Below are 71,832 nucleotides of genomic sequence, written 5' to 3'. Positions count from 1 at the left end.
TTTTTTTTTTCCCTCTTCTCTGGACAGAGGAGAAATAATTTTCAGGAACTCAGTGCTCAGAAGGGAGACTGGGTTTGTTATGCAAGCAAAGCCTTCCACAACAGAGGCACGCGGAAAGGTTTCCTGGGTGTCCAGGAAAGAAAAGATCGTTGAGCATCTTTTTTGGCATTTTGGGCATCTGCTGGGCTCCCACAGTCTGCCTGAACATAGACACCGATTTTGCCCCCTGGGGCAAAGACCTCAGCATCCTGGCGTGAGAGCCCCACCGGGAGCTCAGGCGTGCCCTTGATGTTGCTGCATGAGGTGTCTGTGGTGGTAGGGGGAGTGGCCAGTGGCTCGGAGGGTCCTGGAAGAAAATCAGTGCAGATGAGGCCAGGGAGACAAGAGCCCTGGAAACCGCCTATGGTTGAACAGGGAAGGGGGAGTGTTTGGGGGTGTGCAGATTTCATCAGAAAGACACTGCCCAGCCCCGGGGTTTTCTAAGCTGAAGAGCAGTATCTCAGAATGGGCATTTAGAAAGGTCAGCTGGTGGTCAGCGTGGCAAAGGTTGAGTGAGAGGCTGGGTGCAGACGGAAGTCCAGTTTGGGGACGCTCTGCCAGGTCTGGGCGCAGGGGTCCCAGTCACTGGCGACTCATGGACGCTTCCAGGGACAAAGAAGGGGGTCCTCTCTTGGGCTGAAGACCACTGCTAGAGGGCAGCTGGCCTGCACGTGGAGGTGGGGGTCCCCACACAACAGGATGCCAGTTGGGCACAGCGTGAGGGCGTGAGATCCGCAGTCTGGAGGGCACATGTGCCAGCCTCTGTGACCAGTCCCCTGCCATCGGATCTGCCCTCCAGGGTCAGGATGGCTGAGTGCTCCCTGCCCTGTCCCTGTGTGACCTTGCCAGCTCTCTGCCCGTCCTCATCTCCGCCACTCTGTCAGAGGCAAGACCCACTCCCCTTACAGTCCACTGACTTCTTTACTCTCCTGGCCTCGGAGCCTACGTTAACATGGGCAGCAAACGAGGTGAAGTGGGCTGATTCATGTGCTCATGGTTAGTACTTCCTTCTCCCAATGACGCAGGATGTCTAGTGTTGGTGCTGGTGACCTTGACCCAGTACTCTAGCATGGTTGTTCCAAGACCAGGGCACTCAGCAGGACATCCAGTGGGCCATGGGGATGTGCAGGGGCCTCGGCGACACAGCCAGGCCAGCAGGACAGCGTGCTGTGGTTCTCACAGGTAAGCTCCCTTAGTCATGAAACAAGCAGCACTTTCCCAGATGGCACCAGGTGACCGTCCAGGCCCAGTCCCCTCTGGCTGTCTGCCTTGCTGACACAGGGGAGTGGTGAGGTTTGCAGAGTAGTGACTCACTCAGATACGACTTGATCTAAACCGGAAGTGTGTGATGTATTAACGTGCCACCAAGTCTTACTCCAGCCGGAACACGCTCCTGTGAGCCTGTCTTTGGGAGCCCCCTTGTCCCCTGTATCCTATGCTTTATGACCGTCTGCTCACTGGCCCCTGGGTTTTGGGATCGTTGTGGCAATGGGTCTGGAACAGAAGATTTTTCTGCCTGATGTCCCTGAACGATCTATCAGGGGCCACGGCGGTGCTGGCTCCTTCTGTGGGAAGTCGGGAGAAGGCTCAGTGTGGGGTGCGTGTCAATGGAGCTAAGGGCAAAGGGTGCAGTCCGCAGGAGCCAGTACGTCCATCCTCCCGGCACCGGGGAACTCTGAGCTCCTTCCACCAGCAGCACCGGGATTCAGCGGCAGGGAATGGGTCCTTCATTCATTTTTATAGAAAAAGCACAGCCTCAAGAGCTAGGACCCGGAGCAGCTGTCCCATCCATCATGCTGACCCTCAGGGGAAGCTGTGGGTCAAGGTGGCCGCTTCAGTTTTCCATTCTGCGGCTCCGTTTGGTTTGACAGCAGGCTTAAATGTCAGAACATAACAGGGGAGCGGGGGACTGAATCAGAATAGCTCATGGGGTGGGAGAAAGGTCATCACCTAAAAACAAAATAACTACAGACCTGAGCTGTCTCCTCCTACCCAGAGAGAGCAGGGCTGGCGTGTGGTCGTCAGGAAACTCTGAAAGCTGGGAGGCCTGAAGCCGGGGTCTGGGGTGGGGGGTGGTGAGAATCAGCACTTCGCAGATCCAGGGCCCACTGGGTCGGGGGCAAATGGACCAAATGGACAGCAAGCCAGCCCCGAGTGTCCCCAGCATTCTAGACTCTGTCTTCCCATGTTGCTCACCAGGCTGGGCACGATCCGCTTGTCCTGACTTGTCACAAAGATTTTTGGTGTTTTTCTTTCCAATGTGGGGCATATGTTCACATTTCACAGGACTCAAGAGTGACTCAGGGAAAAAGAGGCCATCCAGCCTGGGATGTTCCAAGCTGTCCATGAGGCTCCCTGCAGACAGGTGCGTGCAGAAGGCTGAAGGCCGACTGCATAGGAGCCTGGAGGAGCATCAGGGGAGTGAGAGGAATGCGATCTTGTCTACAGGGAGACAAGATCGCGAAGGAATATGGGAACTGATTTTTCTTTTGAGGAAGACTTTCTTACGTATCTTTAAACAAAAAGATTTTATTTATTTATTTGAGAGAGAGAGAGAGAGCACAACTAGGGGAGGGGCGGAGAGAGGCGGGGAAGCAGGCTCCCCACAAAGCAGGGATCCCGACTTGGGGCTCCATCCCAGGATCCTGAGATCATGACCTGAGCTGAAGGCAGGAGCTTAACCAACTGAGCCACCTAACGCTCTTGAAGTAAGAACCCTTGCACCATCTTGACTTCACCTTTCTGGTGCATAGGAAGCAAAGGAACAGTGCAGCTTGCTGGTTTATGAAGAAGCCTAATTTCCACTTGTCTTGGCTTCCCTACCTCCAGTGGAAACAGCAAGGATGATTCCTCTCCTTTCTGGTCTTCGCCGGCAGCCCCGGTCCACTCACTGAATGGTGGTCCCACTTGCCAGTTTCCAGACATGACTTTGCATCATAGCCAGGTCCCTGTAATGTCAGGAATTCTGGATGTGTTTGACTGGAGTCAGGAGATTGGGGCGGGGGGCGGGGGGCAGGTGGGGGGACACAGCTCCTACCAACTGCATCTCAATCCTTGAACACCCACCTGGGTCTCTACCAATCAGCCATCAAGAAACAGAACTTTCTTAGAGTAATTTGGACATTGTGGATACCTTTCTTACATCTGACTTATAAAACCAGCCAGCCTCAAGCTCACAGACCGCAAAGTTAGAGGAGGAGACTTCTTCTCTGACCCTTCTGCCCAGCAATGGATTTAAGGATAGAACTTTTTCAAATAGTACTTTTTTTTTTCCAAATGCCTTTCCCTATAGGAATTCTATTTGTTATATTATCCACTACACCAAAAGTCCTGCTACATTTTACATGGTGGAGAGTTTAAACCGCGATTGCTTGTGGTGGAGAGATGGGGGGAGGGCACTGGGGAAGGGGAGGGAGGTGCTCATCTCAGATACTGAGATAGTGGGGACAGGCCACATAGTGTCCTACAGAAGAGACACCCTTGCTTTTAGTTTCCTTCAAGAAGTACTCATGGATCACCCACTGGACCTGGGGAAGAAATGGAGAAGCCAAAGCCCTGCTTTCTGCAGCTTATGTGCCATAGGGAAGATGGAAAACAAACACGTAAACAACGATGCTTTTTTAAATTGCAAAAAAGCAATGAAAGGAAATGAACAGTATGATGAGGCGGGAGTGGGAGGAGACCTTCAGAGCATCTGCTCGAGCAGGAGGAGGTCAGCGGGCTGGAGCTGGGACAGGGAGGCCAGAGCCGAGCCAGCCACACCAAGATTTGGGGGGTGAAGAGGGCACTACTGGTTTTGGTTTTGTCTATTTTTTTTCCCCACTGGATTTAAGACACCACTAAGAAAGAAAAAAAACAATGTGATTATCATTGCAAATCACCATTGATTGCAAAACACATTTTGATTCCAGAGAGATTACAATGTGTTAAAATTTATGTTTTCTCATCAGTGTAATACACCAAAGCTAAAGCTTAGAAGTGAAGAAAGGCTTGGCTGGTTGGAGTGACTGAAAAAAAATCTGATAGGTTTGTAGCCAGTGAATTGAAGGAGAAAAAGGTATGAGGTTTCAGGAAGTAAAAGGACAAATCTTGGGTTTTTTTGCTTAAGCATCAGAGTATGATGCTGATGCCCCCCGCTGAGATAGGAGAGACTTTGAACTTGCCCAGATGTACATTTTAGACTGATCTTATATATTTTAAGTGGCAATTAAGACAAGGCAGGTTAGAAGGAGATTTAATACTCATTTAAACCTCAAGGCTTATAAAAAGGCTTTTGTACCATGTCTATCACGAAACCAGGGGTCCATGGAATTGTTAGCTGAAGAAATTGAATAAGATTAACGCTGCTTTTTTTAATACATATTTTTATATCATCTGCATACTGTGTCACCATAATCAGTAAACTGATAAAGGGCCAGAAAATGCTTCTACATTACTTTCCTTCTGATAGGAGGTAGATAGAATTGGCGTGTCATCCAGAAAGCCGAGTTCCTCCAAGATTTACAGTCCAGTTCCTCCAACAAACTATTTAAAGTGGTGAATTTTTCATGGAGGCCGTTGACCGGCACAATCATCGGTCTGTAGGGCTGTTGATAGCAAATGGCATAGCGTATCTTCTATCATCTCCATGCTATGACCTTCCCAAAAGGCACCTGGCAACGGGAACTGTTCTGTACAATTTTATAGATGAGAAAAACTGAAGTCTGGCTCCTGACGACATGCGCAGGTACTGGAAGGGCTGGCTGGAAAGTGAACCAGAGCTCTACAGTTGCAGCTATGGTCTTTGGCCCCAGATGCTGCAGTCCTTGGTTCTTGGTCACCTACTGGCATCATCCCGCATCCAGGCTCATTTTGTGTTTCCTACAGTGAAATCCAGGGTAAGTCCCTCCCCATGCTGTACTTTCTTAAATAGATTTTGCTACCGACATTTGCTTCCACCACCACAAAATGACAAAATGCAACCAGGCTTAAGGTTGCCAAAAGCCCATTTTAGGTGGGAATGAAGGTTGCCACCCTGTCTTAGAAATTGATCAGCCTCGCCCTTTGGACGTTGTTTGAACAGAGATTAACCGTCTTGCTCTCTGCTTCCAAGTACTCAGGCCAAGAATGTATTGTTTTCATCCCTAGGAAGTGTTACAGTGTTAATTTTCTGGGAAAGAGGAAGAGAAAGTGCTTTTTCATCAGTTAATGAATATTCAGCCAATAGTTTTGAAGCTTGGATAATTATCAGACTTCCTTGGAGGATTTTAAAATAATGCCTGCTACTGCCTTTTTATTATATTGAAATCTCCATATTTATTAAACTTGATCCTGCACGAGTGGAAAGAAAGGGAGACATTTGATTTTTCTAAGCTCCCTAGTAATTCTGATGATTATGCATTTGGGAAATGCAGCCTTGAGGATTCCTCCTAAAATGATTTCAGCTGTTCTCCGGATTAAGCCCCTTGACCCCCAGCCAGCTCTCCCCCCTTGGAGTCTTCTAGAGAACACACTATCCCATCCCTCTCATAAATTATACCCTCTTCCCCTCTTCTGGTTCCTTTGTAAGCATTCACCAGGTTCCAGTCTTCCATCTTTAAAAAGAACAACAAAAAAGTCTTTCGGCCCCATATTTCTCTCAAGCTAATCTCTTGTTTTAATCAGAAAAGGTTTGCTTTTCCACCCCATCTCCAGCCCTCTACCTCCTAGGTTCTGCTCACGGCCCCCTTTGAGCTCCACAAAGTCATAGTCACTACCTTTTGCTGGTAACTGGATGCACACTTTTCAGCTTGTATCTTCCCGGGCTTCTTGGCGTCCATGACCATCAGCCCCCCCTTCCATGCTAGAATACTACCTGCTTGGCTTTCACGAAGACACATACCTTGGTTTGGTTTTGTTTTTATAGTTGTTGTTTTGGACACCACTTCTCAGAGAATTGAACATTCCCCTTCCTATGGCCCTTAAAATTGTAAAAAAAAAGATTTCATTTATTTATTTTAGCGGGGGGAGGAGCGGAGGCAGAGGGAGAGAGAATTTCAAGCAGAATCCCCATTGAGCTCAGAGCCTGATGCGGGGCTTGATCCCACAACCCTGAGCTCATGACCTGAGCCAAAATCAAGAGTCTTGTGTTTCTTAAAGGAAGATCTTCAGCTTACCTGGATCAGAATCATTGCAGGTGCTAATGAAAACTCTGGGATTCTAGACTTGCCAAAGCAGAATCACTGAGAATCTGAATTGTTAGCATACATTTTAGGTCAGAACTTCCCAAACAGCCTGCCACAAATGAATTAAAGAAGATACAGATACCCACCCCCGAGCTTACTAGTGGCTGGTGACAAAGGCCACAGGCCCTGGGCTGGCTGTGCTCTCACATGAAGAGCTTCATTCATTTATCCCAGGGCTCTTACCAGCAGGATCATTGCTGGGGATGCCAAGATGTGCGGAAGTTTGGGAAGCACCGCCCTGGGCAATTTCTAAGCACAGTCAAGTTTGAGGACCACTGCCTTCAATGTTGGTGTCCCTTGGGTTCTCCTGTCTGGACCAGCTTCTTTCCCTACGCTCTACACACTAGTCCAGGACAATCCCATTCACTCCACAGCTCCAGCTCCCATGGCCACAGATTTGACTGGATCTCCTGTCTGAGACCCATATGCCTAAATGCCTTTTGGCTGATACCTGGAAAATATCCCAAGGGTCCCTCAAAAGCAGGCTGTGTCGGCCCAGGATGAAAAGCGAGACTCCATATGCCCTATATCAATGCATCTGGTCTCTAGTTTACGTTTCCAGAGCCTAGTAAATTGCTTTAATTGTTAACAGTTGGGATGAAACTGTGATCGTGAAGTCATTTATGGCAGGAACTTCATTTCTGCAGTTTCAATCTATCTGTCCTATTACACTTTACATAAAAGATACTCAATAACTTCTACTGGAACCTTTTCTGAGTTAGAAAAAGGAATCAGGCAGGAGATGGTTTGAGTTCATCTCTGCCGCTTAGGAGCCATGTGACTTTAGATAAGTTATTCTAGTATTCTGATAACTGGGTTTGTTTTTTTTTTAACTTGAAAATGGAGACAAGAGCTTACAAAGAAGCCAGCAAACATGCCCGGCATATAGCAGGTGCCCAATAATGATTAGGGTCCTCTCCTAACATGTGCCTTATTAGGAGGCAGACATTAACCCCCCACCACAGAAGAGAGAAGGAAGAATCTGTCAAAAGAACATTCTCAAAGCCATCTGGGAATCAGATAACATATGTAAATTATCTAAGCGGGGCCTGGCACATGGTAAGTATCTTCCTAAATGTAAGCTTAAGGCATATTTGTTGCTGAAATAAAGTTATTTTAGAGTTGCTAAAAAAGTCACTATCCTCATTTCCACATTTCTAGGCGTGAATACATCATTATGAGTTTTCCATTCCCCACGTAGCTTGCTTGTCTTGGCCATGTATACAGGACACTTTTCCCAGACACAAGAAATAAGGTGGGATCTGACTTGGCTTCTGTTCATAGCCTGACCAAATCACTTAATAAATAGCAAAATACAAAAATTCATCTGGGAGGAAAAAGAATACAGTGTGAGATGCAGCCAAACCACGTCGGGGAAGGGATTAGGGAAACAAGGGATTAGAAAACATCGAGATTCAAAGCATTACTCGAAGGAGCAGTTTTGAAACAGCAGAAGAATCTAGAGACGGATGTCACATTGGACCTGGCGGGTGGTGGGGCGGGAAGGAGGAGGCGGGAAGAGAAAATTGGAAACAGCAGGGTCAGAGCCCTAACTGGCATCAGCAGAGACACAAAGGTGAAAGCTGGCACTGGGACCGCGTACCAGTAATGAGAATACCAGCTGACGCAGTCAGTAGAAGTGGACACCGAGTTAGTGCCAACGATGACAGCATAAAAGAAAGCGAGGGGAACCTGAAGGGGCAGTAAAATCGAAGTCACTCAGGTGAATGTGCATTTGAAGACCCATTCATTCATTCACACACACGCCATTTCCATACCAATTCGGTTGGTCCTTACTGGGCGGTGGGCGCTGTACTAAGCGTGGCCCCTGGGACTTTGCTGATATGACACAGAGTTGAAGGGTGTACATGGCATGTTCTTTTCCTCCTCCAGAGCAGGTCTGTTTTCCCCTAAATACCTAAAAGGAATAAACATAAAAGAAGTTACAGAGTATGGCTCTTCTGGGATGCCACACACGAAGCAGCTTATAGAACACCCAGACCTCCTAAGAGGATGCTTCTGCTTCTGTAGCGACCACAGGACTCTGTGTACGTCCTGATGTGTCCTGCGGTGAATCACAGACGAGCGTATCCGTGCTCTGAAGAAATGAGAGGAAGGTCGAAGGAGACCTGCAGGAGGTCGTCAGTGTTCGGTCAGTAGAAGGTAAGTGGGAACTTGCTATGCACTAGAAGGTTTTATATTGACCCGCAACTTCGAAAGAGAATGTAAAAATATAGTATTTCTCTCAGGAAGCAAGACCTGCTTTGCAAGAGAACCTATCTGTTCAGTGTTTAGAGCTCTATGTACTTGTGCATCTAGACAGGACACATTGGGTCTCAGGATGGCATGTCAGACTGTCGCTCGTAGAGCATCTTAGCGGCATCGGTTCCCATGGCCTGATTTCTCACGGGCTGACACGCCCAAGGTCTGATGTCCCCGCATAAGCAGGTTTACACCATAAGGGGGCAGAACCTTGAAACTAAGGCGCTCTGAGCTCACGTACTGTAGGTGGCTGGCACATCTGTTCTTTCCTGTTCTGGTGGGATGGGGGAGGGTAGGTAGGCTGAGCGAGAAAGAGACCTTTGCTCTGGAATGTATGCAAGCACTCTCTGGGAAAGGAGGGAATGTTCCTACTTTTTGAATCACCCACTTGAATGTAAGCAAATGATTCCACAGGAGAAAACACTTTAAATTCTCCAGAGCAATACACGATCTCTAACTTCCGAGGTATATTTGTCATTCAAGCATCCTTTAGTCCAAGTGGCCAGGAATTTTTGCACAGAAGACCCTGACTGCAGATAAATAGGAAAATATTCATGGAGAGTGATTTCCCAGCACTGAAGAACTGATGTGTCTTAATGCTTGAATAAATCGTATTGATTCTCTACGATCATACCTATTTTCCAAATATTTCCATTTCTAATGCGTTTGTACAACCTTCCCTTCCTACCCTTTATTTGCGTTGCTCCCTTCCCACACCATGGCTCACCACCTGCTCTTTCTAGAGCCCTGGTGTTTCTGCAGTGGGCCCCACGGAACTCGAGGGAAGCTGAGATGTAGAGTAAAGGAAGGGCTTCTCTCTTTGAATCTCACCCATTTCATTACCCAAACATCTGTAGTTTCACTTTTATCTGTTCTATTTATAGGGTGATTCCACATTTTAAAAATAGTTTTTATATAGGGTGCCAGGGTGGCTGAGTGGGTTAAGCCTCTGCCTTCAGCTCAGGTCACGATCTCGGGGTCCTGGGATCGAGTCCCGCATCGGGCTCCTTGCTCAGTGGGGTGTCCTCTGCCTGCCACTCCGCCTGCTTCTGTTCGCTCTCTCGCTCTCTCTCTCTCTGACAAATAAATAAACAAATCTAAAACACACACACACACACACATACACACAATACCTTCTCGCCTAGCTTGAGATTCTTGGAGTATTTTCTCCTTTTTTTTCTAAGTGTCTCCTAGTTCTGTGTTTTAGCCTTAAGTCCGCATTCCATTTTTAGTTAATTTTTGTGTAACTGTACAGTTGTGAAACTTACGTCAATATAGTTTTTGGGCCTCAGGGTATCAATTGCCCCATTTCTATTTGTTCAAAAAGCTCTATTTCCTTGATGAAATTATTTTTATACCTTTGTCAAAAGTTAGTCTATCAGATTAATGTCGGCCTGGGTTCTCTACTCTTGTTTCATTGATTGATATGTCTAGCCTCTATCAGGACCACCCGATTCGACTGGCTGTGTAATGAATCTTAAAGAATCAGGTAGATTGATTCTTTCCATTTCATTATTTTTCAAAATTGGTTTAGCTTTTTAAGTTCCTTTTCATTTCCACATAAATTTTTAAATATTTTTTAAAGATCTTATTTATTTAGAAAGGGAGAGCCTATGCAGGTGAGGGGGGCAGGGTGAGAGCCTATGCAGGTGAGCGGGGAAGAGCGGCAGAGGGCAGAGGGACAAGCAGACTCCAAGCCCAGCGTGGACACCGATGCAGGATTCCATCCCACCACCCTGAGATCATGACCCGAGGGGAAACCAAGGGTCAGACACTTTAACAGATGAGCCCCCCAGGCACCCCTCCATATAAATTTTAGAATGATTTCGTCTGTATCTACAAAATATTAGTCTGGGATTTGGTAAAAATTTGGATTAAACTTGGGTATCAGTTTGAGGCAAGTTGACATTTTTACTATATTGATCTTCCAATCCATGAACACGATATGTCTCTCCATCTAGTTATATCATCTTTAATATCTTTCATTAGCTTTTGTAGTTTTCAAAATACAAGTTCTGTACATATTTTGTTAGATTTACATCTAAATAATTCACTTTGAGTTGATTAAAAATGGAATTATATTTTAAATTTTGTTGTTTATATGTTCATTGTTAGTATATAGAAATACAATTGATGTTCATCCTATACCCTGTGACTTTCCTGAACACATTAGTTCTAGAAGAATTTTTTATTGTGATAAAATATGCATAACATAAAATTTATCATTTTAACCACATTTACGTGTATAGCTCAGTGGCATTAAGTACATTCGCCATCACCACTATCCATCTCCAGAAATTTTTCATCATGCCAAACTGAAACTATAGCAGTTAAATAATAACTCCCCATTCTCTGCCTCTGTGGGCAGGTACAGCCTATAAGAGGAATCGTACACTATTTGTCTTTTTGTGTCTGAAGTGTTTCACTTAGCACATCTTCAAGTTTCATCCCTGTTGTAGCATGTGTTAGAATTTCTCTCCTGTTTCCTTCTTTAAGCAACCTAGATGTCTGTATCATTTTATTTTACAAAGACAAGTCCTCTATAATACCAGAACACATGGATATTTTCCTTCTGTCCTTTGAACTACATCATTGCCCAGGATTTTGAAGACAAACAAACCATTGGTTAATTTTTTTAAAAAAAATTCAATTTCTTGGGACACCTGGGTGGCTCAGCAGATTAAGCCACTGCCTTCAGCTCAGGTCAGAATCCCAGGGTCCTGGGATCGAGTCCTACATCCAGGTTCCTTGCTTGGCAGGGAGCCTGCTTCTCTCTCTACCTCTGCCTGCTTGTGTGTTTTCTCTTTCTCTCTCTCTCTCTCTAACAAATACATACATAAATAAATAAAATCTTAAAAAATGTCAATTTCTTTTCTTATTTTTTAAAGATTTTATTTACTTATTTATTATTTTAGAGAGATAGTTTAGATATTTTAGAGAGGCAGAGAACACACCTGAGCAAGGGGAAGGACAGAAAAAGAGGGAGAGAGAGAATCTCAAGCAGATTATGGACTGAGCACAGAACCCAATGCAGGGCTCAATCCCATGACCCTGAGATCATGACCTGAGCCAAAATCAAGAGGCAGACCCCCAACTGACTGAGCCACCCAGGTGCCCCTTAAGTTCAATTTTCTTAAAGTAGAAAAGATACTATAGAGATGCAGCTAAAACTAAATTCGCCATCTTACTGGAATGAAGAATTTCTTCCCTTTCAAAAACAAAATAATATTTTATTGTATGTGTATACCACATTTTGTTGATAGATATTTGGGTTGTTTCCACTTTTAGCTATTGTGATCAATACTGCTATGAACGTGGACGTACAAGTGTCTCTAGAGACTCTGCTTTCAATTCTTTTGGTATAAAAGCAGAAGTGGAATCACTGGATCATATGGTAGTTCCATGCATATTGTTTTGAGCAACTACTCTACTGTATTTTACATCAACTATGCCACTTTGCATTCTCACCTACAATTTACAAGGGCTGCAATTTCTCCACATCCTCACCAACTGTGTTTTTTCCTATGAGATTTTGCTTTTTAAATAATTGCATCCCAATAGGTGTGAAGTGGTATGAAGGGTTTTGCCTGCATCTTCCTAATGCCTAGTTATCATCTTTGCATGTGTTTGTTGTTCATTGGCATATCTTCTCGGAGAAATGTCTTGTCAAGTCCTTTACCCATTTTTTAATTTTATTTATTTATTAAAATATTTTATTTATTTATTTGACAGACACAAATCACAAGTAGGCAGATAGGCAGGCAGAGAGCGGGGTGGGGGGGAAGCAGGTTCCCTGCTGAGCAGAGAGCCCGATACAGGGCTCGATCCCAGGACCCTGAGATCATGACCCGAGCCAAAGGCAGAGGCTTTAACCCACTGAGCCACCCAGGCACCCCTACCCATTTTTTAAAAATTGGGTTGTTTGTTTTTTGTGATTGACTTGTAGTTCTTTGTATATTCTAGATATTCATCCCTTATCAGATATGTCATATGCAAATATTTTCTCCATTCTCTGTGTTGCCTTTTCACTCTCTTGATAGTGTATTTTGATGCACCCAAGTCTTTAATTTGAAGAATTCCAGGTTATCTATTTATTTGTTTGTTGCCTGTGTTTTTGGTGCTGTAGCCGAGAAATAACTGCATGTCCAATGTCATGAAGCTTTTCCTGTTTTCTTCTAAGATTTGTATAGTTTTACCTCTTACATGTAAGTCTTTGGTCCATTTTGAGTTAACTTTAGTATATGGTGTCAAGGTAAAGGTCCAACTTCCTTCTTTTGCTTGTGAGTTCTAGAAAGTATTTGTACATTCCTTAGGCTTTTCTATGTAGAACATGTCATCTTCAAATAGAGACAGTTATAGTTTTTCATTTTAGATACTTACGCATTTTATTTCCTTTTCTTGCCTTATTGCACTGGACACCAGTATGTTGTCCAAAATTATGATGAATAAAAGTGGTGATGGCAAACATCCTGGTATTCTCGATCTTGGGAGGGGAGTATTTGGTTTTTCATTATTAAGCATACCATTAGCTGCAGGTTTTTAAAAATTTTTGTATATGCTTTTTTATCAAGTAGAGGATATTCTACTCTTGGTTGAGACTTTCTGTTTTTTCACTTGTTTCAAGTGTGTTCTTAACTGAGTTTTATGATGGCTGCAGTAACATCTTTTTCAGATAATTCTAACATCTGTGTCATGTTGTCATTGATGAATCTTTTTCATTCAGTTTGAGATCTTCTGAGTTCTTGGTGTTAGTGTTTTTCAATTAAAACCTGAACATTTTTGTATTCTATAATATGAATTTTATTTAAACCTTCTGTTTTAGTTGGCTTTCTCTGATACAGCTTAGGCGGGGGAAGGTGAGGGACACAGCCCTGTTACTCACAGGAGCGGTACAAGTTCAGGTTTGCCATTTGGCTTCACTACACCTGAGAGGAAGAGGGCTCAAAGTTACCTCTAGATGGGGTGGGAATTCTAGCTTTCCACGTGGTCTCCACTGACGCCATTGTGCGAGTGGTCTGTTACCTTGGGTGGTGATTAAAGTCCTGACCTGTCCTAAGTAGTAGGAAGTCTAGGCTTCCCAATCTGCCTTTGATGGCATAGCTGAAATGGGATCACCGTTCTTTTCTCCCTGTGATGTTTTCTTGCCATGTCATCCTGGCTCCACTGTTCAGTCTTCTATTTCATTTACATGTAATGTCCATGGCTATAATTAGTGAGAAGAATAAGGAGAGAAAATATTCTATTCTATCTTCCTGGATACAATTTTTTTTTTTTTTTTAGATTTTTAAAAAATTTATTTATTTGACAGAGAGAAAGCAAGCACAAGCGGGGTGGGGAGGGACAGACGGAGAAGGGCAAGCAGACTCCCACTGAGCAGGGAGCCCGACACAGGACTCCATCCCAGGACCCTGGGATCATGACCTTAGCCGAAGGCAGACACTTAACGGACTGAGCCACCCAGGAGCCCCATGTCTTCCTGGATACAGAATTCCAAGTTTACTTTTACTTCCTTAGAGATTAGATCTTAATTATTCCAACCACAGAAAAAGACATGGTAATTATGTGGTGTGATAGAGGAGCTAGCTAACTCCATAACGGCAATAATATTGTAATAGGTAAAGGTAACACATCAACACATTGTACCCCTTAAACTTACACAATGTTACACATCAAATACATTTCAATTAAAAAAAAAAAAAAGACAAGAAGGGAAGGCAAAGCCAGGGATGAGAAAATGAAGCTTTATTAGTTAGACTTAAGCTTCAGACCCCCCACAGAGCCTGTGGCAAAGCCTACAAAGAACTCCCATCATCTGAAGATTCTGCCTCATTTTAAATTATGTCCCCTGCGATTGTGAAAGTGTCAGACCTCCTCAGGAGGTTGTGAAACAGTATAAACTTGAGAAAAGAAAGTCATGTCAGAGATGTTGAGGAAGTGAGCTTCATCTATATTTAAAAAATCAAATTTGTGGGGGTATCTGGGTGGCGCAGTCAGTTAAGCATCCCGATCTTGGTTTTGGTGCAGGTCGTGATTTCCAGGTTGTGAGATCGAGCCCTCCATCAGGCTTTGCGCTCCATGTGGAGTAACAGACTCTCCCTCTCCCTCTGCCCCTTACCCCTACACCCACTCTCTTTCTCCTTTCAAACAAATAAATAAATCTTAAGAGAGAAAGGAAGGAAGGAAGGAAGGAAGGGATGAATGAATCAAATTTACGGCCAATTTAAGCAGAAGTCAGCATTGAAGTGCTGTGAGCAGAAGTCATGAGAGGTCACCTCAGCATTTCAAAGGGCTCCAAATGTCCTTGGCGTCTCCCCTACATTTATCTTTTTGGCTTACCTTTATCTACAGTACAAGCAAATCTCTTGCCCAGATATTGTCTACACATTGATCCTAAAATGCCTCTCTAGATTTTGATAATAACAATGAGATCCGCCCCCCCCCCCCACTTTAGACTTCCTTTAGCTCAGGTCAGACACTGAGTTAAGGAAGGTGGATGAGTCAGTCCCAGCTCTGTCTCCCTGGGCTGTGGAGTGACCACGCCGCGTTGGAGGCTCTTCCCCGTGTCAACAAAGAGAGTTCACAGCTCTCAGGGCTTTCAGGTTCCCAGCATAATGAGGAGGACAGGTTACCGGCTCACCTTATCAAACACCCTGAGGCAGATGCCACAGTCGTTCCAAATCTTGGTCTCGAATGGAGATGATGAGATTTGAAGAGCTGACAGAAACTTCAGCCTTCCGTTCTGCCACGGTGGGGTTTTCTTCTGAAATAGAGCATGGTGACCTATCTTCAAACACCTCACGGAAGGACATCTTAGCTTTCTGTCCTCTCCCACGACAGGAAACTGGATTCACACAGAAGCTGCTGTGGCTTGGAAGCCAACACGCTCCTCTCCATCGCAGCCACGAATCTGTAGACCTGATAACATACTTTGAGCTTCAAGTTGCATGGGGGAAAAAAAAAGATACCTGTATTTTGCTTTACTGAAGGAAGGCTTACATTTACTTATTTTTAAAGACGTATTTATTTATTATTTGGGAGGGGGAGTGGCAAAGGGAGAGGAAGAGAGAAACCCAAGCAGACTCCACACTGAACGTAGACCCCGTCCCGGGGCTCCATCCCAGACCCTGAGATCAGGACCTGAGCCAAAAGCAAAAGTCAGTCACTCAACTGGCTGTGTCACACAGGTGCCCCAAGGCTCACATTTCAATAGGTAAATTAACATACTCTAAGGGTATTCGATCAGAGTTTTATTGCCTTCTCTTGGAAAGAAACTTACTGTAAAGAAAAGTATGAAGGGTACAGAGATGAGAGAGTTTTTCAGAAAACTGAATAATGCCTCCCTTAGAGAGAAAAAGATGACAGTTCTTTGATTCGGTTTCCAGGAAGTAGAGGAGTTGGAAGAGCTAATCAAATCTAAAGATGTAACAAGGTAAATTTCCGTTTCTTCAGCCTGGAGACGGCCACGTCATCATCAACACTAAGGGAAAGAAGCCTTTAGGCAAAACATCACTTAAGTCTAAATGTGTCAGCTCAACCAACACCTCACCATCTGCTTCTACGGATAAAGCTCTCTTGGGATTTTTGGAACATCTTTACCTCCACCGAGACAGTAACACTGACCTATGACCTATCTCACGGAAATGCCGCGGGCGTTAATTACCATACAGTGCATGGACGCACTCACCATCCATAAGGAGACTTAGATCTTGTCATTTTTCATACAATGAACACTGCGCTCTGCTACGCAACATGATCTGACTCGACTTTTTCAGTTGTGATTTGGGCAACAAATAGTTCTTGGTCTGCGTATGCTTTTTCATCAGCCAGGGGCCCATCCACGTTCTACTTGGAGGAAGACCTCTGGCGTCAATCAGAAAACTTGACCCAGTTTTCTGACGTCATTTATTGTACTTGGCACAACGCCAGCTAGAAAGAGAACAGCTTCCTGTCTGCATGCTTGCCGGCTCCCAGCCTTCTCCCAGCTCTCAGCTAAGTGAGTCTGACCTCCTGCACTTGGATGGGATCCTCCTATTCGCCAGCCTAGAACCCTTCAGTCCCCTTTAGTCACCTGTCACTGCTCATAGGCCACAGATGCTGCTCCTTCACTTCCCCTTGGGTCTGCCCCTCCAGCCTTAGCTCCTAGCAGATGCCACTCCCAACCCTGCCGTTACTGTCCCTGCTGGGGCCACACTCATCTCCCGGGATCAACTTTATTGTCCCTTCCATGGCTGGACTGTCAGCCCCTCCTTGTCCATGTAAGTGAACTCCTGGTCCTTCCTGACCCCTGACTAGGTCAAATCTGTCTCAGAGGCTCCCAGAGCCCTCTGCATCTTTGTTCCTGATGACCCTGCCCTGTTGCTGCATTCGTCGCTGGTCCCCGGCCAGCTTCCCTGGGAGACCGGCTCAGACACCCTGGAGTCCACTTGTGAGCCCCGTGCTGGTGAGTGCTTGCAGGGCGCTCACCGAGGTGAGGAGGGCCCTTGGAATGTATCCCCAATGGCACCAGAGGGCTGGGCCTTCGAACCTGGCATTGACTGTCATTGGATAGACTCCAGCGAAGAGATGCCACCTTGGGCAAGGCAGCGTTTTCCAGCAGAGGACAACAGTTGAAGGACTCAGCAGCGGGCCATTAGCTGGTGACACTGCAGGCACAGGGTGGGGGAGGCAGTGCCTCGGTCCCGGAAGGGGCCCTGGGTAGCCCAAGACAGGGGCCCTGGGTAGTCCAAGGTGTTGTTGGGTCCCTGCCTCTGGGCCCCCATAGTGCAAGCTTCTGAAGATAGCGTCCTTTGGTTGTGCAAGTGTTTAGTGTAATATACTTGGCACCATCCAGGATCTCAGTGAACACTTGTGAGAGAACAAATGAGTCCAGTCTGTGTGACCAACCTTCCAGGTTTCTCAGGACTGTCTCGGTTTTGGCAATGAAAGTCCTACATCTCAGGGAAACCATCAGTCCCAGGAAAACTGGGGCAACTGGTCACCCTACCCCTAATACACCTAAGTACTTTTACTGACCCTATACAGAAGCCACAACTTTGGGCTCACCTTGCCGACAGTCTGTTTGGTAGGGACTGGCTGGAATTCTGTCACTACTCTGCTTGCTCTTAAATGAAGAGACAGACCTTGACTTTGCTTCAGGTTTTTTGCTCATAAGACTTAGGTCCCACCATCCCTTTTCGACATCAAGCCTCTGGTTTCTGACCTACTTCTGGACATCATTGGCTGTTCCTGTAACCGAGCAGGTCTGTCTAGATTCCTAATCTCAGGATGTGCTGGTTTAGCTCAACCTATTGTCACTTGAACATCCTTCATTCTCTTTCCACTCTCTCTCCATTCATTTGAAAACTCAGGGTTGGTGTGATATGTTGTCTCACATTAGGGGCTGCTTTGCGAAGGAACAACTCAGTCCTTTCAAAACTGCAGGCTCAGTGGGAATCATAGGCTGGCCTGGATCAGGGAAAGAATGATCCAGGCCAAGCACGGAGAGGACAGCATGGTCTGTGTCGCCCTGTTGAGTCTGATCCACTCAGAGACGTGAAGGGGCAAAGAAAAGCTTGGGAATTTTCTTGGAAAAAAAATTGCAAAGAACAGCATCAGACTCTCTCCCAGTTCGGTTCCCAGTTAGGACATCTGATCTCTGTAATCCTTTCCAAGGCAGGCTCCTAGGATAAAATCTGAAATGCAGAGGTCTTGGGTTTCTTGGCAACCAGGATATTTGGCCTCACAGGGACATTTCATTTTCACACTAAAGATCAAAACAATTAAATAAGAATATCCCCGCCTTACTTCAAGGCTGGGCGTCTGACCTAAATGTCACCACCTTCCAATAACCCCTCTTAGCTTTGCACTTCACCAAAAAAATAACTTATTTTTCTATCAATTCCCACTCCTTATAAACATATCTGATGGTAATTTAATCCGTTTTGATTGAAGATGTTTCTGATGAATGTGGCGATCCCTGGTCCTCGTTCCGTGCCAGGGAGGGATGAATTCAAATGCTCAGAGCTGAGTAGCCCGTCTGGTATCACGCAACACACAGATCTAGAATTTTGAGAGGAGCAAGAAGACACCTCCTGACGTCTTGGCGTATCTACAGTGGAAATACAGTGTCTTCCTTTCAGGGATGTTCACCTACAGATATCCACTAAAAGAAAGAAACTCAGAAACATTGTCCTACCAACCAACTTTAAGGAGTGTTCGCTGGAGTGCGTATTTGTATTCCTGTTGTATGAAGATGCAGTTGGGAAATGGTATATAAATTTAATGGGGTAATTAAGACCAGTCATTATCAAAGCATCAGTGCACAGGAAGGTTCCTGCAAAACTACTCTAGCGCAGACTGTTTCATCTTTCTTTGATGATTCAGACAGCACTAATGTCTCTGCATAGTCCCAGCGTAACTGTTTAAGCATTGATTATCATTGTGTAGCAAGAGCCAGTTTTAAAAAAAAAAAATCCTAGTTTCTAGCTTGTTTGTTATGGCCTGGACAGAGGAGGTCATAAACCGCCGCATTTAAACAGATCCAAGAGAATGTTGTTTGAGAATTATATGGGACACGCTCTCCCTCGTGGTAACTGATTTGAAAATGATCTTCCCTGGGATCAGGTCTCACACCACCTCTGAAGTCAGGACCTAGGTGGGGGAGCTACCTCTAAATCTGGGTTTACCGAGGCAGTCACAGCACTGACACTTAGCCTGTGGGGTCTCTTGGACAGAGACATGATTTTGGAATTGGATACATTTGACAAATAACCTTCACCAGTGAATGGGGTGAGATAAAAATAAAATGTGTCATCTAATGTATTACTATAAAACAGCTGTAGATGCAGTGGGTTCTGTAATTAGCCATCATTTTTACCAAATTAGCCTCCTAAAATTAAGACTCTAGCCACATCAGAATAAAATAAATTGGCATTAGATATCACGTGTACGTAAAACTTGAATTCTATGCAGGATGCAAAAATATATAAATGTATTTTTTAAAAGATTTTATTTATTTATTTATTTATTTGACACACACAGAGAGAGAGAGAGATCACAAGAAGGCAGAGGCAGGCAGAGAGAGAGGAGGAAGCAGACTCCCTGCTGAGCAGAGAGCCCGATGCAGGACTCAATCCCAGGACCCTGAGATCATGACCTGAGCTGAAGGCAGAGGCTTTAACCCACTGAGCCACCCAGGTACCCCATATTTAGATTATGGCTAAATATTTCAGAAGATACAGGTAGGCATATGTCTTTTGTTTCTGATTATTTATGTATACTATTTAAATAAGGCTCAGTCAGTTAAGTGTCTGCCTTAGGCTCAGGTCATGATCTCGGGGTCCTGGGACTGAGCCCCGTGTTGGGCTCTTTGTTCAGTGTGGAGTCTGCTTGTCCCTCTCCCTCTGTCTCTGCAACCTGCCGTGGGAAAATAAATAAATGAAATTAAAAAAAAAATGTTTATCCAACTCACCATGTAATAGATGTTAGGACCCATGCTCTGCCAGTCTGGGTATCCACCCTGAGAACCTCTCATCTCTTTATCCCACTTCTGCTTTCATAAAGCCAACATGTCTACCTTGTAGCTACAGCCAGTGTCCTTTTTTTTTTTTCCCCATTTGGAGCTTTCTAGCAGTTGGCACTTGGACCATTTTCTGTCTCGACACCTCCTTTCCAAATGTCAGGCACCGTACTGGTTTTCTGCACACGTCATCTCCTATAATCTGGAAGGTCAGCATTACACCAACCCCAACATAATCACCCACCAAACTCATCTTTCCTTCTCAGCCTGTACTTTAATTGTTCTTTTTTCTTTATTTGTTTGCTAAACTGGTATAAGATAACTGCTTTTAAGCAACCCCCTGCCAGTTGGAGCCCTCCACTGGACTGATCCCTCATTGTCAAGGCTAAACAACTCCCTCCTTTCCACTTTCTAAGTCTTTCTGTAACATCACACCCCTGAGCTTCATATCAGCTCTGGGTTTGAAAGCTCTCAGTTTGCAAACTGTTGTTACAGGCACAGTAAACTCTGACTAAATACGATTTTACTTATCTGGTCTCAATTTTCCCTGTTTCTGGATTTTTGACACCATCCACCCCAACTCCCAGGAACCACTTCCTCTGCGTTCATGATCATTTTCCATCTGCAAGACCCCACATAGCACTGGAATTTCATGACCCCGTATTGTTCATTGACGTGGTCTGTTCTCCATAGAAAAGAACAGGTGAATTCCTTGAGAAGCTGTACCATGTATTGACTTCGACAGCACTAGGTAGCATTTTGTCTTTTAGTAAAGTGCCTAAAATTGTTTTTGTTTAAAGATTTACTTATTATTTTGGAGAGAGAGAGTGCATGTGAGTGGGGGAAGAGGGGCATTGGGAAAGGGAGAGAGAATCCTCATGGAGATGACCCCTGGAGCGCTGAGCCCCACACAGGGCTCCATCTCCAGACCCTGGGATCATGACTGGATCTGAAACCCAGAGTCAGATGCTTAACTGACTGAGCCACCCAGTGCCCCCGAAATTGGCTTTCATGGTAGCAGCTAACAGTCATGAAAATGTTTGCTGCTAAGTGCCAGGTGCTGGTTCCTTCCTTTCTATTCATCGTCTCCTTCCATCACTGGAAATACCCCCTTGTAACCCTTGAGCTGTCACACCTGCAGACAGCCCTTAGGTTTCCCTGCTCCCACAAGAACTGGTTCTTTTTAGAACCAGACTAGGGGAGGGGCACCCGGGTGGCTCAGTGGGTTAAAGCCTCTGCCTTGGGTTCAGGTCATGATCCCAGGGTTCTGGGATCGAGCCCCACATCGGGCTCTCTGCTCGGCAGGGAGCCTGCTTCCCCCCGCCCACCCCCTGCCTGCCTCTCTGCCTACTTGTGATCTCTGTCTGTCAAATAAATAAATAAACTCTTTAAGAAAAAAAAAAAAAAAAGAACCGGATTAGGGGAGAGCTCCCCCTTCACAGTCTCTTCACATGGACTGGGGTCCCCGCGGGTGATCTGGGGAAGGGGGTGGGGAATGTTGAGCCACGTGCAAAAAAACTGGTAGGGAGAGTCCAAAACTTAAGTGTGCAAATGATGTCAAATTATCTTGACTTTTTCACACACTCATCGGAGATTCCATCTATTTGCCTATAAGTAAAATGGGTGTTATATTTAGTTATTTATAGTTTGGTCATTATACTAATTTTCAGTCACTGCTTATAATAAATTAAAAAGAAAAACACAAAACAAGTCTAGGCTCTCAGATGATTTTGGAAGCTGACACTGGATTTTTTTTTCTTTGCTATAACAATAGTGTAAAACTTGTCAGCAAACTCTCCATAGCATCCTTCTTTCTCCTTAGATCACAGGCAAAATGGTCAGGAGAGGACACTCACACGCACCTCTTTCCAGCAAGGTGGATGCTCCGAGTGGGATTTACCGACATGGATTCCCACACGCTCTGTACGCAGAGAAATAAACACACATGATTTTACCATTTTACGACCAGGGTGATCACTTGACCTGTATTCTGCCCAACATGCATAAAACACCTCTTTTCTTTCTGCCTTAGATATAGCCATGAAAACTTGAGAAACAGAAAGAAACCATTTCAAATGCAAGATATTTGGCTTTCTTTCTTTCTTTCCTTCCTTCCTCTCTCCTTTCCTTCCTTTTTTTGAAGATTTTATTTATTTAATTAAGAGAGAGAGCAGGGGGAAGGGGTGATGAACAGAGGGACAGAGAGGGGGAAGGGGAAGGAGCAGAGGGAGAAGGAGAAGCAGACTCCCCACTGAGCAGAGAGGGCCCCATACTGGGCTCGATCCCAGGACCCCAGAATCATGACCTGAACCGAAGGCAGACACTTAACTGTCTGAGCCACCCAGGCACCCCTATTTGGTTCTTTTCTTAAAGTCCCTCCACAATGATCTGAAATATGTCCTCAGTGGCACAGCCAAGTTCCTGCAGATGGATGCATGGGGCTTGTCCTTCTCTGGCTAATGCCCTTTCCTAGGCATCACCAACAGGGTCATGTGGAGTCAATGCCTGGCATGGCCCGGGGCTCTGCTGTTCTCTGGGGCAGCCTGGTCTCTTTCTCAGCTCCCCAAATTCAGAGGGAGCAGCCCAGGGAAAATAAGATCCTGATTAATTAAAAAAAAAAAAGTCTACTGTTTTACTTCATTACAGAGTTCTAACCACTAGTTCACATGCCACAGATTATGCAGTGACCTTTAAAATCTGGCTTGGTCACTGCCCAGTGGGTGGCAACAAGGTTGGTCCCAGTGTTAAGGTCACATTGTCCAAAACTGCAGTCGCCATGTGGTGTACCAAGTTAGTAGCAAGGGCACAGAGGAAGGCTTTCATTATTCAAGGGAGTCCATAAAAAAGGGCACACTTCCCACATTAATGCAGCAATTTAAAGCAATAATGTTTACACAGAGCAAGAACAAAGTAATGCAAGAGTTTCAGGTAAATTATGCTGATGTCTCTGAGCACTTATGGACTCACTGGTAAGTAAGTTAAATATCTCACTGCCAGTGGACTTGGGATTTCCAGTCATTATCTGGAAATGGAAATAAATAATAAATAATCATAAATAAACAAAATGCATGATCATATATATGATATATATCACACATATATATACACATATATATACACATACATATATATCATATATATACACATATACAATATATATTTTGATCATATATATGATATATATATCATATATATGTGATATATATATGATATATATGATATATATGATATATATGATATATATGATATATATATCACATATATATCATATATATATGATCATGCATTTTGTATATGTTGTATATATATATTTTGTATATGTGTGTATATATTTATGATCATGCATTTTGTATATATATATATATATATATATATATAGTCACAACATATAAATAATGGAAGAGGATTAAAAAAGGCCCTCAAAGCTCAATTTCTCCAACTAAAAATAAATAACGTCTAATTTACTTACAGGAGATTTTAGCAGTCAGGTAAATGATAGCAAGGCTATACACTCATGAACTTGCTACCTCATGTTGGAAAATGAGGTATTTAGCCTAAGCGAGTTTTTCAGACAATGGAAGTTATATTTGAAAAACAAGTCTCTGCATGGGGCGCCTGGCTGGCTCAGTGGTTGGAGCATGTGACTACTTATCTCGGGTCTGAGAATTCGAGTTCCATGCTGGGTGCAGAGATTACTGAAAAATAAAATCTTTAGAAGAAACCGCCTAATTTTAATCATTTTGTATGGAACTACATCTTCACTTACTCATCTCCTTAAACAGAATATATTAAGTATAGTTTAACATTGTTATAAAAATCACAATGTTGAAATAACATTTTAAAAAAGTGTTCTGGGGGTGCCTGGGTGGCTCAGAGGGTTAAGCCACTGCCTTCGGCTCAGGTCATGATCTCAGGGTCCTGGGATCGAGTCCCACATCAGGCTCTCTGCTCAGCAGGGAGCCTGCTTCCCTCTCACTCTCTGCCTGCCTCTCTACCTACTTGTGATCTCTCTCTGTCAAATAAATAAATAAAATCTAAAAAAAAAAAAAGTGTTCTGGAGGCATCTGTGTGGCTCAGTCGGTTAAGCATCTGCCTTCAGCTCAGGTCATGATCCCGGGGTCCTGGAATCGAGTCCTGTGTGGGGCTCTCTGCTCAGTGGGGAGTCTGCTTGTCCCTCTCCCTCTGCCCCTTCTCCCACTCATGCACACAAGCTCTTTCATAAAATCTTAACAACAACAACAACAGAGTGTGCTGTCCTGGGGGCTGTTTGCCCCTCCGGGGAGGGCTGTAGAAGGCAGTTCTTTTCTTCTGCGTCTGAGTCTGTCTTTCATGTTCGGCTCCTCTCAGCGCACTTGCTAGGTTAGCATGTGGTTCTCAAAGCAGGTGGCACAGGGCCCTCAGACCCACAAACCACACACAGGCAGCTGGGCAAAGTTTTACCAATGTGGAAAATCCGTTTTCCTCATTAAGTATTCACACTTTTACAATTGTGCTGGCCTGAGCGTGCCCTGCCGTTTCACTCAGAATGGAAAAGCCTGCAGTTAAGGGAGAAAGTTGTCAGACAGTGTTTGGCCATTTTTTTTTTAAGTATGCAAAAGGGTGGTCTGGCAGCAAACTGTCCCCAGACTCTGAGTGGCCCAGGAGGCCAAGGTGGACGGTGCATGATCCGTGGATGCTTTTAAGGGACGGAGATCTGGTGCTGACTTGGGTCTGCCTGATGATTGCACAGCGGGTTCCGCCAATGTGCACCATGCCTTTTAATATCTTGCCACCTAAAAACTTTGAGAAGGGCGCTCACTCAAAATTTGAGAACTGGGTGGAAGCGCTCCCCTTTGTCAGTGGGGTGGAAACGAGAGCATTTTACTAGAACCGTGTGCAAACGAGAGCATTTTACTAGAACCGTGTGCAAAGCTGAGCGAGGGAAGCGAGGAGGGGCTCATTTCCTCCTACATGTGCTTCACCCGAGGCTGCAAACATACGTAAAAATGTTTTTTACCTACTTCTGGGCTCCTTACTGTGTTTTCAAAAGCTGAGTTTGCCCAACAGCTCCTATTAGATAAGTGAGATGTTTGGAAAATTGTCGTCAGCAAACCATTTCCTGTTTTGCCTTCACACCAAAGGCTTGGATGGACCAAATTTCCAACAAGTAGAACTCTCGGAAAATAATACACCACTACAGGGAAAATTCTGTGTGTGTGAAGAGACAGATGGAAAATGGTACCAGGGGAGTCAAATGCATGGTAAGTTCTGTGTGATTTCCGGTTCAGCCCTGTAAGGCGGTTTTCAGTCGGTCAGGAAGCTCTGCTCACGGCCTTCTGAGTGAGAGACAGAATCCTCGGGTCCCTTCCAGGTCAAGCTTGTGCCAACTTAAAATGAACTCTTAAGCAAATACCTGCTGCTTTTAAGAGGTACTACTGGTAATTTTAAAGGGTTAAAAAAGCTTTGCATTGACTATTTCAGCATTTTGCCAAATTTGTAAACATCTCCCTGTTCACCTTCCGAAAGGCTTCCAGAAGGCTGTACAGTGTGGGCACAACTGTTTTTCAGGTAAGAGAAGCAACTCCCCGTCTTACTGATCGAATCATTCCCGTTTTTGCCTTAAGTCACACCATACCATCTGTTCAGAAAACATCCCCTTCTCCCAGCCACTCATCGCCCTCTTTGGCTTTTGAACAAATCACCTTTTAAATCCCTTGGGGGGATGATTCCTGCAGAGACCAGCCTCATAAACGGAGTCCTCTGGGCCCAACTTCATCTGCTCTACTTCCTGTTTTAGCTTCTTCTGGAGACTGCTCCCAGCCCTTGCGCTCCACTGCCTTGGACCTCTGGGAGATGGAGAACTCATCCTCCGTCAACACTGGTCCCTGCTCACACTGGGTCTACCTGCTGCTCCCAAATCCAGATGCCTGCTGGGCGCATGTGACTTTAAAGTCACACACGGGGGTCTTCTCCTTGAAAGAAAAAGCTTTCTGCTGCTTCTCTGAAGGCATTTGGTAAGGATTCTTAAGAACTGAATCTAGAAGGGCACTTGCATGGTTCAGAGGGTTAGAGTCTTTGACTTCGGCTCAGGGCATGATCCCAGGGTCCTGGGATCGAGCCCCACGCTGGACTCTCTGCTCAGCGGGGAGCCAGCTTCCCCTTCTCTCTCTGCCTGCCTCTCTGCCTCCTTGTGCACTCTTTTTCAAATAAATAAATAAAATATTTAAAAAGGAAAACAAAATCCTAAAAAAAGAACTCAATCTAGAACACCCTTGCCCAAGAGTTGGATCCTTGTGCTTATCCTTGACACATGACTCCAAATCTCCCTGCTAGTCTTACCCCCACTGCCAGCTTCATCCTCGCTCACCTTCAGCTAGAAGGTTCCAAGGTCATTTCCCTGCTGCCCTGGGCTCCTCCTGCCCCACCCAGCAGGTTCTACTTCTCTGCTTCTGTTCTCTGACTGACAGCTGGCTCTCCCCCTCAGGACCACAGAGCAGCATCTGCCCAACGGCCAAGGATGAAAAGCAGAGCACAGGGAAGATACTCAGCCTTACATTTCCCATCCCCCAGGACGCGGGAGGCAAAAGTTGCTCCCATTTTTGCGTGTCCCCCCCTTCCCATTCGAAACCACTAAGGCAAACTGGAAGGGCATGAAGGGTTAGTGCCTTCTCTGCAGATTCATAAAGTTATGCTTTGAAAATTAACTTGACCCTTGCAGGACTTGATGACCTCCTGATTCAGAATCTTCCCTTTCTGCTCTTTCTCCTTCTGTGTTTTGCGCCCCCCCTCTCCGATTAGTCGCGCACATCCGTTCTGTTCCTGCGCGGAACATAAAGACACACTCTCCCCGTGTAAAACCCACGGCTTCTGTGGTCTTTATCCTGCGACACCCTGCGCTGTGGTCACTTTGAACTTTCCAGACCCTGTCGTGTACTTGATGCATGTCCCTCCTGCTAAAGAGTCTCTAGTCCAGGGACGCCTGAGTGCCTCAGTTGGTTAAGCAGCTGCCTTCGGCTCAGGTCATGATCCCAGTGTCCTGGGATCGAGTCCCACATCGGGCTCCTTGCTCAGCAGGGAGCCTGCTTCTCCCTCTGCCTCTGCCTGCCATTCTCTCTGCCTGTGCTCGCTCTCTCCCCATCTCTCTCTCTGATAAATAAATAAAAAATCTTTAAAAAAAAAAAAAAGAGTCTCTAGTCCATTCCTTACCCCATCACCACCCCCCACCTAAGAGCAGTCCCCACTGTGGAGACGGTCAGCATGGGACACACACGGAAATGTGTTCACGGGGCAATGTCACCCAGATCCAGAGCAAGAAAACACATATGGACTCCAACACTGGGAAGAGGGGTCTACTGATGGCATTCTGGGGGAGCTGGGGCAGCATGGGGGCTCTGGAGCCGAGGTACTTCCTTCTTAAGGCTGTGTTGCTCGGAGGCCAGACGGGCTCTCCTACAATAAAGACAGGCCAGCAACCAGCAGCACCAGGCTGGTAACAGTGTGCCCAGGGTGGCACGTCACGGAGGTATTTCTGAGCGATCTCCCCAAGGCTCAGTGATCTCACGGGGTCTTTTTCATTTTATCTTTGAACACTCTTAACAGTGTCCTGTGCGCACCATTTAAATGCTGCCTGAACAGCTTCTGTAAAGGAGTACAAACTTCGTGTGTACACAGAGGAAGGCTTTCCTTGATACAGTAAAACATAGGATTGCGACCAGCTATGACTTTTATTGATTTCAGCTTGTAAATGTAAAAACTCTCCGATTAATTTGACAGAATCTGTTCGTTCCGGGTGCCTACGTTCACGTCCTGGGCTGTGCAGACCAGGTGACTACAAATCACAGCGCACTTTCAAAACAAAGTAACTTCTTTTACAAACCGTATTCTTCGTGAGCGGTTCCCCTCCGGAGAAAGGCTTACGAACATGTGAGACATAGATTATCGTACTCTTACAAAGGGTGGAAACATTTTTTGTAGCAGAATCCTAGAGTAACTCACTCTCAAGTGTATTGTTCCCTTATTTTATTGCAGCGACTGGATTTTTGAGTACAAAGAGAAATCAAAAGGAAAAATATCTACAATCTTGGGTTAAGAAGGATGCTGGGACCCGGTGGCTAAACCGTATGTACAAGATACAAACAGGTTTATACTTGTATGTACACAGTTAACGGTTGTCTAATCATTATAAATAGTAGGTTTAAGTTAGATTCTACAAAAATAATGATTTGGGATGGGCACATGCAAACAGGTACACATAAACTTATTTATAAAACACATCTCTATACTTCTTTTTTTTTTCCTCTTAAATATAAATGTTGCTATTTAGCCTTTAGCTAAAATGATTTAAACACAAATCCCAAAGTCCCCGATCAAAAATATAAAATCAGCTTCTACCCACAGCAGCACCCTTCTTCATGTATCCTTACCTATTCGTAAAGTCTAGGTAATTTTGTCACATGTGAATTATAGGTACGTATCCTGTTTCCTCAGAGATCACTCCTCCAGAGTAAAAGCTTGCTTTGTTCCATTATGTCGTTTTTTTGTGGTGTTTTGATTTTGTTTTTTGTAAATATTTCAAACAGTAGATATTTGTTAAAAGATCATCTTGGCCTCTACATTCTCATACAAATCAATGAGACAAAGGCTCTTTCTCCCTGCCCCGGCTGTGGTGCCACCGGGACAAGGCAGCAAAGCCCTCAGTTGCCCGCGGAGCCATCGGGGTGGGTGGAGGACTGTGGGCCCACAAAAGGCTCGTTCTGCTTCCGATCCTCCTTTGGGCCGGCAGCCTGGTCGGCAATGGAGGAGAAGGACAGCTGGTCGTGCTCTATGATGTGGACCCGATCCTCGTCCTTGTCTTTCTTCACGTAGAACATTTTTCTGAACTTTTTCAGCTCGTGGAGCTCACAGAAGGTTTCCAGAACTACCAACATGGCAATGAGGCCAAGGAGGAGGTAACCTGGGTGAGAAGAAAGACAGCGTCTCAGTGGGACCGAGTCACAGATGACTTCAGTGGTGACAGAGACAGTGTGCTGTTGAACTAATTCCCCGCCACTTTCTGAATAGCTAGGAATGTTCTTAGGTCCGTGGCTCCAAGAGGGACCACCCAGAGAAAAATGAAGAATGACTTAACATTCTATAAACTTGGGATTATTCCGAATCAGGGTGTAATTTCTGAGAAAAGAAGAAAAACTTGGAGCTGACGTGGCATCGTAAGGAGAAATACCATCCTGTACTCACCCACACCCCAAGAGTGACCTGCAGAGGCTCTCCACCTCTGCTTCATGACCAGCGGCTCTCAAAAAGCCAGTGACATGTCAGGGGCACCTGGGTGGCTCAGTCATTAAGCATCTGCCTTCAGCTCAGGTCATGATCCCAGGGTCCTGGGATCGAGTCCTGCATTAGGCTCTCTGCTCAGCAGGGAAGCTGCTTCTCCCTTTCCCTCTGCCTCCCCAGTTCATGCTCACTCTCTCACATCCTCTATCTCAAAAAAATAAATAATATCTTAAAAAAAAAAAAAAGTCAGTGACATGTCCCAAAGGGTTTTGATTGTCATGAGTGCTGGGAGCAGAGCTTGCCACCTTCTTAAGGATTCAAGACTTTCATCAGTTTTTCCACTAAGGAGTAACAAGTATTGCAGTAGAAATTATAGCTGAAGCTAGATAAGAATCCCTCTGAGAATGGACGCGGACATGAAACTGGTCTTCGTGTGGCGATTCGCACCCGACCGGGATCCACCAGCTTCTTACTCCAAAATAGAAGATAACCTGTGGATTCAGGCCATGTGCTGTTCCTTGAATTCAGTGATGGGACAGTGGTGACTCTGAGTGAGTTCCAACACATTTAAAATCAGTTTCTAGGAAATAAAAAATTCATCATGGAAAGGACAGGGAAGTGAAAATGAAAACTAAAAATAACAAAAATCCCAATTTCATGGCCCCGTGGTAAAACGCCTGCAGAGGATTTTCAGAAAACAAGTGAACCGGCTAGAATGAGCAGCATAATAGGAACAAAGAGGTTGATTGTTTCAAGAATGCAGAGAGACACGGCTCTAGCATCCTGAGAGCCTGGCTATTAAGTTTTCATGATAAACATGGTGTATTTTTGTAAGAGCAATAACAGGGATGCTGGGTGGCTCGGGCAGTTGAGCGTCGGACTCTTGATTTTGGCTCAGATCATGATCTCAGGGTCCTGGGATGGAGCCCCACATCAGCTCCCTGCTTGGTGGGGGGTCTGCTTGGGATTCTCTCTCTCCCTCTCCCACCCTGGCTTGTGCAAGGGTGCATGCGCTAAGATAAATAAATAAATCTTAAAAATAAGAAATAGCAATGACGTTGTCGGACGAGTTGACAATTCCCTTCCTTTTCCTTTATCCAGTGTTTAGTCAAGCCCTTGAACACGGACAAAAATATTCCACAGGGGTTTCAGGCAAAAGCGGTAGGATTTTATCCTATTCATAATCTAATACACTTTTGAAATATTCATTTGCTCTGTTCAGCACATATGCTACGTAGACCGCCTGTAACAAGCTGGTTCACACAGTAACAAGTGTTAAGATGATCAGTAAGGATTTAGCATTATACAAAAAATTGAGGGAGTTCGACAGTTGGGCAGAATTTATGAGACAACAGTGAACACAAGAGACAAGCAGCCCTAGCAAATGTAATCGCAGAAGCATTCAACTTCTCCAAGTCCTAAAAATAGTACCTTAAAATAAGGAGGTAATAGTTTACCTACCACATGAAAAAAAGGCTGAGCTAACGTTTATCGGAGCTACTAAATCTGCCACAAAAACAGCCCGCAGGCTGCTGGCCCACCAACCAGGAGGGCCGAAACCGCTGTGCTCAGATCGCTATGCTGAGAGTGTAGGCCTGGAACGCCGTTTGCAAAGGGCAGGATCGGCATGTTCTGTGAGTCCCAAGAAAGGGATATTCACTTTGGGCCAGGAATCCTACTTCTTGGATAGATATCCAAGTAGAAAAAATATAAACATATACAAATATTTACTATGGTGTTGTTTATAATGTCACCCAACAGGAGGCAGCTGGAACAGTCAACAACAGAGGCCTCGTTAGTTCTCTGTAGAGCCAGTGCTCAAATATGCGGGGGACAGTACAAAGAATTATGGTAACTACAGGAAACTGAAGCTCGTGCTTGTAACTATTTTTGGTAAGCATTTCTGGAACTTGTGTGTTAGCTGGGCACTGTTCACTGGGGTTCATGACTGGGGTCTCTATCCTGGGTGAGCCCCTGGTTTAATGTAGGTGTTAAAATATACATAATTCAGGGCACCTGGGTGGCTCAATGGGTTAAGCCACTGCCTTCAGCTCAGGTCATGATCTCAGGGCCTGGAATCGAGTCCCGAATCGGGCTCTCTACTCAGCAGGGAGCCTGCTTCCCTCTATCTCTCTCTCTGCCTGCCTCTCCATCTACTTGTGATCTCTCTCTGTCAAATAAATAAATAAAATCTTAAAAAAAAATATATATATATATATACATAATTCAACTAAGTATGTTGTCAGGTTATGACGACAAGACAGGGCCAGGACACAGCATCTGACTGCCTGAGTCCCTCCTGTGATCTCCTCAGAAACGTGACATGAGCCGAATCTTGAAAAGTTCTTGAGACGGCAGAAAGGAAGACTGTGTGTGTATTTTTATGCAAAAATGAAGAGTTTCTTGAAAACAGGTTTCTAAGCTCTCAATACCGACATCCAATTTTAAAAAAATGTTTAAAAATGATAAACTACTGGCCATCTGAATTTGAATGCCTACTTTACACATCCAAAATTCTGAAAATTGTTCACATATATTCTAACTTCTTTGAAAAAGAACCAGATGGACAAATGAAATACGCAACTCTTTTATGATTTTCTTGGCAAACTGAAGACATGATTAATAGGAACACATGAAAATGTGCTATATCCTAGCCCTAGTTTTCTGGAACTTAAAATATTTAATAAAAGCAGGAAAATTTTTTTAATTAAAAGCTGGCAATCCGGTATATTCTAGGCGGTGCATTTTTACACTAATTTACAATGCCTATTACGTTATTGGTAAGAAATTGATCAGTTATAGCATTAGTCGTTAGTAGGAAATCGATCAGCAGTTCTAAGGTACCTGGAAAAAATAAGACTCAGCAGTAAGAGTTTTGCACAAAGAGCTTGACAATTTATCAGTCAGGGCTTTTACGAATGACACTATTCATTGGAAGGTGAGGTGGGGCAAGGAGCAGCAAGTAGAGGCCAAAGGGGATGGGGTCCGGGGTCCCCGATACTCACATGTGATCCCAATCTTATAGAGCTCTCTGAACTTCTGATTGTAGCCTTCTCCAGGGACGTAGTCCCCTAGGCCGATGGTGCTCAGGGAAATGAAACAAAAATAAAAGGACTCGAGGAAGTTCCAGTCGTCCTCTAAGATGGAGAACACAGCCGCCGGGATGAAGAAGAAGCAGGACACGGTGACAAAGCCGAGGAGGACGGCGTGGACGATGGCCACCACCTGCTTGGAGAAACCCCAGCGGACGTGGAAGTAGAGGACAGGCCTGCGGGTGACGTGGATGGTGACACGCTGGACCACCGCCGTCAGGAACAGGAGGGTGAACGGAATGCCGATGACCGAGTAGATGATGCAGAAGGCCTTTCCTCCGTCCGACAGGGGCACGGTGTGGCCATAACCTGCATGGGGAGGAGGTAAACTGAGGTGAGGAGGAAGTGGGAGCAGAGTACACCTCTGTCAACTCCTGCCTGCCTGCTGTCCACCCCGACCCCTTCAAACCAAGGCAAAGAGTCGGAGCTCGGGTCTGATACTCTAAAGTCTCAACGGGAACACTGCACAAAGGATGTCACTGCCCTTGGCAAAATCGGACCAGCTCTTCCCCTCACATCCGAGCCTGGTTTTGAACCCACTGTCAGGCTGAAACAGAAACACTGTCTGAGACCAGCCAGGCAAACGCATCAGAGGACAGGCCTCCTCCCCCAGGCTGATGCCCCCTTGCCCTCACGCCCTCATGCCCCCCCGCCCCCTGCCCCCCGGGACCCTCGTTCGTACCAAACACCAGTCTACACCTGCCTCCACCACAAACTGCTCATGCAATGTTCTAACGAGGGCGGCTGGACAGTGGGCATCTGAAGGAGACGCCAGGAAGCCACAGACCTCACCAAAGGAAAACGAAGATTAAGGCACACCAAGCCACGGGACCGAGCCTTTCTTGTACTTGCTCAGCTATGTGGCTAACAGCATATTCAGAAACTGTAACTTCCCCCCCTTGTCATTTCCAAAGGCTGCAAGATGTCGTACGTTCCCCCAAACAAACATTTAAAAAACACGTTAGGCCCCCATGATCCGGATGTACGCCTGTCTGACTTTCCACCAGGTCTGAATCATCCCCAAATTAAGCCATTTCCCAGGCTTCATCCAACAAGAGCCAGCAAGAGAGAAGCCAGGCGGCTGCAGCTCGGAGAACCACGTTTAAAATTTCACGAGCACTTCACCCCAAAAGGCCTAACACGCCTGAATAAGTCAGTTTAGGAAGAAGGCAACAAAATGCCTTTGTGTGTGTGTGTGTGAGAGAGAGAGAGAGAGAAAGAGAGAGAGAGAGAAGCTGGATCCTGAAGAAGCCTCACATATGTGATTAGGATTAAAACATGATTTCTAAACCAGATTTTTCCAGCATAGCCTCCTTAAAAATAAACAACTCTGAAAACCCTTCCGCCGTGGATCCCCATTTTCTCGGTTTTATGGCTGTTTGTGGGGTAGGGCCCAGGGACGGGTGGTCAGGGAAAGCCTCCCCAGGGATTCCCAGGCACAGTGTCCACACAACAGTCGGGGGTTATCTGCTGGCCAGGGAGGCCCTCGGCTGATGAATGTGCTCCAGAGTCCCAGAAACCTGCTGCGATTGTCTGCAGCACACACAGCCCCATGTGCCTCTTTCCGGGATGAGATCCTGGAATCTTAGATTCTTGAAAGGGGTTCAGAATGGTTGTTTTGAGCAGCCGCGCCCACCCAGCGGCTCCCGCCGTACCGTGCTGGGCTCTGGGCACGGTTGCCGGGGAAGTGGGCAAGGCAAGGAGCACGGGGAGAACAGGAAGCATGGGGACGGCGGGGCCAATGCTGTTCCCACCAGAGAAGGAAGCAGGAGAAATGCAGCTCATGACCACGAGGCCCAAGTAAAGCAGCCACGTAGCAAGAGCCAGGGGAGAGGCGAAACATCAGAAGGGATGTTCTCGGGGTCAGAGATCTCTGGAAAGGACATTGCCCTTGACCGTGACGAAGCCACTGGAAAGCGATCACGAAGTTGGTGTCAAAGTACTAGGAGACCATAGAACTCAAGCAGGGAAGCCAGGGAGGCCTTCCACCGAGGCGGGAATTTTGGAAAGGAGTTGAATCAGCCAGATTCGGCAAAAGCCCTAAGTCCATAACTTCATTATGCTTTTTTGTACTGCTTTTTTGTATATATATATATTTTTTTTCTAAAAGTAGAACACACCAATTTCCTGGCGGCCCACCTCTTCTGTGCCATCTGTTCCAATAAATGACATGATTTCAGTTCTACTAGGAAAAAAAAGTAAACAAAGGTCCAGTTTTAAAATATTTTAGGATGTAATTTCTACTCTCAAATGACAACAGCTCTTTCCATTAGAGTGCCAACTGACTCTTCATGGACTAAAATCTTATCTCTGAGCAATGCAGATAATCATGACGAGGCTCTAAGCCTGTCCCCTGCAGTAATGTCTTTTTAAATTTTTTTTTATTTTGTTATTATGTTCAGGTAGTCACTGTATAGTACATAATTAGTGTACTAATGGATGCGGTGTCCAGTGATTCATTATTTAAGTATAACATCCAGGGCTCATCACAGTACATGCCTTCCTCCATACCCAACACCCTGCCACCCTCCCCAACCCTCTCCTCCCTGAAACTCCCAGACTGTTTCTCGGGGTCCACAGTTTCTCATGGTTCATCTCCCTCTCCGATTTCTCCCCCTTTGGATTTCCCTCCCTCCCGCTGTGGTCCTCTGTGCTATTGCTTATGTTCCACAAAGGAGTGAGACTGTAAGATAATTGTCTTTCTCCGCTTGACTTACATCACTTAACATAATCCCCTCCAGTTCCATCCATGTCAATGCAAATGTTGGGTATTCAACCAATAGCCCCGATGAACATGGGTGCCAAAATACTCCACAAGATCCTAGCTACTAGGATCCTACAGGACATTAAAAGGATTATTCACCACGACTAGTGGGTTTTATGTCTGAGATGCAAGGATGGTTCAATATTCACAAGTCAATCCACGGGTAGAGCGCATCAATAAAAGACAAGAACCGTATGATCCTCTCAACTGATGCACAAAACTTTTGACAAAATACAACATCCGTTTCTGATTGAAACCCTTCAGAGTATAGGGATAGAGGGAACATTCCTCAATATCATAAAAACCATCTACAAAAAGCCCACAGCGAATATCATTCTCATTGGGGAAAGGCTAAGAGCTCTCCCCTTAAGATCAGGAATACAACAGGGATGTCCACTCTCTCCACTATTGTTCAACATAGTACTAGAAGTCCTAGCCTCAGCAATGAGACAACAAAAAGAAACAAAAGGCATTCAAACTAGCAAAGAAGTCAAATTCCCCCTCTTTGCAGTAATGCATTATCAAAATGCATAAAGCCAGTAATATGTTCCCGCTAAGAGATTTAAAATCACCAACATGTAGATGACTCACTGAAAGCCTGTTTCTTCTCCTGAGGTTACATAGATAATTTTGGTTAATGGAAGATAAAAGTGTTAAATTTACACTCCATTGGTATTACCTATACTTCCGGTGCAGGCCAGACTGGGAAAACTAGCCCCTGCGCAGAGCGCCCAGCATTTCTTTTGCAACGGACAACCCTGAGTGCATGAGACGGAAACCTTCAGTGCTGCTGAATTTTAATGAAGTGGTGAATAATTTACTCAAGTGCAGTCAGTTGAACTCCCAGACGAATCACAAAGTAAAGCTCCTATTTTAAAACCTTCTATTAAAATCCATTACAAACCACCAAGAATGTTGCAAGAGTAGTAAACCTTACATAGCTGGTGTTTTTTGCGGAACCTGGGCCTTCCGGTTTTTCTGGTATTTAATTCCTCATGAACAAAGTCCAAGACAGAAAACCTTTGTGGGCTCCTACTCAGGTAATTAGAGCAAGTCACCGACGGGCAACTTCTTCCCACACATGTTTCTGAGAGAGGGACAGTTGGTTGTTACGCCTCTGGTTGTGATCCCGCCCATATAACATATACTGTCATTTATTTAGATTATTTAGAATGATCTAGTATAACAGAGACACTTCCCGGTCAGCTCGCTTGATACCTGCTTTAAAAAAACCATCTAGGACAGAATCTCAACCTCTGAAGACTAAGGCCAGTAGAGATATTGAAATAAATTACAATGTTTCCTCTCCTGTAAAATAGAGTGCAATTTGCAATCCTGGGCTTCCGCTTATTATTTATCTCTCTCCCACTGAGCCGTGAGCCCCTGATGGGGAGGAAATCCTGTCCTCCTCTACTGTGAGGCTCTCCTGGCTCTCCAACCACGGTGCCATCCAACACACAGGAGGGCCACAAATGCACTGTCTGGTAATGAAGAGTCTTCTGGTCATGCCGACTTTGCTACTGTCATTGTGTCTTTTGTTTGCAATAAATTTTTGTTCCAAGGATTCAGTACGTGGTTACCTTCCAGACACCCCACACACAAAGTGTTTTACTGCAACACTTTGCAAAGACTCGCACGTGGGTGAACTCTGTTCATCCCTTCCATCAGGGTCATGGACAGGACGTGGAACGTCCAGCTTCTCTCACTTTGCTTATAACGGAAGTAGTTTAGGAAAGTGAGTAAACCACCAGCTCCCAGCAGAGGCCATCCCCAGGAGTCCAAACACCCAGCTCCTAGGTGGTATTGGCACAACGGTGCTTACTTTCTGGCACAAGCATGCAGTATACAGACTAACCCTCTGTCCTGCCGCCTTTCCTACCCACCTATCACCTGGGCCCACTTTTATGTGGGTATGGTTTTCGCTAATAGTGCTGGGAACACCACCATATTTTTTCTCTTGGGCCTTCTAGAGTCGACATAGAATCTTTCACATACGAACAAGTCCTTTTGTTCCTATGATTCTGACTCAATAGGCAGTTTTTCGGTGTATTCTACCTGTTGCTGGCTATGCTGAAGTACTCAACCAAAAATATTTCATTTTTCTCATTTTAAACTTTAGGTGAGGAGTCCGGCCAACTTAGGAACTCCTATTATGGACGCTTTCTTTCTGAAGCATTATCCATTTCCTGCAACTCTGAAACATGTACTTTTTCATTCTATGTCCCGATAAATAATACTGTCTCTCCATTGTTTACAATTTACTCTCATAGTTTTTAAAAATTTATTTATTTATTTATTTGAGAGGGAGAGAGAGTGAGCATGAGAAGGGGGCAGATGGAGAGGGAGAGAGAGAAACCCAAGCAGACTCTGCATTGAGCGTAGAGCCCAACACGGGGCTTGATCTCACCACCCCAAGATCACGACCTGAGCCAAAACCAAGAGCTGGATGCTTAACTGACTGTGCCACCCGACGCCCCTCTCTGTCATTTTTAAGGACATATATCCCTGCAATGTCCTCTCTCACACTAGCCTCTCTGAGTAATTCTTGCCAGCCAAGACCCCCATGAAGCCCTGCTTCACCAAACTGAAATGAGGAGGGAAAGGAGTGCACTATTTTCCAACTACCCACCCTCCTTTCTGCCACTCCTGATCAGGCCAGCACCAGCAGCACAGCCCAGCTGCCCACCCACCTTGTCTTCCTGCGAGAGCCTAACCACATCGTTCAGTTTTCATCTGGAACATTGGCAGGAAGATACTCTATGTCACAGTAGTAGACAGGAAATCGTCAGCCAAGGGCGTTTTTTGCTAATTGTCATAATTATACATGTTCCCTATGGAAAAAAGCAGGTAATCATCCCCACCTACCCCTGCCGGCTTGTCCAACTATACCATCTGTTGAGCACTGTGACTTACGGTCTTGGTTAGGTTCCCAGAGGCAGGAAAAGGGAGCTCATGACCCACTACCCAATAGGAGGCTATAACCAAATTATGTCACCTTTTTAGTACAGCTTTCCCAGAATTCCAAGCAGTTGCATTTCTTGTGGTTCCTACGGGAAGGAACAGGCAAGGCAGGATGTGAGAAGTTTCAGCTTGGGGCACAGATGTTGTCCCTCATTGTCCAGCATCTGGCCTTGGGGTCACCAAGGCAGTGGGACAGTAGCTCGGAGGGTAAGAGGCCGATAAAGGAGGAGCTTGGGGGTGTGCGCTCTGGGTTGGTCGGGTTGTATCTGGAAGGTGGGCTCATAGGTAAGCCCTGATTTCTCTAGGAATGGTTGACCCTGGGAAGGTGGGTTCCTTCAGGAGCAACAAGGCTCCAAGAGGTCAAAGCGTCAAAATAAAAAGACATAATAAAGCAGGAGGCTGGTTCCGGGCGGGCATGTGCAGAAGCAACAGTGAGCCTCCAGGGTCTGTTGTAATAAGCACCCCAGGAAGAGTCCAGTGGACAGGGTACAGGTGCGGGGAGATATGCCTGCCAGCATTCCAGGAGGGGCACAGCACATGGCCCGTGAATAACTACTCCTTCGATACTCTGAACTCCTAGAACCTTTACCGTCTCTCCGGGTGTTCGTTACTTGTCAGCTCTGGCTTCGCCTGAAGACCTGAACAGTGTTCCAGAGAGAAAAGGAGGACGGCTGGTGGGTGAGGCCCCAGGCGGTGGACAGGGGCAGCCCTCGGAGATCGGCAGGCAAGTTCGCCTCTTACAGGAAAGGAGACTGTCATTAGTTTAGCAAAGTTCAAGCAGGCAAGGGAGGCAGAGATGAACCCTGTGTTTACCGATCTTTTCAGTCGGGGCCCAGCGGCTGTGTCGAGGAGGAACAAGGGAGAACAGAAATGGGGCGGCGGCCGATTCCCCAGGTACCTGGGGAATAAAAGCTGGAGAAATCCCTGGAGGTTTCCAAGGAAAGGAACCTTCTAAGAAGATGAGACCTAGGACAATGATGGCAGCGCTTGGCTACCTTACGCTGGGACCTCCAGAAACTCCCCAGCCCTGGTGACCTAGTGGCTCCAGGCCAGAGCCAGGCTACGGCGACAGAGCACTGACTTGTCCCGAGCCCTGCTGGACCTGACCCTCCCGTTTTCTTGATTCACGGCTGCCTTTGCCTTGAGGTTATTCCCAAGATTTCTTTCCACTTTCGAAATTTCACCTAAGTGAAATCATTTCTGATTTTCCGGTCCCGATTACAGAAGTCAGGGGGCTGATCCATCCTCGTAGTGACCGCAGGCCCCGTCTCCTCCCGCAGACACGAGCCCCTGCTGCAGAGGCGACAACGCCGTGGACGGGCCCGGGGTTCCCATAGCAGCTGCTACTGGGCATGCGCGCCCCGGACTGCAGTCCCTCGGCGCCCCCTGCGGAGGGGTCGGCAGACGGGCACGGGTACACACTCCCGCCTGCCTGTCTGTTACCCACGGACCCACTGTTTCACCGCTGGGACACCTGCAGGGACAGTGAAAACAGACTCAAAGTCTGATCGCTGCGGAAAATGGCACAGCCGGAGAGGCACCCGTCAGATTCTAGTCTGTGTTTTTCATTATTTAATTTTATTTCCCCTCCCACCCACTCCTGGCCATTTCTTAGGAATTCTGGCAGCAGGACAACCAAGCGAAGCTGAAGAAAGCAACAGAACAATGGGTTGAGTTTTTCCTAGAGCCCCAATATTTCAGACAAGGCTTCCCGATCTATTAACTGAAGTGGTTTTTCCTCCACCTGCCACTTTGCTCAGGTTTGCCTTCAGGTTTGACATAATCATCCCACAGCCACGACGACCATGGGTTTTAAAAGAGATCCTATTGGAAAGGCCTGCCAGGGATGCACTTTCAGAACAGGCTTTTAAGCTTCATGCTGTCGCACGGATGCTGGGCAGACAGCTCAGGATTTCAATTTCTTTTGCCCTGGGAACAGTTGGGCACCTTGCCCTCTGGAAGACAGGCTCAAAAGGTAATAGAGAAAATGCTGGATGACAAGACGACGACACACCATTTACTTGACGCTGAATTTCTACCTCCCAACCCTGCGTATCATCAATGGAGATCTTGCCTGGCCCAAAGCTTGACTTCAGATTAGTAGAAGCCACAGTGGTCCCCCACTGTCACCTGGTGAAAAGGGGTGGGGGACACCTAGACATCTGCTGAATCCAACCACGTTTCCATGCCTCTCTTTATAGGGTCTCAAAACAGTGATGTTCCAAGGGTTCTAGGGGCTCTGGGAGGAAAGCACAGGCTGGCTTGATGGGAAAATCTCCACATTTTTTTTAGGGAGAGGTTCCTGAAATATAGCCAATTTTTTTTTTTTCCTTTTTCCATCAGAACGTAAAGACTCTGAGGCTTGAGCTCTGAGAACACTGGGAGGAAGGTGCAAACAAAGGCCACACGTGTAAACTCAGCAGAGCTTCGGGAACAGGAGGAATCCGATTTCCTAGACTGAGCCCTGGCTTTGCTCCCTACTCGCTGTGAGGCCCCGGGAAACTTTGTATCTATATTTTCCTCATCTATCACATATGGGTCATACTTCCTACCCTCACGGAGGGGTCAACGAGGTTTACATAAAATAACCCATATGAAGCAATTAGCACAGACGCTGGTACGACCGAAGTACGGGGAGGGCGAACTCCTCCTTTGATGCCAAAAGACATCGCTAATGGAATCATCTCGACAGTAAGTCTGTTCTTTCCAGTGGGTCACACTCTTTCTAGGCACGCTGGTTAAAAACTGTCTGCACTCTCATCTCTGTTCTCTGCACACATGTTAATTCTTCTCACATGCTTCAAGGTCACTTCTTTCACACCGACGGTTTAAGCAGTTCCTGAGAGTGACCGGAGACCTAACAACAGCACTTAGGGGCCAATCGGATATAGGAACTTTGTGGCCACTCCGCAACTGGAGGGTCTACTAATGACCCCAGAGAAAGATCTAGACTCCCTTTCAGGTTCTCATTCCCTCCAGTGTAAACTGATCCAATATGGTGGCCGTTTACCACAGTCCCATTTTCATGGGGAGACACCAGCAGATTCCAATGACCAAAGGTAGGGAAAACTGCAGGTCCCCTCCCACAAAACTCCTCTACTGGGTGGCACATTACACCAGAAAGAGGCACAGAATAGTTATACAACAGGTTATAAACTCGGGGCAATTCCAACCCTTTCTCCTTTAGATCCTTGAGCAAGTCTTTCGTTGAAAGGTTTGCCAGAGTCAGAGGCAACACTGTTTTTGAAGCTGCAGTCATCTCCCTTCTGGCAGCTGAAAAATCAGGTGATGAAATACTCAGGTCCTTCCTTAAGTGGCAGAGCACAGAACAAGACCGAGTCCTAGGCCTTAAACACAGTTGTGAGGGGTACCCACTTGCTGGGCGCACAAAGATCTTCTACTCGCTCCAAGCAAGAGCAGACAAACGACATCCAGACATCTCTAGTTGGTCTACATAACTTGACCTCCCCCACTCTTACCCATGCAAAACACCCCTAGGACCCCTTAGGCGAATGAATGACCTCTCTGGTCTAGTTGTTCAGGTACTTGCTGAGACAGACTGAGGAGAGGAGATTCCTAGTCAGTCTTTTTTTTTTTTTAAACATTGTATTTATTTATTTGACAGATCACAAGTAGGCAGAGAGGCAGGCAGAGAGAGAGGAAGGGAAGCAGGCTCCCTGCTGAGCAGAGAGCTTGATGCGGGGCTTGATCCCAGGACCCTGGGATCATGACCTGAGCCAAAGGCAGAGGCTTCAACCCACTGAGCCAACCAGGAGCCCCAGTTTGTTTATTTTAGACGAGGAGGAAGAGAGAGAGAGAGAGAGCACGAGCGCGCACATGCGCATGAGCGGGGGAGTGAGGAGCAGAGGGAAAGAGAGAGAGAATGTCAAGCAGGCTCTATGCCCAGCCTGACATGGGGCTCGATCTCACAACCCCAACATCAGGACCTAAGCTGAAACCAAGAGTCAGCTGCTTAACCATCTGAGCCACCCAGGCTCCCCTCTAAGTGGTTACCTTCAAAGGTGCCCCAGGAAAAGCAGATTGGAAACCCGGGGCAGGAATCCTAAGCTCAGGTCCTTATTTAAATGTGCAGACTTGGTATGAGCAGGGTTGAATTCCTGTCAAATGCCCGGAGAGTGACTCAAAATAGCCCTTTTCTCTGCAGACTTGCGCAGGTGGAGGCCCACCTTTCTGCCTTGGCCCCAGAGTAAAGGTGGGGGGCAGGGCCACCTGCACCCACCAAGGACATGGTTACTGGAAGCCACCAAGACTTGGGGGCCATGTCACCCCAGCACCGCCTTGAAAAAATGGACTAAAATGGTAGGATAAAATAAAAAGGTGGGGGAGGCATGTGGGACAGATGAAACAGGACGGCAGAATTGAATGCGGACAGCTGGCCTGGGGGTGGAGGGAGTCCTCATTACACAATTCTCTAATTTTACAGGTTTCATAATATCTGTAATAAAAAGTAAAAGCGTCGAGACTTTGAAATGTGGACATTAATAGCTTTTCATCTAGACAGCCTCTGAGGAAGTCCTAGACTGTCTCTATTCCTTAAAATCCCACTTTTACAGTCAGTACTAACAAGGGTGCCCGGGTGGCTCAGTCGGTGAAGCGTCTGCCTTTGGGTCAGGGTCCTGGGATCAAGCCCTGCATCGGGCTCCCTGCTCACTGGGGAGCCTGCTTCTCCCGCCCCCTTGGCAGTTCACCCTGCTGTGCTCTCTCTCCCTCGCTTGCTTGCTCTCTCAAATAAATAACTAAAACCTTAAAAAGAAAAAAAACTAAATAAAAGCATAACAAGATGAGGCAGAACCCAGAGGTATAGCGCTTACACTCTGGTACAGCCAAATGTGCTTTCTAAGCCTTCTAAACCTCTAACAGTCTCATCATCTCTTCAGCCAGAAGAGTTGAAATCTCCAACTGCTCTCTGAGGGCACACACTCCTGGGCCATGGGCAAGGGGCTGAGCAGAGAGAGTCGGGGGTTTCCTCACAGTGTTTCCAGGGGTTTAAAGCAAGTCGGCTATCGGCTGCCATCTGTGGGACACAATTCTTGGGGTGCACCTGCCAGGCTGCTGTCTTCCCCCCCCCAGACTCCCCAAGAGTCACCAGTTAAGGCTGGGAACCACTGATCTACCCTAATGACTCCCAAATGTACTTGCCTTCCCCTTTTTCTGAGCTCCAAATTCATGCCGAAAACCCGATTCAAAATCCCATCTGGGATGTGATACAAGCATCTCAAAATTGCTAGATCCAAGAAAGATTCCTTGATTACATCACACAAAGGACCTCCTGCCCCCACCACTGTCCCTTGCTGTGAAAACCACAGCCCAGACCAGTCCCTCTTCTAGTTTTCCTCATTTCAGTACTGTTACCTGTTTAGTTCTTCAGGCCAAATACCAGCTAGATTTTTAAAAATTCCTCTTTCCCTTGTCCTTAGCATCAAGTCTATCAACAAATCCTCTTGGTTTTACTTCTAAAGTATTTTCTAAATCAGAGCACTTTTGTTTTAATCATTCCCATGCCCGTTAACCCAAGCCACATGATTTCTCCCCACTGACTGGAAGGAACACACTCCTCCTGCCCCCTCTGCCCTACGCCAAGTCTGGGAGACACCTGTGCTGGTTTCCTGCAGCTGTCCTAACCAACCACCACCCGTGTGATGGCTTAAAACAACAGACAAGTGTGTGTCACGGTTCTGGGGGCCAGAAGTCTGGAATCAAGGTGTTGGCAGGCTGCGCTCCCTTCAAAGGCCCTAGGGGAGGGTCTTTTCTTGCCTCTTCCAGCCTCTGGTGGCTCCAGGCTTCAAGGAAGGTGGCTTCCTTGGCTTGTGGCGGCATCACTCTGCTCTCTGCCCCCAGCTCCACTCGACCTCGCCTCTGCACCTTCTCCGCTTCTGTCTCATTCAAGGACACTCGTCATCGCATCTCGGGCCCATCTGGATAATTTGGAAGATCTCCTCTCAAGATTCTTAATAAGGGCTGCCTGGGTGGCTCAGTCAGTGAATCGTCTGCCTTCGGCTCAGGTCATGATCCCAGGGCCCTGGGTTCGAGTCCTGCATCGGGCTCCCTGCTCAGCCGGGAGTCTGCTGCTCCCTCTGCCTGCCGCTCCCCCTACTTGTGCTCCCTCTTTTTGACAAATAAATGAACAAAAATCTGAAGGAAAAAAAAGATTCTTCATTATATCTGCAGGGACCCTTTTCCAAATAAGGTTCAGGGGTTAGGACATCGCCACAAACTTGGGGGGCTGCCACCAATCCACTACAACACTGTAATTTTTAATAATGAAAATTATATCCCATTACTCATTAGATCAAATTGCTCCAACAACTTTTCATTGCAAGTGCTAGAAAGAAAATGTGAACTTAAATTCCTTGCTATGTTTTCTAAGGCTCTATAGGATTTGGCTCTTGACTAAATTCTGTGACCAAATTTTCCCACTACTATCTCCCTCACATACTACCCTGTAGGGACACCAGTCTTGTGTGTACTCTTCAGAAAGTCCAACCTCCAACCCCAGGGCCTTTGCATGTGCTATTCCCCCTAGACTTCCAGGACTGGTGCTTCCTCCTCATTCTGGTATCAGACTCAGTATCACTACCTCAAGAGCAGGCTCCCAGGTTGCTTTCTCTGAAGCAGCTCCATCCCCTCGCAGTTGCTGACGCCCACCATCCTACTGCAGTTTCCGAACATCATCTTACTCAGTTTTGTGCTGGCTGCCTCCCCAGCCAAAATGGAGACAGGGCCCTTATTCGTCTTGTTAATTGCTTACATGCCTAGGAGCGCTGCTTTGCCTGTAGGGTGCCCTTACTACGAATTTGTTGGCCGTGTGAATCAGAAGGCTGTCTGTTTGGGGAGCATCATAAAACCCCCTGAGACGGTGAGTTTAATTGGAAAGAAACGTGAAATGCAGCATAGCTCTCTGGGGACTGTGGACCAGGAAAACGAAACCCAGCAAGGGAGGAAGTACAGTGACTCAAGGGAACTCACTCTGGGAAAAGTGCTAAAAATAGGAAACCATCAGAGAAAATGGTGCACCATGGAAGGAAAAGTAGAACTGAATTCATAGAGACATGATTTCCAGTCAGGGTGCAGTGAGGGGGCCATTCTCCAACCCCAGAACTCCCAACAAGCCATTAAATTTCAAATAATACTTACATGCACCCCCTGCCCCCAAACCCGAAGTCCCCGGTCCATACGTACTCCAAGCCCCCACCTCTCTCATCAAACCCGGCCCTTCATTCCCGCCCTGCTGGACGGACCACAGCTGCCTCTAACCCAGCACCCAGACGGACACCTGCATTCTCTAGGTTAAAGAACAGCTCCACTGTCCACCCACCAGCTGCCTAGCAGTAACCCCCAACTCTTTGGGCCTCCCCCCTAACATTCGAGCGAACACCAAGAGCCACTGACTTTGGAAGAATTTCCCCAATTTATTCCTTCTTCTCTATCACCCCCCCTGATGTCTTAGATTAGGTCTTTATCATGTCCCCTGTACAAAGAGCTCCTGCTCACTTTTCTCCTACTCTGCCCATCCCCTCCACTGCCATCTCTTGCCCCTCAGGCATAGGTCTCTGGATGGGCTCCCATAGCAGGTGACACCCCAGAACCCAGAAACTGCACACTTCCCTTCCTTGGCGCCCCAGAGCTGGGAGCTGACTGTCTGACAGAGACCCGGCTAAGGAGCTATGAGTGGGAATCCACTAGAGCGAAGCTGGTCCAAGGAAAGCTTTGTTTCTTCCTACCTTTTGTTTCAGACAGCACATCTGGAGCTGAGCACCCATCCTGGGACTCCTGGGGCACGGCGTGAGTGTGACAGCCCCCTTGGATGAAGGGGCCAGCCAGGCTGAGCGACTAGACCAACTCCAGCAATGGCTCACAGCCAGACCTCATAGCCAGAGGAAAACTGTCCCCCGTCAATGTCAGCCACTACAAACTACAAACAGGAACTTTGGTTGACCAGAGCTGAAAGCAATCTTAACTGGTCAGTGACTTGTATAATCATGATCAGTTTACATCTGTCTTTAAGGTACACTTGACCCCTGGTGCTCTTTGCTTATTTCTCTAACTCTGGAGCCCGGCACAGAGCCTCGCAGGTGGCAAGTTCACACAGCCATGAGAGGTGGGGGACATTGTGCAGAAGGAAAGCAGTCCTGAAAGGCTGTTACCAGCAGACACGAGACAGACCTGACCTTTAGTCTCAACATTTTCCCAGAAAACCATCTCCTTTGGAACAATGTACAGGGGTACCCTCTCCAAGAGATGAAAAATACATATGTAAAATGTAACCAGATTTCCAGCATGGGGAAATTAGTTCACGTGAACAGAACCTAACTGTTTGAGGCCAATTCATTTTACCACTAACATGTAGCTATAATTAATGATTTCCCTGTCTGTTTTCTCTTTCAATGGAGATGAAATTAGCAATATGATGAGTCTGTTGAATTCGGGCTAATCACTAGGTCAAAAAGCAAGGCTGGGCTTCCCAAAGGTCCCTAAGATGGTTCAGCAACAAGAAGGCAGGCCCCTTATGCCATTATTCTTTACCTGATCAGCCTACAATGAATCGGTCTGAGTTAAGCCCACACGGACATACTGCAATTGTGATTTCTTATAAGTGTTTCCAGGCCTTTTGGAATCTACCCGTGGTGCAAAAAAAAAAAAAAAAAGTTATATTTTATCAAAGAACTAGTTTCCAATTTACTTAAATGTTACCAAAAATATTTAACGCCTCAAACAAGTATCATATGGCTTTCTCTCACTGCTGCTTCCCACACACTCGGGGGATTACAGTCTTTCTGTTTGGAGAAGAGAATTCCCAACTCAGCTCTCTCTTTGGATACATGTGCGAGGTCCCCTTTGCAGAGCCTCACTGGAAAAATGAGAATATTGAAGTAATAGCGGTGACCCCCAACATATGCTTAATTTGTAATCTCTCTTTTCCATTCATCCCCAAAACCGCAGGTTAGCAATGGCATAAAGCAAGAATGAGGCAGGAAGAGCCCCACTGAGGCCCTTGATCAGGTACATTCCAACCTGGACCACGTGTAGGATGGACTCAGCATTCAGTACCACTTTGCAGAAAGGAGTGTTCAGGATAAAATCCAGGAGTACAAAGTGAAAATCCAAACTGAAACCAAGCTAACATGCGAACAAACCACAGGGTCAAATTCACGGGATGATTGATAGCCTGTTGTTTTTTAAAAACTGGACAGCTTAAAAAGCACGGAGACCCCCCCCCCCCTCCGGATTCCCTGGGGAGTAAGATCAGGTATTCGACCCAAACACACAAAGAATGTTCAGTGCTTTGTGAGACGTTAGATTCTTCTAACCTTAAAGATTCTTGGCAGATAACTGAGCAGGAAGTTTGATGGTCCCACTAGGCAACACAAAACCGTATCTAAGCCCAAAAAGCAGGAGTAGAGTTTGACTGTGTTGGCTGTGATGTTCAGGTCTCTAGGCCACACCCATGAGGTGCCAAAGGCTTCTGGATTCTTCACATGCTGCAGGTTCTTCAAAGAAACAGGACCAGAGCTCCTCTCCTCTTATGAAAAACAAAAGATGTGGAAACAGGAAGAGAGCATCTTAAAAAATGCAAAAAAAATGCTCTACATAAGAGAGGAAGAAGAGGGTCAGCCCACTCTTTGCTCTGGTCCAGAGTCAGGGTCCCAAGAATGCAAAACGCTAATCCTGCATATTCAATTCAAATCCTGTATATTCGCCTCTTGTCTTGGTGCCTTAAGACTTGAGCCCAGTTGTGGAGCCAACAGCCATGTGCGCGATACACACGTGGGTGCAAAATTGAGGGGAGAAGGCTTCTGAAGCCTTCTGGCCCAAGGAAGCTAATTATCACCAGGCTTACGGTGTCCTTTCCCAAACAGTGAGTGGCATCATTTGTTCTGTGGGCCGTTACCCTGGGGGTAGCGGGTAAAACCTACGGCTGCTTCTGTGGACACACACGCACCCCCGTCGAGCCAAACGTAGGCAGCACAAGCTGCTTGGAGGAGTCATGTGAATCCCTCCCTTTCTAAAAATATTCCTCTCTGGCATACAACGCTACCGAGCATGGCTCGACTTAGTCATCGAGCCCATGGCTGCAGAGCTGGAGTACACATCCCACCAGGCGCTGCCCCAGCTGGGTCCCCTGGTCCTGCACCTGTGCCATCAGACAGCCGGCCAGAAGGGACCGTCAGGAGACCCTCACTGGAGGAGACTCAGGGGCCAGCAAGCTCCGGAATCGTCACAAAGCTGCTGCATGACAGTGTATCCCACAGGGCTTTGGTCCCATCTAAGGAACAGGAAGCATTCTCGCGTGTGCTGAACCATCGTTTCTAGAGCTGATCCCTTCTTTTTTTTTTGTTTTTTGAAACTGATCATCAAACACACACATACACACCAGAGAAAGAACAGAGTCACTTTTTCTCTTCTCCTAACCCACAGCTTTGTGTGACATCAGGAAACAGGGGTTGTGAGCTCTCCTGTTTAGAACAGGCACGCTGCAGAGTCAGGAGGCAGTGGAGGCACACAGGGGCCCCCCCACTTCAAGCATGTCAATCAGACACACCATGGGCTTTGTTCTACTACATAAGACGTGTCAGCTAACAGCGATGGATATCCAAACCAGTACTATACTAGCTTTGAAAAGCAGTAGTCCCTTCAGATAAACAACCCAAGGAAAAAGTAAACCCATCAAGGGAGAGAGTCTGGCTTCTCTGGTTAGGGGAGGGCAGATAACCCTTTACCACTTCGTCTTCCTGAACATTCCATCAAGCACTAATTTCTGTAATTTGCATGATAAATATAAAATATCTACTTCGTACTCACACTACCTCTCTCTCCCCTCCCCCACACATGTTGAGACTCTACAGCCCTTGCTCTTAAGGGCCTTAAATGTTGAGTCTAATCTGCCCAATAGAACCACCTGAAAAATAAGATGAATTTCTTGCACCTCAAACGGCTGAATTGCATTTACTTTTAATCCAGAGGCTCCCAAAAAAGACATGACATTCAAAAAAAAAAAAAAAAAATTCCTATGGTGTAGGTTTCATACTGATGAAAATCTCATCACTGGCCAGGCTCTGGGAAACATGCTACTGTCAGAAAGATCCCACTTGAAAGCGCAATCATTCTGCATTTAAGGAAAGAGGAACACGTGCCACCAAATGGAAACTTTGGTTTGAAAGAGCTCAGAGGCCAGCTTGGAAGCAATGATGGTGAACACTGAGAGATGGGTAGAAAAAAAAACTGGCGAGGTAGATTGGTGCGTTTTTCAAACTCCTTTTGTATCCACGTCTCCTTATGTTGTTCTCCCACGGAGAAAAAAAAAAGAAACCCACACCCAAGAGAGCTGGCACAAGAGCGCACTGGCCCATCCCTGCACCTGTGACAAAGACCCCAGCCTTTCTCTTGGGTTTCTGACGCCAGCTCTCCCCTGGAGCATGAGGTGCCAGACCCACTCGCCCAGCCCAGGACCCAGGCCAGCATGTCAGCATGATTTCCATAAACGTTGTTAACTCTCCTGCCTCATATAAACACACCGACCCTTCTCCTGTCCACCACTTCCCACCCATTTTTCTGTTCCTTAGAAACCAGTACCGACCTCCTGCCTTCAGTTCATCACCTCTCTCTTTTTTTTTTTAAATAGACTTTATTTTTTAGATCCGTTTTCATTTCACAGCAAAACTGAGCAGAAGGTACAGAGAGTTCCCATGTACTCCCTGCCCACACAGGCACAGCCCCCCCCTGCCAGGAGCTCTCCCAGGGTACATCTATCACAGTGGATGAACCCACACGGACACACGATCCTCGGCCAGAGTGTCCGTAGTGGACACCGGGCTTCACTCTTGGTGCCCTGTGGTCTGCGGGTTTAGACAAATGGATAATGACATGTATGCGCCACGGGAGTGCCATGAAGACTGGTTTCACTGCCCTAAAACTCCTCTGTGCTCTGCTCACTCACCCCCCCCACACACAAACTCCACCCCTGGTAACAGCGTTTTTTACGGTCCCCGTAAGTTATGCTTTTTCCAGGACGTTATAGTTGCAATCCTATCTAGTCCGCAGCCTCCAGCATGCCTCACTTCCCTTAGCAGCAGGCACTGAAGGTTCCTCCAAGTCTCTCCAAGGCTTTGTAGAGTGTTTCTCTTTAGTGGTGAGTAATACTTCATCTTGGATGGACCACAGCTTATTTATTCACCCACCTCCCGAAGGACACTCTCATTTGTTTTGGAATCTCACTCAGACTGGGCTTTTACCGGCACCAAGCCAGGACTTGCCCTTGCTAAATCTTCATGGCGGTCTCGGCCTTCACCTGCTGACCCACGGGTGGCATCTGACACCACTCATGTGTGCCTCCTCTCCATGTCTCCATTATTCTCTTTGTAAGGTTTTATTTATTTGTCAGAAAGAGAGAGCGTGCATAAGCAGAGGGAGCAGCAGGCAGAGGGAGAAGCAGGGAGCCCAAAGAGGGGCTCAGTCAAAGGACCCTGGGATCATGACCTGAGCCGAAGGCAGATGCTTAACCAACTGAGCCACCCACGGGTCTCAATGTCTCCATTACTGATTGCTTGGCCTCTGGGCCATGGTGGCCACCTGGCTTTCCCATGACCTCACTGATGGCCTTCCCAGCTTCTCAATCAGTCCCTCCTCTTTCGGACCTGTGATGCTGCACTGCCCAGACCCACACATCCAACCATCGTTTCAGTGTCTCCATTTGGCTGTCCATTCCCCCCAGGCATCTAAACTTACCACGTCTCCAGGAGAGCTCCTGGGTCTCCTTCACCACCTCCCAACCTGCTTCTCTGGGTTTGTCCCCTCTCGGTCTGTGGCACCTTCAACTCAGTACTTCACGCTGAAAACCCTACAGCCATGCTCTCTCTTCTTGGTTCCTCGCTTTCACCTATGTCTAATCCATCATTAAATCCTGTTGGTTCTACCACTAAAGGATGTCCATAATCTATCTGATTCTCACCATCCCTGTTCTACTCTTGTGGTCTAAGCCATGGACCTCTCTCTGAAGATCACACTAATGGTCTACCAACGGGTCTCCCTGATCTGTCCAGCCTCCTATACTCTGTTCCCCAAATAGCAGCAGAGTGACCCTAGAAAACAAGTATTACTCTTCTGCTTCAAATCCTCAGGTGGTACTCAGTCTCTCACTCATAGTGAGACCCAAAGTCCTTATTATGGTCCATATTCTGTAGGATATGACCCCCACATCACATCTCTTGATCTTCACTGGCAATTATATCCTGCTATTCACCCAGCTCCAGTCACACTGGCCTCCGAGCTTCACGACTGCATACTCCTGACTCAGGGCCTTTGCACATGCTGTCCCTGCTGCCCGGAATGGTCTTTCCTCAACTATCCATTTGGCTGGCTTATTCATGGACTTTAGGTCTTTATTCAAAAGCTGCATAACTCAGAGAAGCCTACACAAGCCACCTTATGTAAAATATCAATGATCCCCTCATTCAAACCTTACTTCACCCTTCCCTACTTTATTTTTTCCCTTAGCATATATTTTATTTACTTATATTGCTAATATCATCATTCTTCCCTTCTAGGAACTAGATTCCACGGTGGGAACTGTGGTCTACATTGTTCCCTGATGTTCCTCAGCACCTAAAAATGTGCCCCGCATAATAGAGGTGTTTGAAAAGTGTTTAATACAAGTACTAAAGAATGCATGAGTGAATGAGAGAGTAAATGAATTCCACTTGGCAGAATCAAATCCATTGCTTAATCTTTTACAAAAACCCCAGTTACTAGGTTTGGTGTCTCACTGACTTATTACTCACCACATCACATGGGAAGAAGTACCAAAATTTCAAATAAAATACACAAAGCTGTGATGTTCTACTGGCTCAAACTTCCTATTTTATTCAAGAACTTAAAAGCACGAAAAGCAACAAAAATGTGATGGTCTTGGAGCCAGGTTCCCTTTGGGCAAGAGTACATTTGCTCTGTTTAATCCCATATTTAAAGCCTAGCAGTGGTCGGCTCACAGTGGGAATTCAAAAAATATTTATGGCTTGAATGAACACTAAATGTAGCTTTTGTTTTGGTCAGATATCATTAGTTCTTGAGCATGCTAGGCTGAACACACCCTCGGGGGTAGAGAGGTCTACTCCCACCCGTGCCCATATACCTATAAAACATTTCTATGGAAAAGATTTTTTTCCCACTCAAAGGCTGATAATTGCTATTAATCATATTTAAATGGCTCCTGAAATAGAGGGGGGAAAATGGGTATTTACCTGTCAGTATCATGAGAACTACAGTTTTGGAAAAGATTTTGTTTTTTTAGAGCAGTTCTAGATTCACAGCAAAATGGAGCAGAAGGTACAGAGAGTTCCCATATACCTCCTACCCCCACTCTTCCACAGCCTCCCCCCTTATCACCACCCCCTCTGCTGTGGGGCATCTATTATGACTGCTGGACCCACGGTGACACAGCGTCATCACAGAGAGCCCACAGTTTCTCTTGGGGCTCAGTCTTGCTGCTGTACAATCAATGGGTTTGGACAAATGCACAGCCACACACAACCATCATCACGCTATCATACGGAGTCACTTCACAGTCCTAAAACTCCTCTGTGCTCTGCCTACTGCTCCCTTCCCCCACCTCAAGATAATTCCATCTTAAAGCACTGGCCTATACAGCAGACAGGTTAGACCAGAAGACTACCTACATTCACACCTTCTCTTTTTGGAGTTGGGCCAACTCAAGTAGCAATGAAGGTGATAATAAGTCAGTTTCCCTTTGGAAGGAAACAATTGTTTCCTTACCTATTTAAAGGGTTCCATCTGGTTGAAATGACCACTTCATATGCAGATGCATGAGCTGAATCAGGCGTCTGTCTACTCCCAGGAGATGATGAGCTTGATTTTCCTTCAGCTTTTCATTAATTGATCTGAAGGAAGCATAAGTACAGGTTCATCAGCCCCAGGAGAGTTTTCTGGTGATCCTTTTACCAGTTCGGAACCCGAGGCCCCTCACAGAATCACGTCACCATGGGCAGCTGTGGCCATCACCATCCCATGAGCCCTATTTCTACTGAACACCCCGCCACCACACCTACTCGACTCTCTCAAAATCTGTCCGACTCCCTCAAAGTCCTCCCAGGACGGTCAGAGCACTTGGACTTGAGTCCCTATTCTGCCACTCCCCAGCTGCTTCTGGTCATACAAGACCCTCGTGGTCTCTGGTCGGTTTCACAGCTGTAAAACCCCGTGGATGGAGGTCTGCTCTGCCGTCCACACCGGACAATCCAAGAAAGGAACGGTAGTGAGAGCAGCTGGAAAGTCTCCAAGCGGTATTGAAATGCAAATATTCTTCTAGAGTGTTATTTCTTACTGTCCCCTCTTTATGTGATTCATTGTCAGGGCCAAACACCTGTTGTCACGATTTCTCGCACCCAGAAGAGTCCGTGAAACAAATGGGACTACTGTTCTGTTGTGGACAGAGGAGTATTCTAACATGTCCCCCCACCAGCCCCTCCTAAAAGCCACGATGGTTTTCCCTTGACGCCTGCCATGAACAGTTCGGTCATGGGTCTCTTGTACCCCTCCTTTCCAATCATCTCCCCATACCTCAACAACAAACCAAAAAAGCCCCCAAAAACAAACCATGGCATTTCAGACGCTGGAAACTATCAAAACTCGTCTCCTTTTCAGACCGTCTCTAAACGCTAATTTACTATTTTTACAGGGTGTTAGTCAAGATTTTGGACAAATTAGCACCACAATTTATTCTTCTATAGAGAAAGAGCAAATAGGACTCTAAATTCTCTCTTACAAAACTGGCAGTTGAAGGACCGTATAAAGTCAAGTATTCTTAGATTCAAGAATATTTCTTGAATTCATCAGAAAAACAAACATGAGGTTTAAATGGGCTAGCATCGTTTCCCAAGTACAATTATGCTAATCTAGCTTTATTAATGTACTGACCTACAGGGAAATGCCCTGGGGAAATGCCCTAAAATCTACACTCTAATGATGTTTTCTTCTTAAAAATGTCAGGTTTTTTGTAACATACTTTTACGGTTTCATACCTGCCAGAAGGATGCAAATGACAAGTCTGTCGAATATAGGGTAGATTTCTAAGGGTCAGGGGATGAACCAGCATTTGCTACAAGGCTCTCCAGCCCTGCTCTCCAGCCCTGCTTCTCACTGCTACTGTCGTACAAAATCACACATTAATCAGTACCATTTTCGCGGAGATGACTTTGGGATCAAACCAAAGTTAACAACGGCTAACCTAGCCTCTACAGGACCCACAGGGAGCCCGGCCGCAGAGCAGGTGGACACGAGACACTGGGAAGCCAGCTTTCTTAGCATTTCTGGGAAAAAGAAAAAGTACAGTCTCCTGGCTCTCGTCTTTACAGGAAAAGGCTGTTTCAGAGTTGAGAAGCTGTCCCCAAGGAAGTTCTGAGAGCTGACTTGCAAGAGAGCCTGATGAGGTGGAAACGCCAGAGGCAAAGCAGACAGGACGGCCAGGAAGTGTACCCAGGGCGCCTTCTGTGAAGGGGCACAAACCCAGGATAATCAGAAAAGCGTGGCTGTGCCCTTGAGATTGGCACATGGACAACAGAGGCCCCCAGTTAAGTGAAGGACAATGAAGCATGTCCGGTGGCTGGTGCGCAGCATGTGGTCAGCTAATGGTAGTAATTACTGGAATCATGGACCAGACCCCTGGTGAAGTCCAAGCAGATGGAGGGGACACAGCATTGCCAGGAGAGCCAGCAGCAGAGTCTGCACTGATCTCGGAAAAAGGATAAAAAGCCAGGACTGGTAGCATTATGAACAAAGGCACCCTTCAAGCCTCTTGTCCATTAACTGGCCTTATCCCCCTACCTGGTCAAAATGACGACTACAACGTCCCTCTCTGTGACTTCACCTGGTAATTTTGGTTGTTTGCATGTCAAAACCTATCAGCTTCAAATTAGAGTTGGTATGTTTGGTGGGGGCAGTGGGGGAGAAGAAAAAAAGGAGGAAACAGGGCAACTCTGGCCACGAGAAGTCTTCACATCAGGAAAGGAATCATTCCTTTGGGCAGCAGCCTTTGAGGAAGGGAGATAACATTCCCTGAACTGAATGGGCAGAGCACGAAGTCACCCCTGCTAAGAGGCTCTTCAGGCAAATGTCATTTTCATACCAAGCAGAACACAGAGCAGAGTTTTCCTTCTGGAACGAGCCAGCGGCACACACATGCAGCAGCAGAGAATGAGGGGAACTTCCTGTCGTGGTGTCTTGGGCAGACGCTGCCTGGTTTGGTCTCGGGGAAGTCCCCGGTGCCTCTTAGGGCCAGGGGCTCTGCAGGGACCAGGGCAGCCATTCCTCCAGCCCCAACCAAAGGGCACCAAACCAGAAGACAGTCTCTGCTGCTAAAGCTTCTAGAAGGCACTCTCCATTTAATGGGAAATGGGGCATGAGCTGCTGGGGAAAAGGTAGACCCTATAGGCACTTCAGGAGAGTGAACGAGTGAACGTAGGAAAAAGCCCAACGTGTGAGAACATCAAGGATGTTTCTTCAGGAACACACAGCTAGACTCTAGCCCAGCCTCATCTCACAGAGGAAACGAGTGGAAACAAATAAATGGTCTCACTCTGTACCCCAGTACACAGGAAGCACGCTGATCAATAACCATCACGCCTATTAGAATTACTAGTTACCAACCAGACATAAATACGACAAACTGTGCATGATGCCTAATTCTCAGGGCCAGGTCTCCGTTTTCAAGAAAGCATGCTAGAATGGAAGGAAGGGTGACGTTACTATGGGTATGATACTCAATCTACTCTAATTGTTTCAAGTAAGTCTTTTGGAAATACCAAAGTTCATCTGTATCAGTCTTCTATGGGGTTCTCTATTGCTCTGAGAGCACACGACCCCAGAGCCTTGGAGTGGGGGGGCGTGTCTGACCCCAAGATTTACTAGAACCGATGCTCAGAGATCAGATGGCAGATTTTGAAGAGATTATAAAAATCTGATTCACTTTGCTTTTGCTCATCAAACATGGCCCTGTACTGTCTATTCTCAGATTTGCTTATGAACTAGATCACGTACTGGTCCATCTCTCAGGTCCTTTGGGCAAAAACCTTGGCTAAAATAACCACCTGTGCACATGTCGGTTCAATATGGACCTAGTTTTTGAGTCTATACCATTCAAATAAGGTGACAAGGGAGAAAGAAAATTCTGTAGGTATGAATGTGTGTGCAGTTAAAAAAACAACAACAACAAAAACCACATCTAATGAGAAAGAAAATAAGATTATAAATTTAAAGATTTACGCTAGGGGCGCCTGGGTGGCTCAGTTGGTTAAGTATCCAACTCTTGATTTCAGCTTGGGGCGTGATCTCAGGGTCGTGAGATCGAGCCCCACACTGGGCTCCACGGTGGACATGGAGCGTGTTTAAGATTCTCTCCCTCTCCCTTGGCCACTCCCCCCAATTAAAAAAAAAAAGTAAGCTAAGTGGTGCCCTTTGCTCAAGGCATTTCTGAGTGTGCTATAGCAGTTTCATCATCCCAGCTTCTCCATGAAGTCAGAACAGACCTGGAATACTGGACAGCCTTGGGCAAAAAAATAAAAATCCTGAGAGATTAAATGGGTGCCACGCACTAAGAAATTACCTTGAGCAATTACAAAATGCAAAGAACTATATTTACAATACGTGCTCTTTGAACCCCCAAATATTCAGTAAGTTACAGTCTGGCTACTTGGGCCCTGGGCTACGATGGGGATTTTAGCAGGTCAAAGAAGAACTGACTTAGAGCAGATGAAGAGCAAGAACATGATATAGGCAATGGCTAGTCTACTAGAACTTTCTCAAACTACTCAGCAATGCCCATTTGTAACGAACTGAATTCCTAATTACAAATCATATCCATAGCCACAGCCTCAAGGGCTTATTTCATCTCCTGGCCAAGTCCCTGAGAAAGCAGGGTGGAGGGCCCAGCTCCCCACGGCTGCCCAGGGCCCCCAGAAGCCCGTGCAAAGCCAGGCATCTGGTCAGCCATGCCTGTGTGAGGAGGGGAAGGGGGACAGAACTGGTGCTTGTTCCCTTCCATGTTCCCTGCCACAAACACATCTAGAAAGAACTTACAGTCCTAGTTCCAGCAACAACTTGGCTTCTCACCCGCGCCTCAGGGTGAGGCTCGGTGTCCTGGCTGAGAACGTCCTGCTCTGCCAGCCCGGGGTCATCTCTCTTATCCCACCGCACCTCAAGGCCCAGGAAGTCCTGGTTATGCCCACCCAGGCGTCCTGTGGGAGGTCTGCCCTTGGCTCTCCGTACCCCACCCCTGCAACTCTGCCTTCACGCCCCGCTGTCCTCTGGGCCATTCTTGCCCTGTCCTTGCTCACTCTCCTCCACAGGCCGGGCGGCTTGTGGGTGAGCCATGGAGGCCAAGGCCTCGGAGCCAGGCTGCCCCACTCCAGCTGTCCCTGTTTCCAGCCGGGTGGCGGACAGCCGCACTGTCACAGCGTGGGTCGGGAGGTACATGGCCCCCTGCCCTTGCTCAGTCCAGAGCTTCCCGTGGTGGCAGACCTCTGCCTCCATGTCTACGCCTCCTGGCTGCCACCAGCCAGCAGGAAGCACCCCACACAGGTCAACCCCTCAAAATCCTAGAGCTGCTGCCAGGGCCCCAGTCAACTCAGCCATGAGCTCTCCCTGCGTTTGACAGTTTAGTCTCCGCTGCTGCCAGTCTGCAGGCTTTTCAAGGTCAGGGCTTAACCCTTCCCAGCGCTCTGTATGTGTCCTCACCTGGGGGCATAGGGCAGACAGTCCACCTTCCAGACACTAGAGCCACAGAAGCTTAGAGCCCACAAAGGATCTTTCTTGGTCCTTTCATCAAATCGAGACGAAACAACTAAACTCTGCAGACCTTACCAGCGAGTGTGTGCGGCTAACGACTAGCGGGGAGAGAACCCAGCCCCCCCCAGTCCATAGGCCAATGCTGCCCCCCCCCCCAGTCGACAGGCCGATGCTTTTGCACCTCTGGTGTGCACCAGCCCGCACTTACGTCCCTGGGCCATATTTCTTCAAGTTCCCCAGAAAATATTTCTAAGCAACATCTGACCTAGTCTATATAGGGCTGTAACATGTCCCCTAAAAAAGAAGTCACGATTCTCACTTTTCACTCAGTCAGGCCGTACTTTTCAGTACTAGTTCAGTCTGGTACCATGACCATCCTACTCGACAGCAGCATTCCCTGGCTCCTGAGGGGAAATCCACCCCCCCCCCCCCCCCCCTGGTTATGAGGGGACCCTGCTCTGTGCTGTTCCTGCCCTCAGCTGGCTGTGTGCAGGGGCTAGGACACCGAGCAGTGACAACGCGGGATGGCAGAAGCAGCTTCCCCAGACATACACAGCCCCGCCAGCCTCCGGGGAGCAGGACACAGGCTGGCCAGGCGCGGGAGGACCACCAGCGCACATCAGCACCCAGGACGCAGCTGGGTGACGGTGGAGGAAGGAAAATGGACAAGCAAGTTCAGGGGCAAACCTGTCTCTTCAGCCTCATTGGGATTACCTTCGCCAATCATAGGTGTTTGGCCAGAGCTGCTGGAAGATGCAGATTTAGGTCACATTCCAGAAACTACCAACCAACAGCACTTAGCCTTTTCCTTTTTCTTTTGTAATTTTAGTTTTGTTCTTCCCACCTTTGTTGGTTCAATTTTTAAACCCGGGATGCACTGCAGAGTTGCACCCTGGGCCCGACCTGGCGGATGACAGATTGCTGGTCCACACAGCAGAGAGGAGCCCTGCTGTGAGCGCGGGCAGCCTCCGCCCCCTCCCGCGGAGAGGTGCACCTGTGCAGGCTGCCCGTGGGCAGGGCTCCTGTCGGGGTTCCTGTGGGCCCTGGGGGGCACGTAGGATGGGGGGTAGATGGGTCACGAGGCGCGGTCTCCTCCCCAGCTCAGAACTCGGGGAGGCCCTGGGACAGGCGGCCAAAGCAGGACAGTCTCTCCGGCGCCTTGAATTAACCTAATCCCCGAACCACAGTCCTTAAATAATTGAACGCCCGGGTAACCAGTGTTCAAACATTTAAAGAATTTTAGCTACAGGGGCGTTTTAACCTTCCAGTTCTGGCGTCAAACAGTCGGCTCTCCCTCCTGTTGGTCACAGGCTCAGGCGACATCAAAAATACGGCATTTGGCACCCAAAAGGCACACACCTCAGATCCTCAATCGAGTACCTAGGAGCCATGTTATTGGAAGGGGATCATTTCAAACGGTAACCCAGCAAACTTAAAGCCAAACCGGAGAGATGAAAAGTACTCAGGTGGTTTGCAGAGTCACGTGATCGTTTCACCATCTGTTACAAACTGTAAATGTGTCTCTTTGAAGCTGACAGACCTCCTGATAAAATGCTTAGATCAATCCTTCACGGGGAACAAAAATTATGTTTTTCTTATTTATTCCCTAAAAACAGAAAAGACCTATGCTGATTTCTTGGTAATTAATGTTAGCTGCTCCTAAAAAAAAAAAAAATGCACTGAAGATACTTATTTACTGTTATTCTTTGACTATATATAAGGCAAATTTTAAACTGAACTATTATGTCAAATACTAAATATCCTGTTGTTAAATTTAATAAAAAAAGAAGCAAATCCTTCTCTTCCATCCATCCCCCCAGTTTTCCATACAGACTTATTTAATAGTAATTTAGAAATTTAGATACTCTTTCTCCATCTGGAAGTTGAAGTGTTTTAAATGACTATATATTTTAAATATATATATTTTTGTGTGTATATGTGTGTGTGTGTGTAAAATTACTATATATTTATTGTTCATCAAATGGCAACTCGACCCAGAAAATTCGCCCGCTCCATCTGGAACACTTCTCCTTCATCTCTACCTATGGACGCGGGATTTCAAGGCCAAGCTCAGATATCACCCCTCAAAAGCTTTCTTAAACTCGGCCGTCGTATACATGGTGCACAGGATGTAAGCTGACATCACAGCTGTTACAGGGCGAGCCTGGCCCTCAGGAGGCCACGTCAGAGTCAGTGCAGCCTCGTGGGGACCCCAAATACCCAGTAGCGACCTCAAGTCTGACGTGCCCATGGCTGAGCTTCAGATCCTCCAGCCGAAACCTGCTCCTTCCCTGGCCTCTCTGTGTCCTGGCAGGACTCAGACCAAAAACCTTGCGCTCAGTCTTGATAATTCTTTTCCCAACACCTCCTATCCAGCCCATCAGCAAACCCTATTGGCTCCACCATCCATGTGTATCTGAAATCTGACCACCTCTCCCCACCTACTTCCACCACCTGCTCCAGAAGCCACCCACGGGCCTCATCTGGGGCACAGCAAATGTCCTGCTTTGGGCCCCCGCTTCCACCCTTGTCCCCTGACACTGGCCTGAGTGACCCTGGTAGAACAGTGGGTCCGATCACATTACCCTTTCCTGCAAACTCTCCCGCCCGGGGCTTTCCACCTCACTCAGAGAAAAGCCCAAAGTTTTGCAGTGGCCGAGGACATGCTGTCCCATCTGCCCCCTTCCCTTCTCCTTGACCTTGGCACGTGCTGTCTTACTCAGCGCCAGCCACGATGGCTTTCTAGCCACACCTCCAATGCAGGGACTCTGTTCTAGAACAGTTCCCCAGACGGCGGTAAGCTGGCTCCCTGCAATTCGACCCCATTCTGACGCTGTCTGCTTGCAGGTGATGTCAGATCCCGCAGGTGAAGGGCTCCGTCCCACAGGACCATCCCACTTCAGACGCCTGTCAAGTCTGGGTGATCAGCTGTGCTTCTGACTTGGCTGCCGCAAATCCGAGTTTCCATGATCCCTGCGCTGGGATCAGTTAATTTGCTAGAGCAGCTGATAGAGCTCAGGAAAACAGTCTGGTCACTGGGTCACCAGTTTATCATAAAAAGATGTAGCTCAGGAATAGCCAGAGGGAGAGAGGTCCGGAAGGGGAGGCTGGGAGGGTCCCAAGTGCAGGAGCTTCTGTCCCTGTGGAGCTGGGGGTGTGTCCATCCCCTAGTGCAGATCTGTTCGCCAACCTAGGCGCTCCCTGAACCCCGAGCTATGGGGATATTTATGAAGGCTCCCTCATGATGACACAAGAGAGGCTTAGCCGCATTTCCAGCTCCTCTCCCCTCTCGGGCTGATGAGAGTGGGGCTGAAAACTCCAAGCTTCTCATCATGGCTCCATCTGTCTGGTGACCAGCCCCCCCTGCCCAGAGCACAGGCAGAGCTGCCTTATAGAACAGAAGGCTCTCTTGGTGCTCCAATTGGGAACTTACAAAGGTTTTAGGAGCTCTGTGCCAGGAACAACAGGGCAGAGACCAAGATGTGTCTTCGATTATCTCCCACTTAGTCATCTAATTTACCGTACATCCTTCCTCCTGAGCCTAAGTGCTCAATAAATATTTGTTCAAGAATGCGTGCCTCTCTCCTTTTTGCAGATTACTCAGGGCCTTCCACAGTGTACGTGTGTACACAAGGCCCTCAGATAGGACTATCTTTACAGAAATACCTACAGGAGCCACTGGAGCAACGTGAGCCTGTTTCCTTATCAAGATGGTGAAATTAGATCTAAGGTCTCCTGAAAACCATTAAGAGCTTTAGAAACGTCCTCCTTTTACAGAAGAGGAAATAGATTCAGACACGGGAAGAAACGTGCCTTCCTCTGCACTTACTGACCTCCTACTGAGTGCCAGGAATGCAGCATGAGGCCAAGACAGTGCTCATTCGCGAAACCTCTCTTTCAGGGAGACAGACATGAAAACGAATCATTTCCGTCCGAGGTCCTTCCTAAGTGCTCTAACAGGGAGAACAGAATATTCCAATATAAGGTGGTGTCCCGGATGTCATGGGGACCAGCAGGCAGAAGAGAAAGAGCAGGGATTCCCCCTCCCTGGGAAGACCGGAAGCAGAGCCCGCCTCTGTGCAGCCCCCACCCTGTGGGTGCCCAGCTCAGCCTTCCCTAGGGCAGCACTCTTCCCTGGGATATGAGCGCCCCCCCCCAACGCCCCCCGCCACTCCCCTCCTCAGTGCACACTTGGGCGACAGGTGTCACCTTGAGTAAACAGCTTAACTTGGGTCCCCGGGCCACCTAAGCATTACAAGACACAAGCCTTATCATTCAGCCTCCGTCCTTCCTCCTCCTTCTCCTTCCTTTCCTTCTTGCCTTCCTTTTAGTTGAGGTACAGCTGACACACGACACTGACAGCATTACATTACTAAAGGTGCACAACATAGCGATTCGACAAGTCTGTTCTTCAGTTCTTATTTCTAATGTGCAACCCACTGACCACATTCTGAAATCAAACCGTTTTTTTATTGCATGTTTTTTCCTTCTCAGCTCCGCCCCCACAGCCAGGTTCATATGGCTCTACATTACCTGGTCACTGAGTCCCTGGGCAGCTTTCTGCCCGAAAGCTCATCACCAGGTACCAACAGCTAAAGCCACACAGGCTTTCATTTCACAAAGCAAGTCCACCTTGGTCAGAGTACCCCATGCAAACAGTTAGAATCTGACCCCAGAAGCAGGAAGACAGTAGCCGGTGAGGAAACACTGCCCATGTCAAACACAGCCCAATTAATCTCTTTGGTATAAGAACTGATTCTGTTTCACAGATCAAAGAACGGGAAGACGAATGCAACTAGAAAATACACGACTGCTGGTCTGACTCATGCCCAGGGACAGAATCACAGTCCTTCTAGCTCTACCTCCTCGATGCCTCCAAATCCCCCTTCACCCCAGTCTTTTTTTTTTTTTTTAATATTTACTTATTTATTTATTTGACAGAAATCACAAGTAGGCAGAGAGAGGGGCGGGGGGGGGGGAAGGCTCCCCACTGAGCAGAGAGCAGAGAGCAGGACTCGATCCCAGGACCCTGAGATCATGACCTGAGCCGAAGGCAGAGACTTAACGTACTGAGCCACCCAGGCGCCCATCTTTACCCCAGTCTTCATTTTAACCTTGGGTCAGGGGCATGGCCCTGCACCCACAGAGAGTGCCCACCAACTCTGAGGACAAGGATCTGCCAAGATTGAATAAAGATGTCAGAGCACGAATGGAGTCTGGGAGACTAGAGGACACCCCTCACCTCCCACTGGTAACAGGCAACATGATCGCAGCCCAGTCAGACATCCCAGTACCCCATGCATTTGGCTCCAGCTGGGATCGAATGATGTCTCTTGAGAATAAAATCTAGCACAGTGCAATTCTATGCCAAAGAGAGGGTAGAATATAGACAGTCTCTCTGTCCCGAAACCGACTTGTAGGTAGTTGAACCACATGAAATCACTGTATGGGTCAAAACAACCAAGCACCGACAATTCCACACACTCCAAACTTAGCGTCCTCTTCAGCGCTGTGGAGGACGGATGCTCTCCCCGCCAACAGCAGTCCAAGGAGCAGCGTCATAAAACAGCTCGTCCTGAAAGGCACCAGATTTCCCACTAGGTTACTGGGACCATAGAAAATTACATTCTTGACAAGATTTACAGTTAAGTCATAAAAGCAAATGTGTAATTTCTTTCGTGTTGTCATTTATAATGGCAACAGTATGTTCCAAAGGTCATACAATAGGCATAGATAACAGCAAATTTATAGTTTAAAAAAAAAAAAACCTTCGAAATGCTGAAGAACTGATGTTTTATAGACAGGGATGGGTTTACACAGTAAGCACCAGGACACAGTCTATCACTAGGTGGAAATGTTTCTAGGATTTATTACACATTTCTCTGCTTTCTTAAATAGAGACATACTGAAATATTATTCTTGATAATTCAGGGTTATCAATTATTCTGCTGTGTTCTCAAATAATGATGTCTTATTCATATGAAGTTGTTGGTTGCAAAAGCAAAGACATAAACATTTTGTTTCTTAGGGCACCATGGCGGCTCAGTGGGTTAAGCGTCTGCCTTCAGCTCAGGTTGCGATCTCAGGGTCCTAGGATGGAGTCCCACATCAGGCTCCCTGCTCAGTAGGGAGTCTACTTCTCCCTCTTCCCCTGCTCCTCCCCAGCACTCCTGCTCTCTCTCTCTCTCTCTCTCTCACCCCTCTCTGTCTCAAAAAAAATCTTTAAAAAAATTTTTTAAAATTAAAAAATAAAAAATGCTGTTTCTTGTGCTCCTATATTTGTTTTTGTCTGTTTCAGTTCAACAACAACAAAAAAAACCCCACACAAAAAACAGCACTTCTGTGTTCATTTACTGGGGCTTCCATAAAAAAGTACCACAGCCTAGGGGGCTTGAGTAACAGAAATTTATTTTCTCAAGGTTCTGGAGGCCGGAAGTTCAAGATTAAGGTGTTTGCAGGCTTGGTGTCTTCTGAGACCTCCGTCTTTGACTTGCAGATGAAGCCTTCACATTGTGTCCTCATTTTAGCTTAATCACTTCTTTAAAGGCCCTATCTCCAAATATACAGTCACATTTTTTTTTTTTTTTAATTTGAGAGAGAACACACAAGCTGGGAGAAAGGCAGAGAGAGAAGCAGCTCCCTGCTGAGCAAGGACCCCCATCCCCACCACCACCCTCCATGCAGGACTCCATCCCAGGACCCTGAGGCCGAAGGCCGATGCCTAATGACTGAACCACCCAGGCACTGCCACTGTCCCATTTTGAAGTACAGGGGTGAGGACTTCACCCTATGAGTTCTGGAGACACACTCAGCCCATAACAACCTCCTATTGCTAGACACCATGCAAATCTCAAGCTCTTAACCCAGATACATCAGGATTCAAATCAAGGCTACCCCATTTCTAGTTCTGTGACGTAGGTAAGGTCACTCAACCTAAGTTTTAGCTGCGGCCTCTGAAGTGAGGATAACGACACCGATACCTCGAGACAGGTTTTTACATAAAGTGTTCAATGCAAGTTGGTTTTTCAAAATATCACTTCATTTTTCTGATTTTTGAAGTATTTGTCTTTTCACAGCCTTTCCCTTAGGCCTGCCCATAGCTGTGCCTTTCCTTCTTGAATCTGTTGGGGGCTTCCAAACCAGATGACTAAATTTGTTAGAATTAGATATAAAGGCTCAAAACCAAGCCCTAAGGCTTTCCTGCGAATAAGGAATGCAAACTTGAGCACGTGGGATTTCAGATTTCTTGCAGCTGATAGTATGCTTGTCTGTTTCTTGACATTTCTGTTCCACATACAACACAACATCTGCCACCCACTTTAGATGGGGCAATTCTAATGTGAGGTGTGGCTTTGTCAGCACTTATAAAGGGGGGGGAGGGGCAGTGTCATTCTATGATAATCATTTTTGTTTTGGAAGTGGTTGGGATGGTAGCAACTAATTTAAAAACTTCATGCCCCTGAAAAAACAGCACAAGGAAGTCTCAGAGGCTAAACCGTCTTCTAGAAAGTTTTCCAAAAGGAAGCGGAGCACTGAGCACCCCTGACTCAGAGCTCCTTCCAAGTCTCATTCTAAAAGTTTGGCAAACTTTTTCTGCAAAAGGCCAAGCTGTGAAACGTTTAGGTTTTGTGGACACACGTGGTTTCTGTCACAAAGACTCAACTCTGCCACTGTAAAGATGTGACCCAGAAACCATCACCAGCCCACCGCTATTAGCTTCCAAAAGTTCCATATGGATTTGTGGCAAACAGTAACCCATTTCTCCTAATGAATAGAGTTTGAAAACTCAGGGTCAACCTGGCACCCCCATTTCTTTCTCCCACCTTCTCTTTCCTGAAAACAGCCAATGCTGTAGCAGCTCCCTGCCTTACTGAACCAAAGGCCACTGCAAAATAAGCCAGATTGAGTTCCTGTCCTCAGCGCTTTACTTTTATTTATTTATTTTTTAAGTAGGCTCTACACCCAGCACAGAGCCCAATGCAGGGAACACAGGGCTTGAATCACCACCTTGAGATCAAGACCGGAGCTGAGTTCATCAAGAGTTGGACACTTAACCAGCTAAGCCAGTCAGGCACCCCTCTGAGCGCTTAAGAGTTCTGAAACCTCTCTTGGTAAAAAGGGATAAGGCAGCGAGTCCTGATGATGAGGGAGCAGGAGGCTGGCTGAGGACAAAGCAATACCTGGCACCTTGCACCCCCTCTACCCGCTCCCCTCGGTAATGTGTGTGACATTCCTCAGGCACCCCTGACCGCCATAAATGAGAAACAAAGAGTTAACTTGCAGAAATCACAATCCTGCAAGACAGGAGTCTCCCTTGGTTTACCAATGTCCTAGAGATTTACAACAAAGAAGTTACCTTATCAATAGCAGAATTTCCAGAGGCAAATAACTCAGTTCCTCAAGCCCTAAATAAAGTCAAATTTTGGGATGCCTGGGTGGCTCAGTTGGTTAAGCAGCTGCCTTCAGCTCAGGTCATGATCCCAGCGTCCTGGGATTGAGTCCCACACATCAGGCTCCTTCCTTGGCAGAGAGCCTGCTTCTCCCTTTGCCTCTGCTGCCACTCTGTCTGCCTGTGCTCACTCTCGCTCCTCTCTCTGACAAATAAATAAATAAAATCTTAAAATAAAATAAAATAAAATAAAGTTAAATTTCTTCTAAACCCAAATCTCACTAACAAGGACACTTGATAGGAGAAATGTGAAACTTTATCTCTAGATCTCCAAGATAGTGTCGAGAATCATTCCCAAGCATATGGCCCATTGATACACATCTAAAGGGTCTCACAAGAAGATTTTTAGTACTAGTAATAAATAACCTTTCTCCCAACAATAGCTAGCCCCTCAAGGTCCTGGAGACCTTGCTTCCAAAATTCCTTAGAGACTAACATCACCCCCTTTGTTCTCACCCAACTCCTGTGTATATAATCAGCCACTCCTCAGGATAACGGGGCAGCATCTCCGTCTGCCCATGGGTCCTGTCCCCGTGCTCTAATAAACCACCATTTTGCATGTCTCAAGAATTCTTTCTTGGTCATCGGCTCTGGACCTCAGCCCACAGAACCCCACCTAGGTTCTAGAACTTCATCACTGATACAAGGCACCAAGCTGACAGCGGACAACAACTGGCTGTCTTGGACTCCTACTTACAACACAGCACAAGGAAGAACCACCTGAGAGTCACCTGCCCACAAAACTCTATTTTTACCAAACATCAGCATGACAGAATCCTGCTTAAGGGGATGAACAAAGAAGCAAACATACAGTACACAGACATGACAAATTGTTCCTTATTATTTCTTAATTCCCAAGTGTCACCTACATGTCCCTTCATCCTTGAAAAAAAAAAAAAACAAAACAAAAGAAAAAGCAAAAAACAAAACCACAGTATCAAAGTTGTATGGGAAATACCTCAGTCTATAATGCCTCCTTTTGTTTTTATACAGCTCTTCCCTCTGGAAAGGTAAAAGGGTACCGCACTTTCCCCTCCCATCCCCACACAGATCCCATGTCCGTGTTGCTGTATCTTTTTCAATCCAAGAGAAGTAAAGAGACATTTGGTTGTTTGAAATCATTCACGGGGTCCTTGGGGGAGCAGAGATTCAACTCAACATCCCTGAATCACCAACCTAAGTCTTCTTCCAAAGAGACCAGAAGCCTCGACCAGGTCCTCACAGGAATGGGAGCTGATACTCTCTGAGATGAGAACATTCTACCCTAAGCCCATTCGTGTTCCTGGGTTACAGCGATTTCTACTCAGAACATCAACTCTGTGATGCCCACCGTTAAGGCTCTGGGCAAGCCAGGGCTGACTGTACTGAGAGACTGGGGGACAATGAGCTCAGAGATTTGCCATTGGCAGCGCTGGAAGAGTTAAACAAACAGAACCACAACATGCCTTAGAGCTCTCTGAAAGAGAAGCATGGACCACAATTCCGCTTCAAGTTGTCTAGTATTTTTCCAGAAAACATTTTTCTAGTAATGAAGCAGACTGGCTTCATTCGACAAACCGTCTGACCCCTGCCACCACACCAGTGTGCTGCTACCACCTGGGACATCAAAATGTGCCAGATCCTGGGTCAACACAAAAATGTAGAAAATTCTGAAGCTTACCGGAACTCTATTTGAATTAATCAAGTCAATTCTACCAATGACAAAAATTCATTGATTTGCTGACTTTACAAACCAAGAGGCACATCTTTCATCTAGTGTATCCTTAAGTGCCCCCAAGTGAACTCTTGTTTTGCATGAAAACAGACTTTCCTGGGAACTACAATGTAATCTGAATACCAAAAATAAGACATCTATCCCCACTTAAAAAAAAAAAAACAAAAAAAAAAACCAGGAACTGCAATTTTCCTAATTTTCAAAAAGGGAGGAGAGGGAACCTGGGAAGTAACTCTCTATTCAAGATGTAAACTCCTATTTTTGAGATTTAAATGGCTTTAATTGTATTTAATTTAATGTGATGAGATTAGGCATGAGCTGTGTCAGTCATGGAAAAAATCCCACCCAGTAAAAGCAAACACTTAATATTGTTCTTATCGTGGTTCTGCCTTTAAAATACCAATACTTAGAAAACACTAGAAATGTTAACGTTTACTCAACATTGTGACCCAGTTCTAAGACCTTCTGTAGTGGGTGGAAACAGTGCCGCAGAGAATGAATGATTTTTGATTGAGAAATCATTCAAATGTACTTCAAAGGAAAAGCATGGTGACTTAAATGACGGGAGGCTGGGAGCCTGACAAAGACAATGGAGGCAGCCCTTGTCAAAATAAAAAAAGACTGGTGTTGGCAAAGTGGGAAAGAGAGCACTCTTGATTAGCGCGAAGCTTATCACCGTCTCTAGAATATCACAAAGCAAGCTAGATTTGTTCACGGCAGTTTGGTAATGCACCCCAGACTTCCAAATCGTTGTTTTACAGGATTTATATGGAAAGTGTACTATTAGTATCACTTATTACCAAAACATTCAACCGGGTTTAGCCCAAGGGCATTACAAATAAACCCTGGGAGGCGCCGAGCAGGTGGAGTGAAGAAGAATTGTTGCCACACAAAGTTGATTCACCTGCTCCGGAGGTGGGTGTGGGGCGGGCCCGGTATCCTAGCAGGGGTCACCCGGGGCCCGGATTCCAGGACTGCCCAGGTAACTAGGAAGTGCGTGACCTTGTTCCTGCCAAGACCGACGGCTGAAAGATTCCATCTCCTGGATAAAAAAGGGGACTTCGCTGAACGTTCTTTGAGAGACTTTCCAGGGCTCAAATATCAGTTTATAAATATCTCCAACCAAGTGGGTGCGCCTCGCTTAGCCGCCGGGAAAATCCAGCGTTCATTCATCTAATCCCGCACAGGAAGGGCGCCCTGGGGCACGCGCCGGCCGCGCCCGCACCCCAGGACGCTCCTCCACTCCTGAGCGTCCTACCGGGTGAGCAGGGCGGGGAAGTGTCGCTGCGAAGTTTAAGGGCGGCCTCGCACACCTGAAGTTGAAAAAAAAACTGCTGAATCAGGGTGCCCCCCATTTCGCCAGACTCGAGGCGATCGGATGCTCCCTTCCCGCACCCCCTCCTCCGACTCCGAAAAGAAACCGGATCCGCCAGTCGGCTCAGAGGTCACCCGCGAAGAGCAGGGTGATGTCATCCGGCCACCCCTACAACCGCTCCCCAAAGAGCAGAGAGGCGAGAAATCTATGCATCACCGGGACGAGGCACCCTCCGGAAGGGGACCCCTGAGCGCAGCCTCAGCCCTGCGGGGTGGGGGCGGAGGACGGTGCGAGCACTCGGAGCGGTGGACGGGCTCCAGCATCCCCCCGCCCCGCCGCGCGGCGGCCGGGATGCTCCAGATCCCCACCGGACAGGCAGGGGCAGGGAACCGCGGAAAACGGGACGCGGGCCCTGAAGCCCCCCTAGAAACCCCGGCCGAAGGCTTTAGGGACCACTCCCCGGAGTTACGCGCGGCGACACCCAAGGCGCGTTCGGTGGCCGCCGCGCCGGTTTCCGGCTCCGGAGCCCGCGATGCGCGCCGCGGGGGGGCCAGGGGAGGGGCCGGGGCGGCGGGCAGGGGGCCGTGGGCCGCGGCCGCCCGCGCGGCGGGCCTCCCTCTACCTGTGGTGGAGAGCACGGTGCTGGCGAAGAAGAGCGCGGAGGTGAAGTCCCAGTTCCAGTTGCCCGAGGCGTTGCTGAGCACCGACACGCCGTAGTTGCTGGCCTCCAGCACGCGGCCCAGGAACTGCTCGAGCTGCTGCTCCGACAGGCACTCGTGCTCCTCCAGGAAGCGCCGCTTCAGCTTGCGCAGCTCCTGGCGCAGCAGGTCCTCGTAGGGCAGCTCGACCGACGAGAAGACCACGGCGCCGAACACCAGGTAGAGCAGGTAGCCGAGCACCAGGAAGCCGAAGCACCAGGCCGAGCGGTGCCGCTCCACCAGGCGCACGCACGAGCTGCCGGCCAGGGACTGCAGCATCTTCCCCCCGCCGCCGCCGCCGCCGCCACAGCAGCCGCCGCCACAGCCGAGGCCCACGCCGCAGACCGGCCCGAGCGCGGCCCGCCGCCCCGCCGCCGCTCGGCCCCGCCCCTGCCCCGCCCCCTCAACGCCCCGCCGCCGCTCGGCCCCGCCCCCGGCCCGCGCCCACTCCCCACGCGCGCCCCCGGCGCTCCCCGGCTGCGGCGTCTGCCTGCGATTGGCTCGCCCCGGAGAGGTTTTTCTTCCTTCTTTTCCTGCTTCCCTGCAATATAAAAGGCCCCGATGATGTGGCGCTGACGTGGGTGCCGGCTCAGGTAACCCGAGAGCCGGCTGAGACCGCGTGGCAAACTTGGCCGGACCGCCGGGACTGGGAGCGCGGCCCGGGCACCCCCGCCCATCGCGTGGTCCCGCGGAGTGGACGGGGGTCGCTGGCGCGCAGACCCCTGTCCCGCCGTCGCCCCCGGCACCTCCTGCTCCCTCCTGGCTTCTGTAACCAAAGCTCGGCGGACCGCGGGCCGGGGGTGACCGTCTGCGCGGCAGCGCGCTGGCTGTCCCAGCCTCTGCTCCCACCCACACCTCCCACCTATTTTGTCTTAATTGGGGCCTGTATTACCAAATAGCGAGCTCTGGAATCCCTCCTTCGTCTGCCCAGTGGCCCAAGCCTTGAGCGATGTGGTGCCAACGGTGATGGTGAAAATATCAAAACCCCAGGGTTGGAAGGCACCTTGGGTCATAGAGATCTACAGTCCCCAACCCCGCAAAAGAATCTGAGAGTAAAGTAGAGTTTGGGAAAGGCACCTTTCTGAACTCTCGCTGTTTGAAACGTGAAGAGGGAAGCAAGTTCCCTGTGTGCCAACGAACAGAAGAAATTCAGCTTTCCCAAGTGTTTCTTTTAAAGTGACAGGGTCAGTGAGCCACCTGACCACGGAGGAGAGTGAAAACCGGGGCACCCTTCTGGAAAGGCAATATGGCAATACATTCCCAGAGCCTTGAAGCGTTTGTGCTTCAAGGTGATTCCATGATGTGTCCTAAGAAAAAAATAATCGGGTAAAGATTTATAGACAGGCTATTCATAAATAATACAGGGATATTATTATATATGCAATACGTATGCATGTGTTTATTATGAAATGAGTAAGAATCGGGAACAATTAAAATGTTTCAAGTACGGGAATGGCTAAATAAATTATGGTATCTCTACAGCATAGATATACAGCTGTGGAAGATGGATCTGAAGACTACTGAAGCTACGTGATCTTATGTATTGAAGATACACAGTCTTATGTACAGAGTCTCAGACACATCAGCTGGCTCCCAAAAGTCATCTTTGAGTGATAGTGGAGTACATAGGTGACTTTTATTTCGTGTACATTTTTATAGTTTTCAAATATTCTGCAGAAATGTTTTTTTTTCCATGCAGTCGATCTATTTGTCATATACTATTATATTTTACAGTACAAAATACAAATATTTATATATTTGAGATTCTTCCAGCTAA

At 47.1% G+C, this 71,832-nt stretch overlaps 1 protein-coding gene across 1 annotated transcript; it reads right to left on the bottom strand.

Annotated features, from left to right (window-relative positions):
• Positions 1 to 27,685: 27,685 nt before the first annotated feature.
• On the bottom strand, positions 27,686 to 70,409 carry KCNK1 (potassium two pore domain channel subfamily K member 1). The gene is made up of 3 exons (XM_045087261.1): positions 69,980 to 70,409; positions 32,256 to 32,651; positions 27,686 to 28,933 (listed from the first exon to the last, which is right to left on the bottom strand). The coding sequence occupies exons 1-3, from the start codon at positions 70,332 to 70,334 to the stop codon at positions 28,674 to 28,676; spliced, it is 1,011 nt and encodes a 336-aa protein (XP_044943196.1). The 5' UTR covers positions 70,335 to 70,409; the 3' UTR covers positions 27,686 to 28,673.
• Between the last annotated feature and the right edge of the window lie 1,423 nt (positions 70,410 to 71,832).

This window comes from Mustela putorius, unplaced genomic scaffold (assembly GCF_011764305.1).
Source record: "Mustela putorius furo isolate JIRA1106 unplaced genomic scaffold, ASM1176430v1.1 tig00001075_pilon_pilon_pilon, whole genome shotgun sequence".
Taxonomy (NCBI): Eukaryota; Metazoa; Chordata; class Mammalia; order Carnivora; family Mustelidae; genus Mustela; species Mustela putorius.
The sequence above is the reverse complement of the archived record's forward strand: the minus strand, read 5'-3'. Positions and strand labels throughout refer to the sequence as shown.

What these genes read in the sequence shown, in the direction of transcription:
- KCNK1 (XM_045087261.1), bottom strand. Translation starts at nt 70,334, where the DNA reads ATGCTGCAGTCCCTGGCCGGCAGCTCGTGCGTGCGCCTGGTGGAGCGG. An exon ending in CACCGTGCTCTCCACCACAG is followed by an intron (nt 32,652 to 69,979) that starts GTAGAGGGAGGC and finishes CTCCCCATGCAG; the next exon opens with GTTATGGCCACACCGTGCCC. An exon ending in CTATAAGATTGGGATCACAT is followed by an intron (nt 28,934 to 32,255) that starts GTGAGTATCGGG and finishes CTTCTCACCCAG; the next exon opens with GTTACCTCCTCCTTGGCCTC.